The 71,771-nt window shown below is 47.3% G+C and overlaps 2 protein-coding genes across 11 annotated transcripts; one reads left to right on the forward strand and one right to left on the reverse strand.

Moving 5' to 3' along the window:
• The first annotated feature begins 22,201 nt into the window (after positions 1 to 22,201).
• On the forward strand, positions 22,202 to 35,172 carry LOC123104814 (uncharacterized). Of its 10 annotated transcripts, none has more exons than XM_044526722.1 (14): positions 22,202 to 22,494; positions 22,972 to 23,392; positions 23,498 to 23,563; positions 23,651 to 23,787; positions 24,030 to 24,092; positions 24,251 to 24,336; positions 24,646 to 25,112; positions 25,258 to 25,990; positions 26,265 to 26,495; positions 26,603 to 26,727; positions 26,813 to 27,228; positions 33,820 to 33,937; positions 34,062 to 34,324; positions 34,383 to 35,172. In XM_044526722.1, exons 2-14 carry the CDS (start codon positions 23,119 to 23,121, stop codon positions 34,419 to 34,421), a joined length of 3,018 nt encoding a protein of 1,005 aa, XP_044382657.1. In that variant the 5' UTR covers positions 22,202 to 22,494; positions 22,972 to 23,118; the 3' UTR covers positions 34,422 to 35,172. The 10 variants fall into 10 exon arrangements, with proteins under 10 accessions (XP_044382657.1, XP_044382659.1, XP_044382658.1 ...); XM_044526724.1 differs by having other exon boundaries at positions 34,446 to 35,172; XM_044526723.1 differs by having other exon boundaries at positions 34,062 to 34,297.
• Positions 35,173 to 63,103: 27,931 nt separating this feature from the next.
• Positions 63,104 to 66,700, reverse strand: LOC123107713 (benzyl alcohol O-benzoyltransferase). Its single transcript, XM_044529657.1, has 2 exons — positions 66,194 to 66,700; positions 63,104 to 64,197 (listed from the first exon to the last, which is right to left on the reverse strand). The coding sequence occupies exons 1-2, from the start codon at positions 66,632 to 66,634 to the stop codon at positions 63,232 to 63,234; spliced, it is 1,407 nt and encodes a 468-aa protein (XP_044385592.1). The 5' UTR covers positions 66,635 to 66,700; the 3' UTR covers positions 63,104 to 63,231.
• Positions 66,701 to 71,771: the final 5,071 nt, after the last annotated feature.

Here is a 71,771-nt window from a genome sequence, read left to right on the forward strand (position 1 = left end):
CTCCCACTTTAATCGGATCGGATTCGATGAAAAGGGTCTTTATGAAGGGTAAATAGAAATTGGCATATCACGTTGTGGTTTTGGCGTAGGTAAGAAATGTTCTTGCTAGAAACCTATAGCAGCCACGTAAAAACATGCAACAACAATTAGAGGACGTCTAACTTGTTTTTGCAGGTTATGCTATGTGATGTGATATGGCCAAAAGAATGTGATGAATGATATATGTGATGTATGAGATTGATCATGTTCTTGTAATAGGAATCACGACTTGCATGTCGATGAGTATGACAACCGGCAGGAGCCATAGGAGTTGTCTTAATTATTTATGACCCGCTTGTCACTGAAAACGCCTTGTAATTACTTTACTTTTATTGCTAACCGTTAGCCATAGTAGTAGAAGTAATAGTTAGCGAGACAACTTCATGAAGACACGATGATGGAGATCATCATGATGGAGATCATGGTGTCATGCCGGTGATGATGATGATCATGGCGCCCCGAAGATGGATATCAAAAGGAGCAGAATGATATTGGCCATATCATGTCACTATTTGATTGCATGTGATGTTTATCATGTTTTACATCTTATTTGCTTAGAACAACGGTAGCATAAATAAGATGATCCCTCGCAATAATTTCAAGAAAGTGTTCCCCCTAACTGTGCACCGTTGCTAAGGTCCGTTGTTCCGAAGCACCACGTGATGATCGGGTGTGATAGGTTCTAACATTCGCATACAACGGGTGTAAGCCAGATTTACACACGCAATGCACTTACGTTGACTTGACGAGCGTAGCATGTACAGACATGGCCTCGGAACACAGAAGACCGAAAGGTCGAACATGAGTCATATAGAAGATACGATCAACATGAAGATGTTCATAGATGATGACTAGTCTGTCTCACGTGATGATCGGACACGGCCTAGTTGACTCGGATCATGTATCACTTAGATGACTAGAGGGATGTCAATCTGAGTGGCAGTTCATTAAATAATTTGATTAGATGAACTTAATTATCATGAACATAGTCTAAAACTTTGCAATATGTCTTGTAGATCAAATGGCCCACGCTAATGTTGCCCTCAACTTCAACGCGTTCCTAGAGAAAACCAAGCTGAAAGACGATGGCAGCTGTCGGTGTCAAAACCATCGGATCTTGGGTAGGGGGTCCCGAACTATGCGTCTAAGGCGGATGGTAACAGGAGGCAGGGGACACGATGTTTTACCCAGGTTCAGGCCCTCTTGATGGAGGTAAAACCCTACGTCCTGCTTGATTATTCTTGATAATATGGGTAGTACAAGAGTTGATCTACCATGAGATCGAAGAGGCTAAACCCTAGAAGCTAGCCTATGGTATGATTGGATATTGTACTACGGACTAAAACCCTCCGGTTTATATAGACACCGAAAGGAGCTAGGGTTACACAAGGTCGTTTACAAAGGAGGAGATATGCATATCCGTATTGCCTAGCTTGCCTTCCACGCCAAGTAGGGTCCCATCCGGACACGGAACGAAGTCTTCAATCTTGTATCTTCATAGTCCAACAGTCCGGCCAAAGGATATAGTCTGGCTGTCCGGAGACCCCCTAATCCAGGACTCCCTCAGTAGCCCCTGAACCAGACTTCAATGACGACGAGTCCAGCGTGTAGTGTTGTCTTTGGCATTGCAAGGCGGGTTCCTCCTCCGAATACACCACAGAAGAGTTTGAATACAAGGATAGTGTCTGACCCTGCAAAATAAGTTCCACATACCACGGTAGATAGAATAATATTTCCACAAATGTAATCTGTAGACACGTTTTAGCAGCATGACATCACGACGTGGCCCGGTAATTATTCGAACCGTTGTTCTTTAACCAACCCCGCACATAACGCGAGGCGGTTTCTTGACACGTCTTGTAAAAGCAGAGATCGTGTTCCCCTTATTACGGGATTCTCATCAATACGGACGTGGGTAACCCAACCGCGCCATCAATTACGGCGCTTGGGGGATAAGCGAGTTTTACCAGGCTAGTGGGGGCGCATAGTTTAGTCCGCCCTTATAAAGGGATAAGATCTCACCTTTTTCTACCCACGCCTTCTTCCTCCTTGCTCATCCATTCTCGCGCACTCGAGCTCCAACGCCCAAGTCCACACCCTTCTCCTCAACTCTCTCCAAACATGTTCGGAGCGGGAGGCAAGTGGGTGGCCTCCTCCATCATGGAGGGACACATCAAAAAGCTACGTGGAGCCGGATACTTAGCCGCGAATATTGCGCACCGGCTGCCAGCCGCGGGGCAGGTCGTCCCTACCCCAGAACCTCACGAAAGGGTGGTTTTCCTCCCCCATTTCGTCAGAGGACTGGGGTTTCCCCTCCATCCATTCGTCCGTGGCCTCATGTTCTATTATGGGCTGGACTTTCATGATCTGGCCCAGAATTTCATCCTCAACATCTCGTCGTTCATCGTCGTGTGCGAGGCTTTCCTCCGCATCCGGCCCCACATCGGCCTGTGGCTGAAGACCTTCAATATCAAGCCGAAGGTGGTGGGTGGCCAACAAGCGGAATGTGGCGGAGCCATGGTGGGCAAAATGCCCAATGTTATATGGCTCGAGGGCTCCTTCGTGGAGACCATAAAGGGATGGCAATCGGGGTGGTTCTACATCACCGAGCCGCGTGGCACCAACTGGGTGGCGGTCCCCGAGTTTCGATCCGGAATCCCCACGCGGCTCACTTCCTGGAAGGAGAAGGGCCTGTCCTGGGGTTCATCAATGGAGCTGGACGGACTCTCAGAAGTATATCCGGAACATGACAAGCAAGAAACTTAAGCTTGTCAACATAGTCCGGGTCATGCTCTTCCGCCGGATCCTCCCGTGTCAACAACGGGATTTCAACTTATGGGAGTTCGACCCGGCCCGGCACCAGACTCTAAGCGAGCTCTTCGACACGACACATAAAGACGTCTGGAGGGTGTTGTTCAAGGGCGCCGAGGTCCCTCCTTCTCTTACCGAGGACCGCGGGCTAAGTGTGAAGCGTTCTACGAATCCGGTAAGTTCTGTACATCTGATAGGGTGTTTATTTCCCATAGCTTAACCATGTGCGGGGTCTGAGCTCCCATGCCTTTGATAGGACTGGGTGGAGACATCGGAGCAAATCAACTGTCCGGCCCCTCTGCCCAAAGACCCTGCAGATGCTCTCCTGACGGAGATGCGGACTCCGGCTCCTTATGAGGTGCCGGATAAGACCAAGAAGAAGGCCAAGGGAACCCGAAAGAGTTCCCGGTGCCAGGTGGTATCAGACTCATCGTCCGATAACTCCGAGACGCACTCCTCCCATGAAAACAAGGAGAAGGAAGACGAAGACTCTCCCCCTCCAGCCGGGGGAGACAAGAAAAGGAAGGCCGCCCCAACCGGGGAGGCCGAAGGGTCCAAGAAGGGAAGGACTCTCCTTCCGGACTGTTCCACCACCGCCGCCGACGGCGAAGACGAGTGGCTGCTCAGGGCCAAGCCCCTGGCGAAGTCGTAAGTGTTCGGATACCAGAGTAACTCATAGCATACTTTTGTTGCACTACTTCTCCTAACGTCCAATATGATTATGCAGTCCGCCCCAAGCCCGTATCGACGTATCATCATCGTACGGTTCCTTGGACTCGTCGGACATGGATAGTGATACACTTCCAACCGCCACCTCTCCTTGCCCTACGGACAATGCCGAGGTACTGTCTCAAGGGGCACCGAGCCGGGGGGGAGACAGTCCCGGAGGCGCCTCAAGGCGACCTTCCGGACTCCAGGAGCAAAGGGAGCAAGGCTCCCAGGGGCTCCAAGTTTGGCCCGCAGCCGGACACTGCACTGAAACCTCCAGTGGTTCTGGACTCGGGCACCGGCCCTCTTCCAAGAGGGGCAAGCCGTCCGTGCCGGTGACCTCTGTCCATCCAGAGGCACCGGACGAACTGTTGGGAGCGCTTAGCGGCGCTTCCATCGACGAAGAGCACCGCACTATTATGAGTGTGGTGATCAAGAAGGTTCAGTCCGCCAAGAGCGGACTGACCGAAGCCTGTACCAGCCTTCTAACAGGCTTTGAGGTAAGTATTTAAAATATAGGAAAAATATTACCGCATAAAAAGTAGCCCCTGATGCTCTGTTTGGTGTTCAAAGAAAAGCCAAATAGATGATCAATAATATCTGTAGGAGTCTAATATAAGTATGTCTGTATGCGTATGCCGGCTTCGTTGTTGACTTCTGCCGCACTGAATGCGGAGGTCGCCGCACTGAAGCAGGACCTCGAGGGGTCCGAGAAAGAGCTCGGCCTTGCCAAGAGGCAGCTCGAGGAGAACAAAGGTAAGTAATACCTTGTCTATATATAAAAGAAAATGTGGTTGCGAAACGACAGGATCATCATGAATGTGTCAGGGGCCATGACCGAAGTGGCGACCCTGAAGCAAGCGCTGTCTGAGGCCGAAGACAAAGCAGCCAAGGAGCGCACTGAGTGGGAAAAGCAAGAGGCACGGGTGGGCGAGGTGCAGCAAGAGCTCCGGGCTCTCGTGAAGAAGCACGAGGCTTTGGAGCTTGACTCGAAGACGCGAGAGTCCGAGCTTGCCGTGGCCCTCGAGAGCACAAAGAATGCCAAGGCTGAAGCCCAAAAGGCCCTCCAGGAGATTGAGGCGATGAGGAGGATAGCAGCGGGTAAGGCATTCAATATGCAAAGCAAGCATGTGAAAGTAAATTACTTGTTACTTACCCGAGTCCAGAGCTCTCCAGGAGCATTCGCAGATTTGCCCCGCAGCGTGTTGGATGCCGCGAAATTTTACCAGGCCGAGGAGGGAAGCTCGACGGAGAAGTTGTTCTGGTCTCAGTATACTGGGACCGAACACCCGATGCCTATGAGCAACCAGCTGAAGCAACTGGTCGAGCTGCACAAGGTGGCCGAACAGGCCATGAGGGGCCTTATAGTCTGGATGGGGCCTGGCGACTCCCTTCCCAACAGCTACTTTGGCCTGGTGAGGCGGCTTGTGGATGCCTTCCCACGGTTGGAGGCCATAAAGCGGTCCGTCTACATCGAAGGTGCATGCCGGGCTTTTGCCCGTGCGAAGGTGCACTGGGCCAAGATGGACGCCAAGAAGCTGGTGAAGGAGGGGCCACCGCAGGGCAAGGAGCATCGCCACCCTGAGATGTATTATGAGGGTGTCCTGAAGGGTGCCTGTCTTGTGGCTGACGAGTGTGCGAAGGATGTAATTTTTGAATAAACTTGCTTGGGTGATCCTGTATTATGAAAACTTGTTCATATGCGCTATGCAACGCTTATTTGAATTTAAAATATTACCTTATGTGCGGCTGTTTATCAAATCTGAGAGATGGCCAGTCGTCGGCTTCTGCCCCCATGCCACGAGTGCTGGGGTGTTTAGGATAAACCTGAGCACTCTTTTTCCCATTGTTGGGTCCTTCGAGGGAGGTGCTCAGCACAACGAACAAGGCAACCGGACTATAATGCTTTATCACTCTCACTTAGCCATAGAATTCTACAATTTTAAATTTTGGCGAAGCCCCTAGTATTCGGAAGGCCGAATTCGGGGCGCTATGCACGCCTTAAGCCGGACAAAGCCGACTCCTCGCTCTAAGCGGCATAAGTCTTTAGGGACTCGAGACCTCTTGAACAGCGACCAGCTCTCGCCTTATCATGACAGTCATTTTTAGCTTTCTCTATTGAGGTGCTTAGCCCAGCTGAACTGGGGCACAATCGCAGTAGTTCTCCCAGTGCTACCTTAGCCGATATAGCGGAACGTAAGGTACCAAAACATGGGAGCCGGGCAAACCTAACTATTGACCCAAGTCATGATTCGGAGCTGATGCATATAATGCTATAAGTTCGGGGTGCCGCACTGTCGAAAGTGTTCGGACTTCTCACGCCGTATTATGGGGTATGCCAAAGCCCCTGGCGTATTGGCCGTACCAAAGTGTACAGGTGCTGAATGTCATAAATGAACATATATATATATAAAAAGAAAGAATAGAGAATGCGGTAATAGTCTAGTGCTATGCATTGTTTATTCAAAAAGGTGCATGGAAGCAAAATGATACAAGTAGTGCGATAAGCAAAAAGTAGGACTATTTGACATGTCCCCTCCAAGGGCAAGCTGAGGAATGGTATTTAAAGCAGGTATTTCACTCGTTGTCAGAGACCACCTGGGAGTTCCGTGGTGCGACGTAGCTTTTTGCCTCCTTGGTTGTTGCATCGTGTGTCTGGCAACCGTACTGCCGAACGGGGTTTCCAGAGATTAAAGTCCTGAAAGAGAGAAAAATAACAAAGCGGGAAGCCCCTAGTGCGGTTGAGCCGCGTCTTGGGGCGCGCCGTAGTCATGCCCCCCTCCCCACCTGTGCCCATGGTATTTTTAATGCGTAATTATGTACGCGTGGCACGGATTTCGCCGTTTGGCTGGTACTGGGGTGGGGGCCGCATTGCTATGCGATCTCGGAACATGCCAGGCGGTCTTGTTGCCGATTACTCCGGACGCACTTGAAGGTGTTCGGGTCTTGAATACTGGTGGATTGCCTTAAGAGGCTGCTTTGCGCTTCTGTTGCGAGGGCCGCAGTGTGCTCCTCCGTACGGAGATAGTGCTCTGTGTTTCCATTGACTGTGATGACCCCCCGAGGTCCTGGCATCTTGAGCTTGAGATATGCATAGTGCGGTACTGCGTTGAATCTCGCGAATGCGGTTCGCCCGAGCAGTGCATGATAGCCACTGCGGAACGGGACTATATCGAAGATTAATTCCTCGCTTCGGAAGTTATCCAGGGATCCGAAGACCACTTCCAGTGTGACTGAGCCTGTGCAATGGGCCTCTACACCTGGTATGACGCCTTTGAAGGTCGTTTTTGTGGGTTTGATCCTTGAGGGGTCTATACCCATTTTGCGCATTGTGTCCTGATAAAGCAGGTACAGGCTGCTGCCACTGTCCATAAGGACTCGAGTGAGGTGAAATCTGTCGATGATTGGGTCTAGGACCAGTGCGGCGAATCCGCCATGATGGATACTAGTGGGGTGGTCCCTGCGATCGAAGGTGATCGGACAGGAGGACCATGGGTTGAACTTTGGGGCGACTGGCTTGTAACGCCCCGAGACCGATGTGCCAGGTGTCGTCTAGTTATTCGTTGTTGTTGCCTTGTCATTGCTTGCGTGTCATGCATTGCATATCATGTCATCATGTGCATTTCATTTGCATACATGTTCGTCTCATGCATCCGAGCATTTTCCCCGTTGTCCGTTTTGTATTCCGGCGCTCCGTTCTCCTCCGATGGTCATTTCTACCTTCTTTTGTGTGGGGGGGTTAAACATTTCCGGATTGGGCTGAGACTTGCCAAGCGGCCTTGTTTTGGGTTTACTATCGGTAGACCGCCTGTCAAGTTTCGTACCATTTGGACTTCGTTTGATACTCCAACGGTTAACCAAGGGACCGAGAAGGCCTCGTGTGTGTTGCAGCCCAACACCCCTCCAAGTTGGACCAAAACCCACCAAAACCCTCTCCATCATCTAGAGCGTTCGATCACGATCGCGTGGCCGAAAACCGCACCTCATTTGGACTCTCCTAGCTCCTCCTATGCCTATAAATAGACCCCCTCCGAAATACCCGTTCTCCTCCCTCCACCTATCGCGCGCTGCCACGTTGTCCCGGCGCCTCGCCTCTCCACCGCGCGGCCCGCCGAGCCCATCGCAGGCCCGCGCGGGCCCATCCATCGCCGCCGCCTGCCCGCGGCCTCCTGACACGCGCTCCGCCCGGCCACCTCATCGTCGCTCCGCCACGGAGCCGCTGCTCCGGCGACCTCGCCCGGCCGGCGGGCTCCTCCACGACGCCCCGCTCGCCCCAGGTCGCCGTCGCCGCGCGCCAACGCCAATCGGCCGCCGCTGACCTCCCTACGCCGCCCGCGCCGGGATCCGGCCGGATCCGGCGAGATCCGGCCCGGATCTGCCATCTCCGGCGAGATCCACCCCTCTCCCCGCCATCTCCGACGAAGTTCCGGCCAGATCCGCCGCCATCCTCATTCTCCGCGCCGCGTTGACTTTTTCCGCGGGGTGAGAATTTCACTAAGTCCCCGAGATTTCCATGTTTCATATTCCCATGTTCATCGTGCCGTAACTTTGCATCCTTAGCTCCGATTCATGTATATAGCATATCAAAATGTTCATCTCAAAGAGTACATCATTTCATCTCATTGCATCATTTTCATTTGAGTTCATCTTGATGCCCGAAATGCTGTTAGAAGAGTGCTACTTGAGATAATTGTCAGATCTGCTGCTCCATTTAGATATTTGTCATTTTTGCCATGATTATTGTGTGCATGATATGCCCCTGAGCTCTACATATGTTTTGTTAAGGGTTTTGCCATCTTTCCAGAGGTGCAACCCATGTATTTTTGTGATGTGTGTGGTGACTAGCACAAGCTTGTCAAGTGAGGCACTTGGTAATACTGATTTCAGGGACTTAGCATTTCCACTAAGTCCTTGAGCTGTTTATTTCATATGGTCATATGTTCATGTTGTTTCCTAGTGATCCGTGCCTCTTTTGAGGATGATCAGTAAGGATCTTCTATTAATCTTGTAGTGCTCTATCCATCCATGCCTTTGTTTGCAATTATGGAGCACCCTAGCTTGAGTCAATCCAGCTCTACTTTTGTCATTTCGTGAATCTGGGCAGATTGTCTACTTGTTAGCGATTTTGTCGAGGATGTTGTAGTTGATCCGTGCATGCTATGTTGTTGTTCTTGCCATGTCTAGCTTGTATTTTGTGTATTCTTAACGGGTGTATGCTTATATTGTCATGACTTGCTCTGTAGTGAGTGCATCGAGCTCGTAAACATGCCTACTTGATATCTGTTTCAGCATGCTCCAGTTTTCACTAAGTCTGAGAACTGATTATGTTTTTGCCATGTTCACATGCTTGCAATTGTATTTTCTGATCCCTTTTGGCTCAAGGTCACTAAGGGACTTTTGTTAAGCTCGTGGAGTAGCTCCATGCCATGCTTTACTTTGCCATGTTCAGGTCCTGTAGCATATAGTTTTCATGCTCCAAAGTGGGCTACCTGATCTGAAATTGCAGACAAGTGTTAATTTCACTAAGTCTGAAATCTGTTTGTCAGATGCATTTTTGCCATGCTTGTTTGAACCTGTTAATGGATGAATTGGCCGTAGCTCAGTGTTCATCTTTTGTTAAGCATCATGAATGGATTCCTTCCATGTATTTTGATGCCATGTTTGGGTGCTGTAGCATGTTCATCTCATTGCATTTAGATGGCTACTTGTTGTAAATCTCAGACCGGTGTCTTATTTGAATTGCTTGCCATTTCCAAACCGTAACTCCAATTCCGGTGATCTTTATATCGTTTTCAAGCGATTTCACCTCATCTTTCCAGTGGCACACTTGGATTACCAAGTTGAGGCCAGGTTCATGCATTCCCTTGCAAATCATGCATATGCATCGCATCCCGCATATCATACCATGTTCATGTGTTGGTTGTTTACTTTGTTGTGTGCTTCTTTCCGATGTTTGCTTCTTCGGGTTGGTTCCGGTAACGTCGCGTTTGTGAGGACCCGTTCGACTACGTCCGTTTGTTCTTCTTCATGGACTCGTTCTTCTTCCTTGCGGGATTTCAGGCAAGATGATCATACCCTCGAAATCACTTCTATCTTTGCTTTGCTAGTTGCTCATTCTTTTGCTATGCCTATGCTGTGATACCTACCACTTGCTTATCATGCCTCCCATATTGTTGAACCAAGCCTCTAACCCACCTTGTCCTAGCAAACCATTGATTGGCTATGTTACCGCTTTGCTCAGCCCCTCTTATAGTGTTGTTAGTTGCAGGTGAAGATTGAAGTATGTTCCTTGTTGGAACATGGAGATGTTGTTCCTTGTTGGAACATGTTTACTTGTTGGGATATCACAATATATCTTATTTAATTAATGCATCTATATACTTGGTAAAGGGTGGAAGGCTCGGCCTTATGCCTGGTGTTTTTTTCCACTCTTGCCGCCCTAGTTTCCGTCATATCGGTGTTATGTTCCCAGATTTTGCGTTCCTTACGCGGTTGGGTAATAATGGGAACCCCTTGACAGTTCGCCTTAAGTAAAGCTCTTCCAGCAATGCCCAACATTGGTTTTACCATTCGCCACCTAGCCTTTTCTTTTCCCTTGGGAGTCGAGCTCCTGAGGGTCATCATTATTTTACCCCCCCCCCCGGGCCAGTGCTCCTCTGAGTGTTGGCCCAACTGAGCGATGTCCGGGGCTACCATGCGCAACTCTGGGCTGGCCTACCCGACGTCTGGCTCATCTGAGTGTGCCCTGAGAAAGAGATATGTGCAGCTCCTATCAGAATTTGTCGGCACATTCGGGTGGTGTTGCTGGTTTAGTTTTACCCTGTCGAAATGTCTTGTAGAACCGGGATACTGAGTCTGATCGGAATGTCTCGGGAGGAGGTCTATTCCTTCATTGACCGTGAGAGCTTGTGATGGGATAAGTTGGGACACCCCTGCAGGGTTTTGAACTTTCGAAAGTCGTGCCCGCGGTTATGGGCAGATGGGAATTTGTTAATGTCCGGTTGTAGAAAACCTGAAGTTGACCTTAATTAAAATGTATCAACCGCGTGTGTAACCGTGATGGTCTCTTTCCGGCGGAGTCCGGGAAGTGAACACGGTGTTGGAGTTATGTTTGACGTAGGTTGTTCTAGGATCACTTCTTGATCATAGTTTCTCGATCGTGCTTTGCCTTCTCTTCTTGCTCTCTTTTGCGAATATGTTAGCCACCATATATGTTAGTCGCTTGCTGCAGCTCCACCTCATACCTTTACCTTACCCATAAGCTTAAATAGTCTTGATCGCGAGGGTGCGAGATTGCTGAGTCCCCGTGACTCACAGATACTTCCAAAACCAGCTTGCAGGTGTCGTTGAACCGTGCAGGTGACGCAACCAAGCTCAAGGAGGAGCTCGATGAAGATCTTGTCCTTTGTGTTGTTTCGTTCTAGTTGATCAGTAGTGGTGCCCAGTTGGGGTCGATCGGGGACCGTGTCGCATTTGGGGTTATTCTTTTATTTTGGTTCCGTAGTCGGACCTTGATTGTATCTGGATGATGTAATGCTTTATTCATGTAATTGTGTGAAGTGGCGATTGTAAGCCAACTATGTATCCTTTTTCCTTATGTATTACATGGGTTGTGTGAAGATTACCTCACTTGCGGCATTGCTTTCAATGCGGTTATGCCTCTAAGTCGTGCTTCGACACGTGGGAGATATAGCCGCATCGAGGGCGTTTCATGGCTCCAACGCATATACGTCCCTTAACGCACGCTTCCGCTCCCTCTTGGGGATGTGGGTTGTGTATATCATGTTCACCGTCCGCACTTGTGGGGGGAACCTCTTCTGTCCTCCGTTTTTCGGCGGCCGGGGGTCCTCCTCGTCATCGCTATGCACCCCCTTATCTTTGTTTTCGGCATTTAACTTGCCGGCCTGCTTGAACACACAACAATCCCTGTTGGTGTGGTTGGCTGGCTTGTCGGGGGTGCCGTGTATTTGGCACGAGCGATTGAGTATATGGTCCAAACTGGATGGGCCCGGAGTGCTTCTTTTGAATGGCTTTTTCCGCTGACCGGGTTTAGAGCCTTTGAATCCGGCATTGACTGTCGTATCCTCGGTATTGTCGTTGTTGATGCGGCGCTTGTGTTTGTTGCGACGTGACCTGCCATTGCCATCCATGGTATCCGAAGTACCATGGTTGTTTGATATATTATTGTTGTGAGCCGGCCAGCTATCTTCTCCCGCGCAAAAGCGGGTCATGAGTGTCGTGAGGGCTGCCACAGATTTCGGCTTTTCCTGGCCAAGGTGTCGGGCGAGCCACTTGTCGCGGATGTTGTGCTTAAAAGCTGCTAGGGCCTCTGCATCCGGACAGTCGACGATTTGATTTTTCTTTGTCAGGAACCGTGTCCAGAATTGCCTGGCCGATTCCTCTGGCTGCTAAATTATGTGGCTCAAGTCATCGACATCTGGTGGTCGCACATAAGTGCCCTGGAAGTTGTCGAGGAATGCGGCTTCCAGATCTTCCCAACAGCCAATGGATTCTGCTGGCAGGCTGTTGAGCCAATGCCGAGCTGGTCCTTTGAGTTTAAGTGGGAGGTATTTGATGGCGTGTAGATCGTCACCGTGGGCCATGTGGATGTGCAGGAGGAAGTCCTCGATCCATATCGCAGGATCTATTGCGCCGTCGTATGATTCTATATTTACGGGTTTGAAACCCACTGGGATTTGATGATCCATTACTTCGTCTGTGAAGCATAGGGGGTGTGCGGTGCCTCTGTACTGGGCTATGTCGTGACGCAGCTCAAATGAGTCTTGTCCGCTGTGTTCGGCCCGGCCGGATTTACTTTTACTGTATCTGGCGTGACGGTTATCGTCCCGCGTGGTGGTGTGCCCTCGTGATCCGTAGATCGATCTTGCGTGTTTTGCTTTGTCCTCCAATACGTCTCGCAGGTCTAGCGTGTTTCCCCGTGCCTTGACATTTTTATTTGAGTGGCGTCGGGGTGCGAGCTGAGCTTTTGGCTGAAATGCCTCTCTGTCGCGGCCACGAGGTGGCCGATCAGCCGCATCATACGCTGAGGATGTAGGTTTTAATGCTTCCTCCTCCAGTCGGGGTAGCAACCTGCGCTTCGGGTAACTTTTGGAGGGGCGTTCGAGTTCATATTCCTCGGCCGCAAGGACTTCAGTCCATCTATCGGCTAGCAAATCTTGATCAGCTTGAAGCTGCTGCTGCTTTTTCTTGAGGCTATTTGCCGTGGTTATAAGTCTGCGCTTGAAGCGCTCTTGTTCGGCGGGATCCTCCGGCACGACAAATTCGTCGTCGTCGAGGCTTGCCTCATCTTCGGAGGGAGGCATGTAATTATCATCCTCCGCCTCTCCATCTGCCGCTCTCTCGGGAGGGCTAGCTTCTCTATCCTCCTGCTCTAAATCTTGCCGGAGGGGATTGTTGTCGTCTTCGACACTGTCCGGAGTGCTATTATCTCCTGTGCCGATGTCACCGCTTTTGCTTTGGCGAGACTTAGAGTGGCGCCGCTGACGTCGGCGCTTGGGTTGCTTCTTGGAGGGGTCATCCTCCACTATCTCACCGCCATTGCCTTCTTTGGGTGTGTCCACCATGTATATATCATATAATGAGGTGGTTGTCCAGTGCCCTGTGGGCAGTGGTTCCTCTTCGTCTCCCGCATCGTCGTCCATACCGTCGATGTCTTCGGAGTTGAAGTCGAGCATGTCGGTCGAATTGTCGACAGTGGCTACTAAGTGGGTGGTGGGTGGGCGGCGAATTTCTTCATCATCCGCATCCCAATCCTGCCGAACATAGTTCGGCCAGGAATCTCCTGACAAGGAGAGAGACCTTAACGAGTTCAGTATGTCACCGAAGGGCGAGTGCTGAAAGATATCCGCGGAGGTAAACTCCATGATCGGCGCCCAGTCGGATTCGATAGGCACGGGCGCAGGCGGTTCGGAGTCTGTGGCCAGGGAAGGATCCGGCAGCTTGGCATCACGGCTCTTATGAAGGGTAAGGTCGATACTCGGCTCGATCGCCGCTGAGGATATGGCCTCCGTGGCGGGGTCCATCCACCCGTCCATGGATCGCACAACTGGCTCCGAATTGAGGGTTGGAGCGGTTGCTGGCGCGATCTCCCGAATACTGCCCTATGGCAGAGCTAAATCATGCTCATCGTGACCATGTGGCGCACTAGGCAGGGGCTCGAATCCATCGAAGATCAAGTCTCCACGGATATCGGCTGTGTAGTTTAAGCTTCCAAACTCGACCTGGTGGCCAGGGGCGTAACTCTCGATCTGCTCCAGATGGCCAAGCGAGTTGGCCCGTAGTGCGAAGCCGCCGAAAACAAAGATCTGTCCGGGGAGAAAAGTCTCACCCTGGACTACATCGCTATTGATGATCGAAGGAGCCATCAAGCCTAACGGCGACGACACAAAGGAACTCTCAATGAAAGCACCAATGTCGGTGTCAAAACCGGCGGATCTCGGGTAGGGGGTCCCGAACTGTGTGTCTAAGGCAGATGGTAACAGGAGGCAGGGGACACGATGTTTTACCCAGGTTCGGGCCCTCTTGATGGAGGTAAAACCCTACGTCCTGCTTGATTATTCTTGATAATATGGGTAGTACAAGAGTTGATCTACCACGAGATCGGAGAGGCTAAACCCTAGAAGCTAGCCTATGGTATGATTGTATATTGTCCTATGGACTAAAACCCTCCGGTTTATATAGACACCGGAAGGGGCTAGGGTTACACAAGGTCGGTTACAAAGGAGGAGATATGCATATCCGTATTGCCTAGCTTGCCTTCCACGCCAAGTAGAGTCCCATCCGGACACAGGATGAAGTCTTCAATCTCGTATCTTCATAATCCAACAGTCTGGCCAAAGGATATAGTCCGGCTGTCCGGAGACCCCCTAATCCAGGACTCCCTCAGCAGCAACTACATGGACTGGGTCCGTAACCTGAGGATTATCATCATAGCTGCCAAGAAAGCATATGTCCTTGAAGCACCGCTAGGTGATGCACCTGTTTTCCCAGCAACTCAAGATGTTATGAACGCCTGGCAGTCGCGTAGTGATGATTACTCCCTGGTCCAGTGCGGCATGCTTTACAGCTTAGAACCGGGGCTCCAAAAGCGTTTTGAGCAACACAGAGCATATGAGATGTTCCAAGAGCTGAAAATGGTTTTCCAAGCTCATGCCCGAGTCGAGAGATATGAAGTCTCCGACAAGTTCCACAGTTGTAAGATGGAGGAGAACAGTTCTGTCAGCGAGCACATACTTAAAATGTCTGGGTTGCACAACCGCTTGTCTCAGCTGGGAGTCAATCTCCCGGATGACGCAGTCGTTGGCAGAATCCTTCAGTCGCTTCCACCTAGCTACAAGAGCTTTGTGATGAACTTCAATATGCAGGGGATGGAAAAGACCATTCCTGAGGTATATTCAATGCTAAAATCAGCGGAGGTGGAGATCAAAAAGGAATATCAAGTGTTGATGGTGAATAAAACCACTAAGTTCAAGAAAGGCAAGGGTAAAAAGAACTTCAAGAAGGACGGCAAGGGAGTTGCCGCGCCCAGTAAGCAAGCTGCCGGGAAGAGGCCAAAGAATGGACCCAAGCCTGAGACTGAGTGCTTTTATTGCAAGGGGAACGGTCACCGGAAGCGGAACTGCCCCAAGTACTTAGCGGATAAGAAGGCCGGCAATACCAAAGGTATATGTGATATACATGTTATTGATGTGTACCTAACCAGCGCTCGTAGTAGCTCCTGGGTATTTGATACCGGTGCGGTTGCTCATATTTGTAACTCAAAACAGGAGCTGCGGAATAAGCGGAGACTGGTGAAGGACGAGGTGACGATGCGCGTTGGGAATGGTTCCAAGGTCGATGTGATCGCCGTCGGCATGCTGCCTCTACATTTACCTACGGGGTTAGTTTTAAACCTTAATAATTGTTACTTAGTACCAGCTTTGAGCGTGAACATTGTATCTGGATCTCGTTTAATGTGAGATGACTACTCATTTAAATCCGAGAATAATGGTTGTTCCATTTATATGAGAGATATGTTTTATGGTCATGCCCCGCTGGTCAATGGTTTATTCTTATTTAATCTCAAACGTGATATTACACATATTCATAGTGTGAATACCAAGAAGTGTAAGGTTGATAATGATAGTACCACATACTTGTGGCACTACCGCCTTGGTCACATTGGTGTCAAACGCATGAAGAAACTCCATGCAGATGGACTTTTGGAGTCTCTTGATTATGAATCATTTGACACGTGTGAACCATGCCTCATGGGAAAAATGACCAAGACTCCGTTCTCCGGAACAATGGAGCGAGCAACCAACTTATTAGAAATCATACATACTGATGTGTGCGGTCCAATGAGCGTTGAGGCTCGCGGTGGCTATCGTTATGTTCTCACCCCACTGATGACTTGAGTAGATATGGATATGTCTACTTAATGAAACACAAGTCTGAGACCTTTGAAAAGTTCAAGGAATTTCAGAATGAGGTAGAGAATCAACGTGACAGGAAAATAAAGTTCTTGCGATCAAATCGTGGGGGAGAATATTTGAGTCACGAATTTGGCACGCACTTAAGGAAATGTGGAATTGTTTCACAACTCACGCCGCCTGGAACACCTCAGCGTAATGGTGTGTCCGAACATCGTAATCGCACTCTATTGGATATGGTGTGATCTATGATGTCTCTTACCGATCTGCCGCTATCATTTTGGGGTTATGCTTTAGAGACTGCCGCATTCACTTTAAATAGGGCTCCGTCGAAATCCGTTGAGACGACACCGTATGAATTATGGTTTGGGAAGAAACCTAATCTGTCGTTTCTGAAAGTTTGGGGATGCGATGCTTATGTCAAGAAACTTCAACCTGAAAAGCTCGAACCCAAGTCAGAAAAATGTGTCTTCATAGGATGCCCTAAGGTAACTATTGGGTATACCTTCTACCACAGATCCGAAGGCAAGATCTTTGTTGCCAAGAATGGATCCTTTCTAGAGAAAGAGTTTCTCCCGAAATAAGTAAGTGGGAGGAAAGTAGAACTTGATGAGGTACTGCCTCTTGAACCGGAAAGTGGCGCATTCTGTGGTGCCTGCACCAACTAGAGACGAAGTTAATGATGATGATCATGAAACTTCGGATCAAGTTGTTACTAAACTTTGTAGGTCCACAAGGACACGTTCCGCACCAGAGTGGTACGGCAACCCTGTCCTAGAAATCATGTTGTTAGACAACGGTGAACCTTCGAACTATGAAGAAGCGATGGCGGGCCCAGATTCCAACAAATGGCTTGAAGCCATAAAATCCGAGATAGGATCCATGTATGAAAAGAAGTATAGACTTTGACTGACTTGCCCGATGATTGGCGAGCCATAGAAAATAAATAGATCTTTAAGAAGAAGACAGACGCAGATGGCAATGTGACCATCTATAAAGCTCGGCTTGTCGCTAAGGGTTATCGACAAGTTCAAGGGGTTGACTACGATGAGACCTTCTCACCCGTAGCAAAGCTGAAGTCCGTCCGAATCATGTTAGCAATTGCCGCATTCTATGATTATGAAATATGGCAAATGGACGTCAAAACATCATTCCTTAATGGTTTCCTTAAGGAAGAATTATATATGATGCAGCCTAAAGGTTTTATCGATCCTAAGAATGCTGACAAGGTATGCAAGCTCCAGCGCTCAATCTATGGGCTGGTGCAAGCATCTCGGAGTTGGAACATTTGCTTTGATGAGATGATCAAAGCGTTTGGGTTTACACAGATTTATGGAGAAGCCTGTGTTTACAAGAAAGTGAGTGGGAGCTCAGTGGCATTTCTCATATTATATGTGGATGACATACTATTGATGGGAAATGATATAGAACTCTTGGAAAGCATAAAGGCCTACTTGAATAAGCGTTTTCAATGAAGGACCTTGGAGAAGCTGCTTATATATTAGGCATCAAGATCTATAGAGATAGATCGAGACGCCTCATTGGTCTTTCACAAAGCACGTACCTTGACAAGATATTGAAAAAGTTCAATATGGATCAGTCCAAGAAGGGGTTCTTGCCTGTATTGCAAGGTGTGAGATTGAGCACGGCTCAATGCCCGACCACGGCAGAAGATAGAGAAAAGATGAGTGTCATCCCCTATGCCTCGGCCATAGGGTCTATCATGTATGCCATGCTGTGTACCAGACCTGATATTAACCTTGCTGTAAGTTTGGTAGGAAGGTACCAAAGTAATCCCGGCATGGAACACTGGACAGCGGTCAAGAATATCCTGAAGTACCTGAAAAGGACTAAGGACATGTTTCTCGTTTATGGAGGTGATGAAGAGCTCGTCGTAAAGGGTTACGTCGATGCAAGCTTCGACACAGATCTGGATGACTCCAAGTCACAAACCGGATACGTGTATATTTTGAATGGTGGGGCAATCAGTTGGTGCAATTGCAAGCAAAACATCGTGGCGGGATCTACATGTGAAGCGGAGTACATGGCAGCCTCGGAGGCAACACATGAAGCAATCTAGATGAAGGAGTTCATTACCGACCTAGGAGTTATTCCCAATGCGTCGGGCCCGATGACTCTCTTCTGTGATAACACTGGAGCCATTGCCCTTGCCAAGGAGCCCGGGTTTCGCAAGAAGATCAGGCATATCAAGCGTCGCTTCAACTCCATTCGTGAAAATGTTCAAAATGGAGACATAGATATTTGTAAGGTGCATACGGACCTGAATGTCGCAGATCCGTTGACTAAACCTCTTCCACGAGCAAAACATGATCAACACCAGAACTCTATGGGTGTTCGATTCATCACAATGTAACTAGATTATTGACTCTAGTGCAAGTGGGAGACTGTTGGAAATATGCCCTAGAGGCAATAATAAAATGGTTATTATTATATTTCCTTGTTCATGATAATTGTCTATTGTTCATGCTATAATTGTGTTATCCGGAAATCGTAATACATGTGTGAATACATAGACCACAACATGTCCCCAGTGAGCCTCTAGTTGACTAGCTCATTGATCAATAGATGGTTACGGTTTCCTGACCATGGACATTGGATGTCATTGATAACGGGATCACATCATTAGGAGAATGATGTGATGGACAAGACCCAATCCTAAGCATAGCACAAGATCATGTAGTTCGCCTGCTAAAGCTTTTCTAATGTCAAGTATCTTTTCTTTAGACCATGAGATTGTGCAACTCCCGGATACCGTAGGAATGCTTTGGGTGTGCCAAACGTCACAATGTAACTGGGTGGCTATAAAGGTGCACTACGGGTATCTCCGAAAGTATCTGTTGGGTTGGCATGAATCGAGACTGGGATTTGTCACTCCGTATGACGGAGAGGTATCTCTGGGCCCACTCGGTAAGACATCATCGTAATGAGCTCAGTGTGACTAAGGGGTTGGTCACGGGATGATGTGTTATGGAACAAGTAAAGAGACTTGCCGTAACGAGATTGAACAAGGTATCAGTATACCGACGATCGAATCTCGGGCAAGTGCTATACCGGTAGACAAAGGGAATCGTATACGGGATTGATTGAATCCTTGACATCGTGGTTCATCCGATGATATCATCGTGGAACATGTGGGAGCCAACATGGGTATCTAGATTCCGTTGTTGGTTATTGACCGGAAAGATGTCTCGGTCATGTCTGCATGATTCCCGAACCCGTAGGGTCTACACACTTAAGGTTCGATGACGCTAGGGTTATAGGGAAAGTTTGTATGTGGTTACCGAATGTTGTTCGGAGTCCCGGATGAGATCCCAGACATAACGAGGAGTTCCAGAATGGTCCGGAGACAAAGATTTATATGTGGGAAGTCCTTATTCAGTCGCGGGAAGTGTTCGAGGGTTTATCGGTATTGTACTGGGACCTCTGAAAGAGTTCCGGGGTCCACCGGGAGGGTCCACCTGCCTCGGAGGGCCCTATGGGCTGAATATGGAGGGGGAACCAGCCCCTAGGTGGGCTGGGCGCCAAACCCCCTTAGGGCCCATGCGCCAAGGGTTTGGGGAAACCCTAAAAGGGCGCCCCCTTGGCTTGGGGGGCAAGCCTTCCCCCTTGGCCGCCCCCCCTCTAGATCCATCTGGAGGGGGGCGGCCCCCCTCTACCTTGCCCCTATAAATAGAGGGGAGGCGGGAGGGCAGCCGCACCACATCCAAGGCGCAGCCCTCCCCCTCCCCAACACCTCCTCCTCCTCCCACAACGCTTGGCGAAGCCCTGCCGGAGTACCACGCTGCTCCAACACCACCACGCCGTCGTGCTACTGCTGGACGGAGTCTTCCCCACCCTCTCCCTCTCTCCTTGTTGGATCAAGGCGTGGGAGACGTCATCGGGTTGCACGTCTGTTGAACACGGATGCGGTGTTGTTCGGCGCTTGGATCGGAATCAACCATGATCTGAATCGCCACGAGTACGACTCCCTCATCCGTATTCGTGTAACGCTTCCGTGTCGCGATCTTCAAGGGTATAAACATGCACTCCCCTCTCTCTCTCTCTCTCTCTCTCGTTGCTAGTTTCTCCATAGATTGATCTTGGTGATGCGTAGAAAATTTTAAATTTCTGCAACGATCCCCAACATGTTTGTGTTTCTATAAAAGATTCATGTTTTCCCAAAAGTTTGTGAATTTCAAAAATGGTTGTCTTTCAAATTTTGTTCATGTTTTATAAAAATATATGGAATTTAAATTATTTTGTAATTTTAAAAATTGTTCATATGTCCAAGGATATTCAGCAATTCATAATTGTTAATTTCATTTGAAAAAGTTCAAAAAAAGAAAAAACATTTCAAATATAATGCTTCAATATGATATATTCACGCTAGCCATTAGTTAGTAGGAGGCGTTTGTTCGAGTAGCTAGCCGCACTCGAACAGGAAAAGCAAAAGTAATTGCTATGTCGCCAGGCTGTATTGGGCCTCAACCGCTCTCTCCTATTGGGCCTGCTCTACATCCGGCCCGTCGGTCCTCACCAAGGGAGGCACAATTAATTTATGGCCATAAGGAATCGAACTTGTGGCGTCTCATCCAGTTCCTCAAGCAGATGCCAACTGAGTTAAGGTCGCCTTTGTTACATAAAAACGGCCGGTCCTCCTATTAAATATACTGAAAGGTTTTGTTCTATCCATTCCGCACGTAGTTTAATAGAAAAAGTCCCACGTAAGTAGAGCATTTCGGAGATCGAGCTCCATGAAGCCCTTTATTTTAAATAATTCAAAATTCATAAATTTTAGTTTCAAAAATTTCTGGAAAAAATACACATGTATGCAAGGATGTAAAGTGTATGTGTGAAAATTTTTAGGATGAAATACCTTGAATTGCGAGCTGTACAAAAAAAACCAATATCATGGACTTTATAGATGAACAACACATATGCTAAAAGGCTCTGGATTTGTCTTTTTTGTGTAGCTTACATTTTAATGTATTTCAACCTGAAAATTTGCACACATGCACATTATGTATCTAGGTATATGTGTATTTATTTTCAGAATTTTTTGAAACTGAAAAGTTTGGATTTTAAAGTTTTCAAATAAAGGCCTTCATGAAGTTCGGTCTCCGTTTGGCATTTTCGCCCACATTGGAGCTGTATACTAAATCACATCAGTTTTTATATGTCCCTAGGTTGTCTGAAGATAAGGAAGTTGTATTGAGAATCATGAGCAGAACGAGAGACTATATTAATTATTGTGGGTGGTAGTTTGCACACGTTACTTAAATAGAATATGCTGGCTGATTATAATCGAAAGAATTTGTGGACATGTAGTAATAAAAGAGAATATGTTGACTGATTATAATCGAAAGAAATTGTAGACACGTAGCAATAAAAGAAAATATGCTGATTTGACTCTAATTATAAAAAATTATGAACACGCCATTCCTAAAATAATCATAGAGCATAAACCCTGATTAAAAAAGGGACATTCATGTCTGATTATGCTGATGAAACGAGATTTATGCGCTATTAGTAATCTATCTAATTATGCTGTCATAGGAGAGAGTGGTCGAATCAACCATGACACGAAGGTCGTCGCGCAACCATCAAATGAGGAGGCAGCCAGAACCCCAAAATGAAGGCAGATCCCGAAGAAAAAAAAGGGCACGAGTTGAATGGTCACCGCAGGCCAACCAACCCCATCAGTATCAAGATCACGCGGAGCAAAACATGACCTATGAGAAGACCGTAGCTCCTCACTCTATCGCCCACCGTTACGGAGACCATTTTTTATAGACACGTCAATTATCTCTTTTGTTGCTTCTCGCAAAAAACTATCTCTTCCACTGCAACACACAAGCATATGTGCTATTATAATATAAAAATATATTGATTGCTGATTTCAATAAGATAATACGGATAGTCCCATACCTTGCATGTTTATACCGGATACTATATTTGATATGGATTTGACTCCGATACGCTTTTGATACGTGGTAAGCAATCCAAAATATTTATAAAAAATATTGGAAATTAAATGAATAATATAAACCTTTTGTATTAGCGATACATTTTCTTAGCCATTATTAGCGATACAGGACGGATACTCTTGGATGTAGTACCTTTTTATACGGCCCAGCCATATTACCAAGCAGGCACCGGGTACCTGATATCCATGTCCCACAGTGTCCACTGGTAATTAGTAATAAAATTGCAAAAAAGGAAAAATTAAAAAGAATTGCAGCCCTACCCTCGAAGAGAACGCCTCCCTCCCCAGCGAACGACCAGAGAGGCCCCCTTCGCGAGCGCGACAGCTAGGGTTCCTAGCCACCGCCGGCCCGCCGCCACTACTGCCGGCCCTCCGCCGCGGGGGGCCCAGCCGGCCGAAGCCTCCGCCGCCCGCCGCCGGTACAGGAGCCGAGCAGCGCCTTCCTCCGCCGAGGAGCGCCTCCCTCCCTGGAGCAGCCGCTCCCGCCCGGAGCTACCCCGGCGACCAGTCCATAGGCAGGTAGCCACCACTCCTTCGTCCTTCCTCCTTCCTCACTCTTCCCCCATCCTCCGTCCCTCCATGAGGATTTCCTGGAGCTTGTGCCTTTTATATGGATGTAATATATATGTAAATTCCAATTCCTTCAGATTTTTAGTCAGGGGATGAACTTATAAATTGACAGTAAGATCTGATGGACTCATTCCAGAATCTGATCTAATGTTTAATCTGTTATCTGGTTACATCCACATGACTGGGAGCTATTCATTCTGTTTCCCAACTGACCGATATATGGATTTCAACTAGATTCATTTTAGGAATGTAGATACATATGTCAAAACACGATGTCATAACAACCCCTTTTTGTAAGCTGCTTATGTTCTAAGATCTTTATTTCATAGAAGAACAAGTTTATTCCCCTTTTACACCCCTCTCTCCCCATGTTCATGTACCTATTGTCAATTGGAAACTTTGAACTAAGAATAAGCACTTTTCCAGGATTTAGTGCGTTGCTGTTAATAGGGAACTTTTCCTTTCAAGAGATGAAGAAAGAAGTGATCTTATCAATAAACCTGAACCAGGGACATTAATGCACGCTGAGCTTCCTGCTCATCTTTTGTGCATCTTAACCACCCTTCATTGCTGATGAAGTTAAGAGGATCGAGAGTAAAGCAGGCCGACTCTGGTTCACCAGGTGAGAGGGACCTATGCTTTTATTCTAAGTCATTCGATGGAAAGAGGCACACCACAGAACATTGCAATAATGATGTTTCATTTTCTGAGCTTGAAGGGACCTTCAGTGCGCCTGTTAGGAAGAAAAGAGGGACAAGAGCACCTCCATCTTCTAGATGTTTACGTGGTAAAAAGGATGATAATGTCATGAGCAGTGATGACGCTATCACAGAAGAAGGCCATGCTGGTAAAAGTCACTCTACTACACACATTAAGGAATCTATTGATTGGAAAACTGGTGGACTGGACTTGCGAAAAACTGGTTTCTCAGGCAGTTCTTCTGATTTTGCAGCCTCTCCTTCAAGCAGGAAGGCAAAAGAACAAAATCATGGAGAGATAGCTGTTGGAAGCTCAGCTGGTATTGAGAAATCTCCCTGTGTAGAAAATAATACTAGGAAAATCCATCAAGATGCATTTCATTTGAAACGTGATCGTGTTGTTACAGATCCCACAGCCCAGAGTGTCTCTGTAAATGAAGCACGTGAAAACTCGAGGGCATTGAAAAATACTTCTAATGTGCAAACAACTGCTGTTAAGAAGACTACTGCTGAGGATAAAACTTCTCGAGCAATCATGGATGATGTGAGTTTTTTAGTTGTTAATTTCTTCTACTCCAGAGACTGTTTGTTTCATTTGCATGTATATATTTTGTTCACGCAGAGCCTGTTCAGTGTTTAATCTTTTCTGTGGATTGTCATGTTGGTGATCATCATGTTAATTGATATATTGGCATGTCAATCCAAACATAATACATATATAATTTATGTGCCGCAACTTTTAGTTGCAAAATGAAATCTCTTAGGCATGCTTTCAATGTCTAGCAGGTTTTTAATGCAGAAATGGATTCCACGTCTTCAGATGATGAGAGTGCCGAAGAAGTTGAGGATGTAAGTTTTGAATTTTCACTTCCCATTGTATTTTTTGTATTACTTGCTCCACATTATGATGCATTTACATTACGCTGAGACATTTCTTTGTTTCTGTTATCGAGTTTGCTCTGAGGTTTGAATTGCCTGACCTCTGTAATCTGTTTAAACGACAATAGGTGAAAGTTTGTGACATATGTGGAGATGTTGGTGATGAGGTGAAGCTCGCTGTTTGCAATAGATGCAACGATGGTGCTGAGCATACGTAAGTTTTTTCTGTTCCATTTCCTTTTCCTTAGAAGTTAGAACTGAACTGATCACATTGCTTGACACCATACCATTATGGTAAGTTGCACTTCTACTGTCATGGCCTGTAGAACTGTTGGCTGTAACTCTAACAACAACTACTCTGCAACTGCAAGTAGTGCTATGCCTAAATAAGTACTAATATGCTCGTCAATTTACATGATTTTTTTTGAAAAAGCTGATCCATCGAGCATTTCTTTTCCATAATATCTTTCAGAAGATGTTGTGTTCGCCTTCTTAAAGTTCGTATCTCTTTTCTTTACTACAGTTATTGTATGCGGGAGATGATGGAAAAGGTTCCGGATGGTGAGTGGTTTTGTGAAGAGTGCCAAACTGAAGTAGAATATGAAAAGGAGAAGTTAGAAAAACCTGAGGTGAGGCTTGTCACTTCAAAGGAAGAGTCTGTTCAAGGGAAAATCAGTAAACCTTTCAATGATGCAAACAGCAGAAGTCCTTGTGAGAATGAAGTGGAGGATGAAACTGTTGGCAGAAAAGAACGGAATGAAGCAAATCAAGGCATTCGTATGGTTGAAGATGCAAAGATTCCGCCTGTGGCTAAACAAAATATTCCTGAACCTGGTGGTTCATCAATGGAGTCTTACTCCAGAAAAGGAGTACCTCTGCTACGCGAGAGCTCATTCAGGTTGGATATAGAGAAAGGAAAGCAACCTACTCCCCAAGCGCCAATCTTACTGGGGTTTAATGCTAGCAAGAATCAGGCACCACCACTTACTGGTAAATTTGTTACTATGAATATTTCTAATTAAGAGACTTTACCTACAATCCTGCAATGTTCAATTTAGTTAGTAGCACTACTTCTGCAAGGGCATTCCCGCGGGACTCAATCGGAGAGAACTTTACTTATGAAGGTTTGATGCAGGTCAACTCTCCAAGTCCACTTCTTTCAACAACTCTAAGGTGCCCAAGGTGAAGCAACTAGTGAATGAAGTTCCTCAGAAGACCAAAACTTTGAAGGATCAGTTGTCCTGTAGTATGAGAAAAGAGGGGCCAACGAGCTTTTCAACTAAGTCAGCATCATTCAAAAAGCCCAAAACTTGTGAGCCAGCAAATAAGGCAAAGTCTTCCATCATACCACCTGCCGAGGAGCTAAGTGTGATGAATTTACCAGTGAGCCGAAATGTAAGTAATGATAGAGGCACTTCTATATTAGGATGCCCCTCAATTACTGGACCACTGGCTTTTCCAGTTCAATCAAAAGCAGAATCTGCAGCTCAGCGCCTCACTACAGGAAACAACATGTCTGCCTCTAGCAATTCAGGCCATTTTACCCAATTTTGTGGTGTTGATAAATTAGGTTTGTCTGCAATGAAACCTCTGAGTGAGCGAAACTTGAAGGATGCCTCTGCCAAAAGGAATAAAACGTCTGAAGCTACTGAGAAAGCTACTTCCAGATCAGCAGATCAATCTGATCGCATCCTCAAATGTGGTCCTTATCATGACCCAGTGTACAGGCCTAAAGATACGTCATCTGGAAGATCTGTTCCCAGCAGTTCTACTATATCAAGTGATCCGATGGACAAATCAAGTCGAGGCTTTTCACCCCTTGATAAAGCAATAGTTTCAACTGTTCCAGAGTTGGATTATATTTGGCAGTACGATATATTCCCTTCCTAGCAGTAATTAACTATTTTCTTATTTAGAATAAAAGGTTGTCACTTGTCATGCATGCTTTTAGTACCAACGAGGAATATTTAGTGCTTTTGTTGGGTGGTCCCTCATGATCATACTTTTGCCATCTCATTTACATGTCATGGTTCAGTATCATCTGATTGTTAAACATGATTATCACTTAACCCACTCTGTCGCAATCATTTATTTGTTTTATAGATCGTTTCCATCACGTGCACTGAAAGTTCTGTTTTGTAGGGGTGATTTTGAGCTGTGGAGGACTGGAAGATCACCTGAGCTATGTGATGGCTTTCAAGCTCACTTATCATGTTCTGCTTCACCAAAAGTGCTGGAAGTAGCAAAAAAATTCCCTTCCAGAGTCCAGCTTGAAGAACTGCCTCGTCGAAACTCATGGCCCACACAGTTTCAACAAAATGGACCCACATATGAGAATATTGGTGTTTTCTTCTTTGCTAGAGATGCTCAGAGGTAAGCTCCTTGCAACTGTGCTTGTTCATATCTTCCTGCAGCTGTCCACATAGCATCTTATTCGAATTCACACATCTAACTGAAATTCTATTATTTATTTTCTGCAGCTATGAACATCATTACAGTAAATTGGTTCAGAATATGCTAATCAATGATTTGGCACTCAGAGGAAATATCGAAACAGCTGAATTAATTATATTCCCTTCTAACATCCTATCAAAGAACTCTCAAAGTTGGAATTCTTCCACAAATTCAAGTGATATTTTATCTTGTCATAACTTCTGTGATAGTTCTTATTCTTCCTTGTTCTGTTTCAGGATGGAACATGTTTTATTTTCTATGGGGTGTGTTTAAAGTGAAAAGAGAAGATCACTGGAACCTTCCACTTGATGTACCAATAAGTAAATGTGAACCTAATTTGAATGAGGATCCCCTGACTGTGGATCCGCATACCTCTGTTTTGTCCTCTAGCCGTTCATTGTCTGAAGACCAAAATAATGCCGCTGACCCTGCCTGCTATTTGGTTAAGTCAGCTACTTCTGCAGACCATCAATGTTTGCAAACTTCGGAAGCTAATCGTCAGGGATGTTCAAATGGAGATAACTCTTCGGCCCAGGCTGTGGGCGGAAGAGATTTGGAAGATCACTGTCATGATTCAAGTATGACATGTTGTTTAACAAATAACAGGAGGGCAATAAATGATTTTTCCACTGCTCCGGCAGGAAAACAGAAGGTGGGTGCTTATAGCTTGTTCTGCTTGCTATGCCATGCTCGTTGACTGTTATATTGTTTTATCCTCTATTCTATGTTGTATTTGTTGGCTGTTTCTTTTTATGTGTGTGTGTTGGGGGGGGGGGGGGGTATGGTATTGGTATGGTATTAGTGGGAGGGGTGGTGATTCAGCGCAGTGTGGTGGAGTTCCAGGCACCCATAGGTCTGAGTGCAGGTGGGAATCGGCCCCAATCTAGGGCAGCAGGCCCAGGTGGAGTTGCGTTGGTGCAGAGCCGGCGGCCGACAGCGTGAGCAAGATGACCTGTGGGTCTGCTGGAGGCAACTAAGGCACATAAGTTTGTGTGGGGGAAGCACTGTGGCCAAGTGCAGTAACGAAATTGGTTCCGGAGGCTGCGATGGCGGCAGGGCAGCAAGGTCTGGAGTGGAGGTGGTTAGTGTACAGCTGCAGGCCGTGAGTGCGTATAGCCAGGAGGTGTGCAGGTGACCTGGTAGGAGGTGTCACTTGGAGAGGGGAAGATTTTTGGCTGGGTTGCTGCAGGCTGGATCGAGACAAAAATAAGAAGGGACGACAAAAATAAGAAGGTGTGCTGGAGGTGGTCGGTGGTGTGTGTGCAGCCAGGAGAGGCAGCTTGAATGGTTGAGGAAAAGTACGCAGCTAGGAGTAGCTTGAACTGCAGTGAAGAAGACCAAATTTGGATCTGTTTTTGAGGAGTAAAGAAGATGGAACAGTGGGTTGCAGCCGAGGTGATAAGTTCCAAGCAGAGCATTCGAAAGAGCTCAATGGTTGCTACTATACTTGTGCTTGCTGCTCAGTGGTGTGCATCAGTTTTAAGCAATGGGGGATTACAAAGATATGGAGCGACTAATTGAGAAATTGGCTCAAGTGATTAAGGTGAAGAACAAGGGCAAACTAATTTTTATGAGAAAAGATTCAGAGGAAAATTTGGAAGTATTAGCCAAAGAGTTAGAAAAATTGAGATAAATAAAGAGTGCAGAAATTCCAAAACAAAGTGAAAAACAACCTTGACAATCTTGTTAATCTTGTTCAAATTGAAGAAGGTAACACGAATAAGGTTCCGACTTCAACTGATGTCTCTTGCTCAAATTGGATGCTGGATTCAGGAGCATCGTCACATCTCATGGGTAGATGGAGCGAGTTTTCATCATATGCTACACATCCATCCTGCATGAAGAGACCATCTAAACCACCAATGGAACTTATCAACATGTCAAAGGAGTTGGCATGGTGAAATGCACTCCTATTATGTGGTCTTTGGTTTTGTATGTTCCATCATTTCCGGTTAGTTTGGTGTCTATGAGCTCCTTGGTTGACGATATTGATTGTCGATTAATTGCTGATTGAATGCATTAATTACTAACTAAGCGGTTGTGTAATTGAGGAGAGGAAGATTGGAAGGAACATTTGTGAGCATGGATGTGGCTTCGGGAAGTCTTGAGCCGTTCCATGGAGAAAAAGGATCTCAACTCTTTATAGAAGTGATGCTAATTGGGCGGGGGTGGGGTGGGGCGTATACCATTGTGGACAAAGGAAGACAGACCATCGAGAGTTATTGTTGGTACTACTCTATGTCTTATGAGTGAAGAAAGATGGAGAAAGCCAAATAAGGAGGAAACTTTGAGGGTGTATACGAGACATCCTATGAGTGAAGAGAGGTGGAGAACCAGATTGCCTAGAGGAAAGAACCAAGAGTTGGGGGTAGGAAAACATCCTGAAAGGTAGACTTTTGAGCATGATAGTGCGAACTATTTGCCATATGACTCTCACCTAAGTATATATAGTCAATGGTAATCCCAATTGATTGTAGAGGAGCGAAGCAAGCTCCTGGCATGAAGCAGTGCTGGAGGAGATGACAACCATTGAGAAGAGTAGAAGAGTTAAGGCATGGGAGCCTATAGCACTTCCAAAAGGCAAGAAGGTTGTTAAGTGCAAATGGGTCAAGCAAGACCCCATGGTAAGATCGGGAGGTACAAAAGACCCAAAGTGGTCAGACCCTACCCTGCACCCTGCGCAAGCAGGAGCTACGTGCACCGGGCTACCCTTTTTTGCAGTCAGACCTATGGAACTGACTCATGCTGGGACCGTGAAACATGACCCCAATTCTTTGCAAGGTGATCTTCATGAGAAAGTGGAAATTCCAAAATCGACTTTTGGTACATCTCAAATTCAATCGGGAAAGGGTCGTTAGGTTGAGTAATTACTTTATGGGTTAAAGTAATTTCTCATAGGCATGTTTTGGGCCGATTTTGTTCTGTGCTTAAGTGGTATTAACCCGGCCACTTCCAGAGGCACACCATGATGCTAGGCATATATATTGATGATATAATTATTACAAGATATCGATACTATTGAGATGTCATAATTAAAGGCAAAAAGCCGAACAAAGAGTTTAAAGATTTAAGGACCTTGGCCACTGAGGCATTTAAATTGTAAGGTCCTCCAAAGGGACAATTCCTTTCGCATCTGGAAGTATTATCTCGGACCTATCTTAGTGACCAATTGAATGCGTGGGTGTCGAGTTTGCCTTCAAACTCCTATTCAGTTAAAATTATCAACTTCATGGCCAGCGAGATCTAGTTAATACATAGAGAGAGCTACTAGCGGCTAGTAGGTCGGCTCATTTGTTTGTGCCACTCGAGACTTTGCATATCCTACGTAGTGAGTGTGGTTAGTCGCTGCATGCATGACCCAAGAAGCGGGCACTTAGGGGCAACACGGATATTTTGCGCTATCTAAAAGGGTGTCCTAGAAGAGGTCTATGGTTTAAGGCCAATGTGCACTTAAATGTAGAGAGCTACTTGATGTCAGTTGGGCTAGTTGCCTTGATGATAGAAGGTCAACAATTGGCTTATGTATCTTTGATGGAGGAGACCTAATATCCTTGAGGAGCAAGAAGTAGCCGGTGGTTTCTTTATCTACAAGAAGTAGAATATAGAGCAATGTCGGTTTGTTTGAGTGAGATGCTATGTGTCGACATTAAGTCAAATTTCAAGGCCAGGTCCTATGAAAATTGGACCTGTCGGGTTCAGGTATGGCCCAAGGAACCCAATCGATCATCAACTATGGGGGTAAGACTCGGGAGTTTCCAAGTTCCGATGGCATACGTTGGGAAGGGACCGATGGGTTATACACTTGCTTGGTCCTAACTCCCATACCTATACACTCGATGCACTAAGGTAGCAAGGAACACATTGAGAGGACACACAATCTAGAGCCTTTACACCATGTGGATCGTTCACACTTTTGTCTAAATCTGCTTATATCTCGTTGAGTTCTTCTAACTTGCCGAGTACCCTCCTTTTTTGTAACCAATCTTCGTATTTCTCCACACACATATAAAAGAGAACAAGTCAGGAAATAGGGCAATTACCCACGTTGGGTGCCTGAACCTGGTATTTGTCCCCATTTCATCTATGTTCTAAATCTCTTGGTGACTTGAAGTGATGTTTCCACGACTACCAATTCACGTGCTAGCTCTTGTACCATTGTTAGGACCCTATGAAAAATCCCATGACAGCTCCTGCCAATTGTGGCGGTTTCACGACATCAAATTGGATATATGTCCATTTCTTCATCCTCTGCACCCGCTTCTCTAGACGAGATGGAAAATTTGATGTATGGCTCGAGCTACCTATGGGATACAAAGGTGAGACTTATTTTGGCATCCTAGGGTATGTAGTGGAGGCTATTATGATAATCAAGGCTACACCAACGAAGTTCTCTAGTCCTAGTGACATCTCCTTCCCTAAGTATGCTATCGCCTATAGCCTACCTGGGTATCAACCGATCTTTTCCCATGGTTTGGGTTGGCCGGAGGACTCACCCACTACTCGCCTGACCTACAACTTATGGCATACTACGACTACTTTAATTAGGATCCTCTAAAATCGATGAGTTCATCAATCGGGAGTTGGAAGCAGTTGAGGCCAGTAGCGAGACATGTCATCGTAGCACCAACATCAACCCGAAGGCAGAGTGTAACTTCATAGATAACCACACGGGAGTTGGAGACGTGTCCCCATCATCAACCAATGGCTACAAGAATAACCCACCAGGGCGGGAGAACCCAGGAGGAAGCACTGCTACAAGTCAGGCATGAGGACACCAGATTGTGGACGCCCTTTCATGGAGGAACCGAAGGTTGGACCCTCGCATCCTAGAGCAGAAGCACTTCATGTGAGTTTGGTGAACAAGTTTAATAATTTTCGCTCAATGATCATGAGTAAGATCTTTGGGCAGACTAGGAGGTTGAGTTTGTTGAAGCACATGCTCGATCAGATCCGTCCCCACGATTCGAGGATAGATACAATCCTCTATTGTCCCCGACTTCCAGGAGGGTCCCAAGGCGTGCATCACGAGAAAAGACCCTGAGTAGTGGAGAAGATGAAAAAATGGTGGGCGTCTGCTATGCCATGCCAGAATGTTGTGGGGGTAGACAACTCACTGAACCATTAACATCGACGAGTACCATCAGGAGCCAAGAAGCAACAGGAGAAGTGAACTAATTAGGTGCGCTCGGAGAATGAATCCGCCAAATCCTTCAGATGAAGGCCGCAACCACCATGGGGGATCCCGCTCTCCCTATTGTCAAAATCGGCGTAGGGTGAGCAAAATATTGAAGCCAAGCGTTTCCATGAAGTAAGATGTAGAAGTCACAACTGATGTCGAGAGCGCTCAAGGGGGAGTACGTTTCTTCTGACCATGATGATGAGGCCATGGTCAGAGGTCGTTGTGCCCTAGCATCGTAGTTATGGCAAGCTCACTGACCCATTGGAGTATGTGGAGATCAAGGTCTCGAAGGACAACTAGGAAAGCCTTTGAGTCAACATCACCTCACGGAGAAGCTCACAGACCTCGGGCCTGGGAGGCTTGGCGATCACCCTTCAAGGTTTCTACTTGCGCAAGAGCTGCACACGCTATCTGATGGCAAATGATTACTAGTTAACCCGTTGCAGGTAGCCAGTTTGGCCCTAAGCTCCATGACCACCTAAGTCAACCTGTTGTGCTCCTCTTGGACCCGGGAAACAACATGTTGCAATTCCTTTTCGCGAGCTATGGCGGACTAAAGTTCCATCCGAGACACGGTAAGGGTGAGCTGTTGTAGGTGACAACAAGATAAAAAGAATCGTGCAATAAATAAAGAAATAGATGTCATGCAATGAAGCAAGGAGCAACATACTTGGATGTTTTTTGAGGTGGTAACCTTCCAAGATTTCTTCATTGGAGGCCCTGCCCTCCCCGTGGCCTCTGAATTGGAAGGGAGATTTGTGGCGAGGATGAGCTCTCAGTCCCGTCGGAGCGGCCCTATAAGGATCATGAAGAGGGGAATTTGGAACAGTGGGGTTGAAGGAATGGAAATCTTGGTTGAGCATTCTTGTTGGTGCTTCATCATTTCTGCCCCGTGCGAGGCAGGGAAGGCTAACCTCTTTCCATTTGCCCGGCCATCTTGAGCTAGCACATGTTTAAGGATCTAATCACAACCTTTTGGGAAGGAGCAACCTTTATCAGCAACCAAAATTGACCAAGTATATGTGACTCTAAACGAGCAACAAAGATGATTCTCGGCAGTCGAAGACCACAAAAACCTGCAAGTATGTACATTGATCTTGCTTGCGGACTGGGCTCTTTTACGGCTTCTGATGGGAGGTTTGTTGACAGCAAGTAAAATTACTCAAGGCCTTGCGCTATGAAGGCCGTATAATTGGGCCCCTCTGGGCCAAGGTACAGCCCAGGGAACCCAATCGATCATTGCTGACCAAGGGGTTAAGCTTACCATACTATATGGTGTTCATCATTGTTCTACCTTGGTGACCTGATGAGACGCTCCCACGATACAAATTCACATATTCACATACTAGCTCTTTTACCGCTGTTAGGACCCAACGAAAATCCCTCTACAATGTGGATCAAAGCCCTCCTATCGGAGTCAAGTCTACTAAGGAGAGGGCCATTGAAGCTCTGCTCTGTGTGATACAGGTCAACAATCAACATTACAAATAATCAAGTTCGGCATGACCGAACGATGCATGGAGATATATCGGCTTTTCATCAAAGAGAGGCCTGATGAGGGGATGGACACTGAAGCTAAGCCATGTTACTCTTGCAGAACAAATAGCTGATTGTCTAAGAAGGGGTTAGGGATCAAGGAGTCTTTGTCAGCATGTGACAAGATGGGGATGATAGATATCTATGGCCATCTTGAGGGGGAGTGTTGGCTGTTTTGGGCTGTGTGTACACTAGTATGTATAGCAGAGAGAAGAATAGAGAATAGAGAGAATTCCATAATTTTCCTCACAGTGATCCATAATTTTTATTATTTGTGTTGTTCTCATTTCTCTTGGGTTTTCTTCTTGATGCATTTGATTCAGTAATTTAACAACTGTGGACAGACTATCAATGCGTGCCTGCCTGTGTTGTTGTTCTTCTAAACCCTGAATTTATGCTCTTTAGTTTGCACAGTTATTCAGATGGTTGCTCTTCTCAATGTCTAAATTTATGTGTTGTAGTTTGCACAATATTCAGATGGTTGCTCTTCTTGATATCTAAATTTATCAATTAGCTGTAACTGTGCAGATAATTGTATATCCAGACTCTCAAAAGAAAATGTGCGATGGTGGCAATGTTGTCGAACCCATTTTTGATGTAAATACGATGCCAGTTACTTGCTCTATCTCATCAATCCACAAACAAGGTAATGCATTATTTCTCCATCTCAGCTGGGGTCTGTTATTTATGAACGTTACCTTGTCTTAGCTTCAGTCCAAATTATTTTGGTAATGAACCAAGTAGTCTGATTTTTCTTGTTAACGAACCAGATAATCAGAACAGAGCCATCAACCTTAACAATGCAGAGAGCCTGATGGATGTAGATCATGCAAATAATATTGAACTGAACTCAGATACAGTGGATCTTGTTTCACATGCATCACGTAGTGCACAAAAAAGAAATGTGGATATGGCAAACTGGACTGACGGAGCCAATGGATCAGTAGACAAGAAAATTAAATTGGATAATGTATCGTCCACTGTGGAGTCTAGTTTAAGTGGGAAGGTCAGAGATGGAAGGTTATCATCCAAGGTACACCCTCTAGCAGCTTTACCTGTTCATGATTGCACTGACAATAAGACCATGGCAGGAATCTCGAAGAGTAATGGAAAGTGCACATTTCCACTAGATCTAAACGTGGTGGATGATGCAGATATAGACATGGTGGATGATGCAGCGACTGGAAATAGCATAACCGGTCTGTCTGAAGATTTACCTGAACAGAACACACAAGATCTTAAGCCAGCACCGGGGGACAACATATCTTCTAGAAAGCCCATGGTTGAAGAAAAGTTGAATAAAGGAGATACACAGCCTACTGATATGTCAGGCGCGCTCTCCCTCTCCCTCGCATTTCCAGCATCAAAGGAACAATAGGCTGGTAAAATGCAACCGGAATCGCAAAGAAGCCTGAGATGAGCAGTAGGAATAAACCGTCTTCGATTATCCAGTGATGATGGCTCCTTGCGTTTGCATTCCTGATGTCTTGCGTGATGCATCTTTGTAGCATCAACCCACTGCACAAGGAGTCTGCTGAAGACACAACTATCTTGTCAATGTGCAAACAGATGGCATCTTTTAGAGTGCATTTTGACGACTTTACATGCTCCTGGCGTCACACCCATCTTGAGTATTGAATTGCGAAGAACTTGGGAATGTGGATCATGGCTTGTTTTGGTACAGAAAAAAAAATAATATCCAGCTGCTCTTTCAAACATCGGTAGAGATTTGAGCAGAGCTTTAGACTCTGCATTTTAAGTATCATCCAGCCTCTGCATTTTAAATAAATCTCATGTCAGATTTTGTCTTTACCTTTCAACAGTGCGATATATTGTGGGGGAATGGTGGTGTATACGCCTAAAATTGGCACATATATGTTACCTTTCCTGTTGCCTTAAAATTATCTCTGGGATATCTTAATATACTGATGAAATCACTAGGCAAAAGATTACTCCCAAACTCCTTGTGGTGAGAAGTGGTGCAGTGCGTGTGTGCCATTTGTCATCCTCAGAGAGTTTTGGTGGGTTTTCCCTATGCAGGCCACCGGCGGACAAGTAGGGTTGATTTGATGGCGGGCTACTCTGGTGGGCCTCATCGGTTAGCCGTGAGAAGCTCACTGTGGGCAACCATGTGGCTGGTTTAAAAAATATATATGTTGTACCTTCTCCATTCTGGTGAATAAAAAACCACCGCTAAAAAGGTAAATTTAAAACAGCAAATTAACAAAATTATATATTGATCTGAAAAAACTAAATTATATCTTATCTTAAAAACACTAAATTATATCTTTGTCTGAATATCATATTCCTAAAATTTGATCAAATACATATACCAATGTATGCTACATCAAACACATATACTACGAGTGTGCTACTGCCTCCGTCCGAAAAATACTTGTTGAAGAAATGGATATATGTCGGAGAAATGGATATATGTTGGAGAAATGGACGTGTTTTAGATACATTCATTTTTATCCATTTCTTCGACAAGTAACAATTTAATTAAACTAGTTTGGAGTTGTAAATGATGGTATATGTTAGAAAAATATACTGATATATACCACACCACTTAGAGATATTTCATTATGAATATGTTGTGGAGTAGATTGATCAAGACGTGGAGGTAATGAAGAAAACAAAAGGGATGGCTTAGGATTGGATGGTTGTAGCTGTTAGTCGTATGGGTACACTAAGTACAATAAAATGATATGTAAACCGTTGTTTCATAAAAGAACTCACTAAAATTTAGTGCTACTTATGTGCAAATTATGGCCCTCATTACAATGCATGAGCAATTACCTATTATTCCATAGGAATATGTCTTTGCATAAACAAAAATGGGCTGGTTTAGGATTAGATGGTTTAGTTGTTAATTGCACGGGTTCACTATTTAATCCCTGGCTACTTTTTTAAGAACTCGTTATGTAGTTTTAGTACTCCTCCGTTTCATAACGTAATACGTATAGATTTTTTAAAAGGTCAAACTTTGTAAATTTTGATCAAGTTTCCAGAGAAAACAATTTATATCTACAACACCAAATATATAAAATATGAAACTATGTCTTATGATGAATCTAATGATATATGTTTGACATTCTAGATGTAAATATTTTTCTCCACAAACTTGGTCAAAGTTGATGAGCTTTGACTTCTCAAAAAATCTATATGCATTATATTATGAAATGGAGGGAGTATCAACCGATTGAGGCGGTGATATGGAAATGTCGGCGTCGATTTTATGTATGTATCCATTTAGTTAGACATTTATTTAGTACTCCCTTTGACCCAAATTACAAAATCAGTCACCTGACCCCTAGCCACCTCCATTTTTTTCTACTCTCTCTATTCACTTTTGTAAGACGTTTAAGACAACTCAAATTGAACTGTTTGGGTGTTGTCTTAAATCTCTAAAACGTCTTATAAAAGTGAACGGAGGGAGTACAAAAACACGTTATAAAATTCTAGCTCATGTCAATATAATGCTCATTTATGCCTGAAAAAGCGTTCACATCCTTTTTAAATCTTCAAGAGATAAAATGTTCCATATGACTAAAGACAGCTGATGAATAATTCCATGCACAAACACAAACCAAAACCAGACTTAGCAACATGGCCAACTTAATTACATACTACAATTCAGACACAACTAAAACTCAAGTATGGCATATATACAAGCAGTGCAGTGTCAAAAACATTTTACATTATAGAACGGAGGGAGTAAATAAGTACTCCCACCATTTTCTAAATATAAGCTTTTTTTAGATATTTCAATACGGACTACATATGGATGCATATAGTGTTAGGATGATCTCCACCGTGTGGGCCCAACGGCCCACCGGGCCCTTAGATCCGCGCCCTGATCGGGGGTGCTCGACCCACTATGGGTGACGGGCCCCTGTAACCTGCACTATATAAAGAGGTGGGGTCGGCGGCTAGCATCACGAGGTTCGCCGCCGCCACTATTCCCCACTCCTAACCCTAGTCCGATCCAGAGGGTGGCGCTGAAGCGACGGGAAGCTCCACCACCGCCACTCACACACACACACACACACGCCCACACCACTGCCATCCACCATGGCCGGCACCGGGAGTTCCTCGATATGAAGGAAGTGAAGGTATCTTGTACTCCTCATCCCATCTACCCTTAAGGATCTAGCCTAGACGATCCTACAGAGTTTAACAATGGTATCAGATTCGAACTAGGGTAAGTTCCGGGTAGAAAAGAATCACGGAGAAAGAAAAATTCCCCTCCCACAAGAACCCTAAAGTTACAGGGCAAAGAAATCACCGGAGAGGGCCTCGTGCTCGCCGGCAAAGTGCGCCGCCACAAGGCCGCGCCTGTTCCTCTCGATCCGAACGGGCATCGGCATGCCGAGCCGTCCGGAAGAAGAACCAACCCCATACAGGGCAAAGAGCACCACCACCAAGCCGTTTGACGGCGGCGCGTTCACCCTCGAGGTGCTCGCGCACGCCGGCAAAGGGGTCAGCGGGGGCGCTGCGTTTGAAGGTCGCCCGGATCTCTCTCTCTCTCTCTCTCTCTCCCTCTCTCTGTTGTTGGAGGTGGAGAAAGAAGCAGGAGGGGAAAGGGAAAAGAGAGGGCGGCCCGCACGGCATGGTGGCGACGCCGTCGCCGGCGGCCGGCGGGGCTCCAACCCGCTGCTCCTCAACCACATCGATATCTCTCTCTCTCTCTGCAGAGCAAGGAGGGAGAAAAAGGAAGGGAAAGAGGGGGTGGCCTCGAGCCCCAGCCGCAGCACACAGAGGAGCGAGCGGCGCGGGGGGAGGAAAGGAGCGAGCGGCACGGTTGATTGCCTCGCTGATTCGTTTTTGATCGAGCGATCTGCACGGGCTATCGTTCGATCTATTGAACGGTCCTGATAGAAAACCTAACGTACATGGGCCCTCTTGGGCCACAAGTGAAGCAAGAATGGCTTGCACGCCCTGGGCTGCTAGCACTGGCGGTAGCTGGGCCGCGTCAGGCCGCAGCGGCACGCTGGGCCGGATCCGCAGCCACGCGCTGGACCGGACCCATCAGCGGCGCGCGCTGGGCCAAGGCCACGTTGAGGTGCTGTTTTTTTTTTCTGTTCAGTGTTTGGGCACACAACTTATTTTCTATTCAAAATAAAAAATTTGTCTAGAAAATGGAAAAGTAAAAGAAAAGTTTCTGAAAAAGAAAAAAGTTCATGGTTTTTTTTTTCATGTTTTCCGCTGCAAATAAAAATAAAAGTGCTCTTTTAAAAGTGAATAGAGCTAAAGTAAAAGATTTAATTGTTGCTTCTCTAATGCTTTTTTGAACTAACCGGTTAAAATTGCTTAGAGAGTAAAAGAGTACAGAATTATTTCTGTATAGAATATTGAAAAGTTTTCGCTGCAAAGTAAAAGTTTTATCCTCCAATTAAATTGGAACCAACGGGAAAATTTAATTGGAAGAACTGTTCTTAGCAATGTTTTTTTCCCTGTGGGTGAAATCAGATTCATATAGTTTCCTCTATGACAAAAGTAAGATATTTGTTTTAACAGTCCTATAATTCTATGAGTTTTATGATCAAAGCTTAAATCTCTGATAAATTTTGTATCAAAGTGATCAATTTTCAGAGAACAGTTAAAGATGAAGAAATGCTCTTGAACTAAAGAAATGTATATTTCTTGTTACCGCTGTGAAAGGATTGATATGGTTGACTAGAGGGGGGGGGGGTGAATAGGCAACTACTAATTTTTAACTTTTCTTAATCAAATTAAACTTTGCATCAAAGTAGGTTGTCTAGATGTGCAACTAGGTGAGCAACCTATATGATGCAATACCAACAAGCAAACAAGCAAGCAAGAGAAGTAACACTAAAGAGTTTGCACTAGTAAAGGTAAGAGATAACCAAGAGTGGATCCGGTGAAGACGAGGATGTTTTAGCGAAGTTCCTTCCCTTTGAAGGGAAGTACGTCTCCGTTGGAGCGGTGTGGAGGCACGATGCTCCCCAAGAAGCCACTAGGGCCACCGTATTCTCCTCACGCCCTCACACAATGCGAGATGACGTGATTCCACTATTGGTGCCCTTGAAGGCGGCGACCGAACCTTTACAAACAAGGTTGGGGCAATCTCCACAACTTAATCAGAGGCTCCCAACAAAACCATGAAGCTTCACCACAATGGACTATGGCTCCGTGGTGACCTCAACCATCTAGGGTGCTCAAACACCCAAGAGTAACAAGATCCGCTAGGGATGAGTGGGGGAATCGAAAATCCCTTGGTGGAAGTGTAGATCGGGGCCTTCTCAACCACTCCCGAGCAAATCAACAAGTTTGATTGGCTAGAGAGATAGATAGGGCGAAAATGGAGCTTGGAGCATTTAATGGAGCTTGAGCAATAAATGGAGCTTGGGGGAGGAAGAGGTGGGTCAAAGAGAAGAAGGGGACTCCCTTTTATAGTGGGGGCAACAATCCAACCGTTGCCCCCCACCAACCAGCCCCGCACAGGGCGGTACTACCGCCAGGACAGCGGTACTGCCGCGCCAGCCAGCGGCACTGCCGCACAGAGGAGACTAGGGGGAATAGGACCCAAACGCGGTACTACCACGGTGGTAGGGGCGGTACTACCGCTCCTGGAACGGTACTACCGCCTCTACAACCGCAACTAGTGCTGCAAAACCTGACACGAGAAAAAGACCCCTCAAATCGAGGCGGTAGGAGCCACACAGCCCAGCGGTACTACGATAGCGGGGTCACGGGCGGTACTACCGCCGTGGAGCGGTACTGCCGCTTGTGACCCTTTGGTCGTACTACTGCTGACAGTGCGGTACTACCACTGGGGCACATAAGAGAGAGAGAGAGAGAATCTCTCCAAAGATGCTGAGGACGAGGCGGAGGTGCCAGGCACCCCAGCGGTACTACTGCTGTGGAGCCACGGGCGGTACTACCGCTGTGGAGCGGTACTGCCGCTTGTGGCTCCTCAGTGGTACTACCGCTTGGTTGCGCGGTACTACCGCTTGGACCCAGACAGGACAAGGAAGAGAGGAAAGAACTCTACAATGGAATGGAAAAGCTCGGAGGGTGAGAAGCTGATGTGTACGTGATGATTCCACCCATGCAATACCCCAGCGGACCCCCTCTTGATAGTACGGTGCCCTCTATGCAACTAGTCCACCGAGAAAGAAACGAAAGAGCTACACCGTCTTGAAATACACTCCGAGGGGAAGAAAGCGTCTCGTGCCAGGGGAGAATCTGTGAATTATTCAAAGGAGAAGATTAGTCCGCAAACATGTTGTCATCAATCACCAAAACTACCTTGAGAGAGATATGCCGTAACAATCTCCCCCTTTTTGGTGGATCGATGACAACTAGGGATTTGCACAAGGAAAAGAAATAAACAAAGAAAACTAAGAACTACAAAATATAGACGGGCTCCCCCAGAATGTGTGCACCTAGATAGGGCAAGACACACACATTCGGATCAACACTCCCCCTATATTTTATAGTCCAACAATACTAAGCACAAGATATATGAGAGAAGAGAATAAACAGGACAAGCATGCATGTCATAATAAACTACAGTGCTCCGAATAGACATAAGTAATAAGGTAGCGATAGGGAGCATATGTCTCACACCATATGTCTAGAACTTAGGTCTCACAGGCACCAAACTAAACCAAAAAAAGACACCGAGAGAACATACAAGAAACCACAAGACGACTCAAAGCACGGCAACAACACAAATCCCTACACTCTCTCCCCCTTTGGCAGCGAGACACCAAAAAAGGGCAAAGAGTGACGCTACGACTCCAGGTGATGGGAAGAAGAAGATCTTGAACATCACATCTCTGCATCTTCATCGTGGGTCGAAAACTGCTCGACATCGGAGTCGTTCCAAGGGCAATGCTGATGAACCCATTCCTCCTCTTCAGTGATCTGACCCTCAGACCCACTAGCAACTGTTGCTCCCATCTGACGCATGAGCTCCTTGTGGTGCGTCCTGGCATGCTTCTCCGCCACATGAGTCATGTACTGACCATGAGACTCCATGCAGAAAAGCTTCTTCATCTTGCATTTAAGCTTCTGTGCCCATGACGGTTCTGTACTAGAGGGCCCAAAGTCCTCCTCATGATCATTAGTAGCAGCCCCACCCTGGGTCCCCATGGCAGTAGCAGCAACAGACGGATCCCCCATGGCAGCAGCAGTAGACGGACCCCCTGTGGCAGCAGCAGCAGACGGACCCCCTGTGTGAGGCGCTGGGTGGTCCAATTGTCCTTCTTCCTCAGACGCTTGATCTCATGAGAAACCAAGTCTCCAGTTTCTAGCAACACTCTGGGATAAGTCTATGCCCAGGCCCTCTCAATGAGCCTCATGATGAATGGACCACATATAGGGCACTTGCGCTTAGACACGGCAGAGAGAAGTTCAGACCACATGACATGAGAAATATTCAGGCTCTCTCCAGTGCTTGCTTCCTTCTCATGCTGACAGAAAAGGAGCATGTCCATGAGGTAAGAGTGGACCATATCCAGATTCCCGATCCGAGGGAAGAGAGTCTCACGGAAGATGCGATGAAGAATGTCCAGATACGGAGACAGCTCATAGGTCTTCTTATCAGTTACTGGGTGAACTTTCACAGTGCAGTAGGGCCAAAGGGCTTGCTTGTGGGTGGACGTAGCATTGCGGTGAGGGCGGAAACCGACAGGAGTCTCAAGCCCGTGATCCACCACATCAAGTAACTCCATGAAAGCCTTCCACTTGACGGAAAGCAGCTTGCCATTGGTCATCCATGTCAGAGTCCTGTCGACATCCGTCCCAAGATGGACGGTGGCATAGAATTGAGCCACCAAATCCGCATTGAAATCGTTGTTGAATTGCATGATCCTGAGAATGTTCAGCTGAGTGCACATCTAAAGGGCTTCGCCAAAGTACTCCGGGTTCTTCTCCATAGCATCAGTGTCAATGGAGCGAACATCAACAAAAAGATTCTTCTTGGCCTTGATCACATCAAAGTAGATGGCAAACTGAAAATGGTTCTAGAACGGGCGGTTGACCAAAGTGGGTTCTTGGTCCACCGCATAGGGGTTGCGGCGACGCTTCTCCCCAAACTCCTTGTTGGTCATCTCAGTCACAATCTTCCCCTTTGGCTTGTTGGCGGATCGCTTCGATTGCTGAGGAGGTGGAGGAACACTTGCAGATGCACTTGCTGGAGGCGGTTGGGTGCTCGAGGAACCACTGGCTGGCTCTGAGGTGCGGTAGCGTTTTGATGTAGCACGCCCGGGGTTGATACGGCGACCTTGCTACTCAGAATGGTCATCACCTGGAGCCAAACACAAGAACACGCAAAACAACCAGAAAGAACGAGCATAAGCCAACAAACACAACAAAAAAGATCAAGGTAAAGCAGGAATATGATGGAATTTGACATGCAGCGGTAGTACCGTGACATGCCCGCGGTAGTACCGCCCCAAAGAGAGCGGTAGTTCCGCTCGAGGTCAAGCGGCAGTACCTGTGACGCCCCCGATTCAATCGTACACTAATCATGCACGCAAATGTGTACGATCAAGACCAGGGACTCACGGGAAGATATCACAACACAACTCTACAAATAAAATAAGTCATACAAGCATCATAATACAAGCCAGGGGCCTCGAGGGCTCGAATACAAGTGCTCGATCATAGACGAGTCAGCGGAAGCAACAATATCTGAGTACAGACATAAGTTAAACAAGTTTGCCTTAAGAAGGCTAGCACAAACTGGGATACAGATCGAAAGAGGCACATGCCTCCTGCCTGGGATCCTCCTAAACTACTCCCGGTCGTCATCAGCGGGCAGCACATAGTAGTAGGCACCTCCAGTGTAGTAGGGGTCGTCGTCGACGGTGGCATCTGGATCCTGGGCTCCAACGTCTGGTTGCGGCATCCGAGAAGAAGAGGAAAACGAGGGAAAAGAGGGAGCAAAGCAACCGTGAGTACTCATCCAAAGTACTCGCAAGCAAGGAGCTACACTACTTATGCATGGGTATATGTGTAAAGGGCCATATCGGTGGACTGAACTGCAGAATGCCAGAATAAGAGGGGGATAGCTAATCCTGTCGAAGACTACGCTTCTCGCAGCCTCCGTCTTGCAGCATGTAGGAGAGAGTAGATTGAAGTCCTCCAAATAGCATCTCCAAGTAGCATCTCCAAGTAGCATCTCCAGTAGCATCGCATAGCATAATCCTACCCGGCGATCCTCTCCTCGTCGCCCTGTAGAAAAGCGATCACCGGGTTGTATCTGGCACTTGGAAGGGTGTGTTTTATTAAGTATCCGGTTCTAGTTGTCATAAGGTCAAGGTACAACTCCAAGTCGTCCTGTTACCGAAGATCACGGCTATTCGAATAGATTAACTTCCCTGCAGGGGTGCACCACATAACCCAACACGCTTGATCCCATTTGGCCGGACACACTTTCCTGGGTCATGCCCGGCCGCGGAAGATCAACAAGTCGCAGCCCCACCTAGGCAAAACAGAGAGGCCAGCACGCCGGTCTAAACCTAAGCGCACAGGGGTCTGGGCCCATCGCCCATAGCACACCTGCATGTTGCGTGGGCGGCCGGAAGCAGAACTAGCCCCCTTAATACAAGAGCAGGCTTACGTTCCAATCCGGCGCGCGCCGCTCCGTCGCTGACGTCTGAAGTGCTTCGGCTGATACCACGACGTCGGGATACCCATAACTACTCCCACGTAGATGGTTAGTGCGTATAGGCTCGTAGCCGACTCAGATCAAATGCCAAGATCTCGTTAAGCGTGTTAAGTATCCGCGAACGCCGAACAGGGCCAGGCCCACCTCTCTCCTAGGCGGTCTCAACCTGCCCTGCCGCTCCGCCTCAAAGTAACAGTCGGGGGCCGTCGGGAACCCAGGCCCACCTCTACCGGGATGGAGCCACCTGCCCCTTCAGCCCCCATCTCCGAACAGTATCACAGGTAATGTAACTGTGTAAAGTATATCGTATATGTCCGTGATCACCTCCCGAAGTGATCACAGCCCAGTAGTAGCATGGCAGACAGACAAGAGTGTAGGGCCACGGATGGAACACTAGCATCCTATACTAAGTATTTAGGATTGCAGGTAAGGTATCAACAGATGTAGCAACAATGTCAGGCTATGCATCAGAATAGGATTAACGGAAAGCAGTAACATGCTACACTACTCTAATGCAAGCAGTATAGAGAAGAGTAGGCGATATCTGGTGATCAAGGGGGGGGGCTTGCCTGGTTGCTCTGGCAAGAAGGAGGGGTCGTCAACTCCGTAGTCGAACTGGGCAGCAGCAGCGTCGGTCTCGTAGTCTACCGGAGAGAAGAGGGGGAAGAAACAATGAATACAATGCAAACAAAAGCATATCGATGCATGACATGACAAGTAACGATGCTAGGTGTGCCCAATCGCGGTAGTAGGTGATACCGACGAAGGGGGGAAACATCCGGGAAAGTATTCCCGGGGTTTCGCGTTTTCGGGCAGAGGAGCCGGAGGGGGAAAGTTGCGAGTTCGATAGGTTAGGGGTGTGTGGCGGACGAACGGACTGCGTACCCGGAATCGTCCCGTCGTTCTGAGCAACTTTCATGTACAAAGTTTTTTCATCCGAGCTACGGTTTGGTTTATATTAATTTTAAAATATTAAAATCATTTTTAGTATTTAGTTAATTATTTTAATTAAACATTATCCAGAACAGTGCACGCTGACGTCAGCATGACGTCAGCATGACATCAGCAGTCAACAGGGGTGTTGACTAGTCAAACTGACGTGTGGGCCCCGTTCGTCATTGACTGATTAGGCTAATTAGCAGTTAATTAAGTTAACTACTATTTAATTAAACTAAGTAGCTAATTATGATTAGTTAACTTAATTAATCCCTTAATTAGTTAATTAATTTAATTATTATTATTTATTTAATTATTTTATTATTATTGTTTTTTTTCTTTTTTTTTAATAAAACGTTCCAGGGTGGGGCCCCTTGTCATAGGCCCCAGGGGCCTTAGCGGTAGCGGGCATCGGGCGCAATGCGCGACCGAATGGGCGCACGCCCAGGTGCAGGCGGACCCGGGAGGGCACCGGAACGGCGGAGGTCGGTGGCCACGGCATGGCCATGGCCGGAGCGGGGCGAGGCCGCGGTGGTGCGCGGGCGGCCGCCGGAGGCCGTGCGGGTGGCAGCCGGAGGCGGTGCTCGGCTGTGGCCCAGCGGGAGCTGCGGCAGTGGCCGCGAGGGGGCTCGGCCGGAGTAGTAGGGGAAGGCGGGTGGCGACCGGAGGCAGCACAGAGGAGCGAGGCCACAGTGGCGACGGGGCGCTGCAGCCCGACTGGTCCCCTGGCGCCGGCTGGGGCGAAGGAGGGCGGAGGAGGGCGAGTGCGGCCTGGAACGCAAGCTCCGGCACGCGGGCGCAGTGATGCGTGCACGGGCGTGGACGGGACAGGGTCGTGGTGAGCGCGGGGGCGAGGGAGAGGGAGGAGGCCGGGGGCCTCACCACGATTCGTAGGGATTCGGGCAGCGGGGCTCGGGGAGGAGGTCGAGGACGTCGCGATGGAGGGGAAGCAGGCCGGCGGGGAGGCGCTCTCGGCGGCGACGGGCGGCGGTGTCGAGGCCGCGGGCGTCGGGTGGCGGCGACTTGGGGCGGCGGTGTCCAGGCGGCGGGGCGCGGCTCGATCCGGTGGCTTCAGGGTCGGTAACGAGGCGAGGCGCCGGCGTCGAGGAGTGGGGGGGGCGCGGTTGCCGGGGAGAGGCGGCAGGGTCGAGACGAGGCCGACGGGGCGATGGGATGGGGGCGCCGAGCGCTGGGGCGCTGGGTGTGTGGCGGCGCTGGGAGGGAGAGGGAGAGACGTGCGGGGGGGGAGAGTGGGGGTTCGTGGGATAGGGTTAGGTCACGGTGGGGGTTATGGAGGGTTAGGTGGGCCGTCCTGGTTGGATGGCCAGCCCGGCATGTGGGTGGGCCGATGCCCAGTAGGGGGGGAAGGCCTTTTTTGTTTTTATTTCTTTTGTTCTATTTTTGTTTATTATTCTTTTTCTGTTTTCTGTTTTATTTTAGTTCCTCTTTTATTTTAGTTTTATAGACTATAAAAGTAGTCCCTAATTTAGTGTTAGTAATTAGCTACTGCCACATAAGTTTGGGCAACAAAATAAAATAGCTTAATATTTTATTTATCGTAAAAGGCATTCAACAAATTGTTTTTGCTACTGTTTAAAACATTTTAGAGTATTTTACACTTTTATAAAAGTGTGGTTTCTCCACCATACTTACTTATGCATTATTTGGCTCACTCCAAACATTTTAGTTTTAATATTTGAAAACTTTTATTGTTTGCTTGGTTTTAAATTTGAATTTCGAACTAGGTTCCGAACTAACGCGAGTTTATCCACAGTAACCGAGGTGACGTGGCATCATTAGCGGGGATTACTGTAGCTTAATTACCCGGGCGTCACAATTCTCCTCCACTACAAGAAATCTCGTCCCGAGATTTAAGAGGGGAGTAAGGGGGGAAGGTTTGGTAACGAATATAGCGGGTCTTCTCATCCTGGCTTGCTCTCCTCGAAGAGGTCAATCCAATATATTGATGCCTTCATACTTCTGCTTCAGGTCAAAATGATGAAGTCGTCATCCTTTCTTCGGGATCTTCATCGTACTTACGAAAAGGATATGGGGGAAGACTCGGGAAGGGCGGGCCTTACCAGGTTGACTATCTGGTACATAACTCAGGGAATGGGGTAGGAAGTAACCTTCGAATTGAGCTTAAGAAAATTTCGAGAGTAAAGTAAGAAGGTACCATGAGAAGTTTCGAACGGTTAGGCCATTGTTCGATGTCTGAAACAACATGCGAAAGGGGTCCAGAGCAATGAGATTGAGTATTGCGTCTGTTACCAAAATAGATCACTTGGGACGGTGGCCCGTGAATTACATACGAGGCCACACGCGAGGAACAACCTTGGGAAGAGGGGGTGCAGGAGAGTCAGGTTTCGATCCTGTGGAACTGTGGGTTATGGGCCCACCATGTGGTTGAAAGCAGGAAGGGGGGCGACATTTTGCACGGTCATGATAGTAAGGCGTGTCAAAGGGTAGCCTGTCAGATATGTCGGCAACAACGTCGATACCAAGGGCGAGGGACAAAGAGAACCATTTTCCCGCTCGTTGAACGAGGCGGACCAGTAGGCAAAGTTCTCGTCCATCGGTGGTTACCGGAATGTCATCAACAAAAGTAATAGGGTCTTACTGACAGAATTGTACAACGAGTTGTTTAGATAAGCAGGAGAATATTACTGCTCAGATCATATAGATCACAAGAAAGGTTAAACCAACAATGGAAGGAAAATATGATCATCAGATTAAACAGAACAATGGAAAGGAAATTATGTTTAAACACATATTTCAAGGGTATATCCTTCCCAAGGACAATCAGAGCATGATATCCATGTCAGGATATAATGTAGAAAACTCTTTAGGTAGGGGAGAGAATTTGCATGACATTGCCCATACAACGGTGTTTGGGTAATTGAGCAAGAAACATTTAGCATTGGGCTTCAAAGGGTCTTGTTGAAAATCGGAGTACCATAGACAAGCTTCGAGATAGCATTGACATGGTCATCGGGTGAAGATCAGACTTTGGAAAACACGAAGGATCCATCAGGAATAACTTGTAGAATAAGTCTTACAATTTCCTCATGGATGAATGGATAACCTTGCTGAAAAGGAATCTATAATGATAGGTCCTCCAGCCGGGGGGGGGTGCTAGGCATGACATCATGTTACCGGGTCATCAAAGGACCAACAACATAACTCCTGGAAAGTTGTCCCAACCATCATATATGACCGAGATTCAGATCCAATTGGTGTCATGATACCTCAGACTTAGGATACCTGAGAAGAAAAGGTGCAACGCAAATTGACGAGATGACATTGTAAGATTCACGGGGAAATGAACTATGGGAGCGGGTTTCTGAAGCAATAGTTCATCATTAAACCAAGGAGAGGACAAGGAGGTGTCTGGTGAACTCAACGGCAATCCACCGAGATTCCCAAAAGATGGATTTCCACAATTAAGTGAACAAGGAGATAACATTTGTCAGATCAAATGATATAAGGAAGTATGCTCGAGGAAAACATACACGATTAAACATTGGTTGAAAGGTGCGCTCGAAATATGGGTTGGGTTGCACGACCAATGTCAGAATGGTGATTCAATAATCAATAGCCTAAGAATGAACTTTCGACCATTAACTTCAAAAAAAAAATAGGGTTGCTAGAAGGAAAGAATCCAAACAACACCGTTCACTTGTTGGAATTAACACGGGGACCAAGAAAGAATGACGATGGTGAGAAGTAATTCTATGTCAAGAATTCTCAAGAGGTGGAACAATTCTCAGAACATTCTTGACATAAAGGATGGTAATACTCCAAGGTAAAGAAGAACAATTGCTAGATAGCAAGGAACTCAAGGTATAACACCAAACATGAACAAGCTTGTGTTAGTGGGAAGGCAATAAAGTGGTCGATGATAATACAATTCATCGAGGGCAAGGATGGTATGTATCATCATGAATTCAATTGATATCCTGGATGAGCTCAGAATGTTGATGATCACGACACCTTTGTCGCGAGAGTTCATGAAGATGTAATCGATCGGCGACGACATCAAGTCAAGTAATGATGAAGTGAAAGGTTATTGGAACCAAGGGTACGACACAAACTCGAAACCAAGCTGGTTGTTCAAGGCGAAATGATACGACGATGAGGATCGACGTAAGGTTAGTTCATCGTCGAAAATTGTGCTCCGAGAAGAAGGACCGGGTAGCACAGTTAAATTCATCACGACAATGATATAGCCAAACAGGCTAGGAATGGCGTGATCGGGTACAAACTCGTACTTATAGAAGCTTACTGAAGAGTTGTTGAACCGTAGTGCGGACTCGGTTCAGTTATCGGTGTCTTTGAGTGTTCATTAACTCAGAGCCCGTGGAAAATGGAATCAGTGGGAAGGTAGCACTTGATGAAGGACTCATAAAAAGTTATGCAGTTCCATGATAATCTCGAGATACCAGGGGGTAATACTCAACACAAGATCAAAGTAAAGGTTGGACTGGTGTATTGATCCATAGAAGACAATTGTTTTAACTTGTCCGAGAAGTGAGATCAAAGAAGAACAATCATGGTCGGAACCACGATTGCAAAAGGCCAGATCCCAGATATAAGATGAACTTATACCAAAGGAGTAATTAATTTAAGAGAAGCTTTAATGGTAAGATCTACATCGTGTCCATGGGCATGAACACAAGTTCAAGGTCGACTCCCACTTCTCCAATGCATAACCTTTCATTCAATTCTCACGTTCGATGAAGTTGCAGCGTTGAAATTTTATCTGGTGAAGCACCAGAAGAGTATGACTCGTGAAACCTTCGGGTTCACACGGTTTAGAGAAGGCATATGTTCAACCCATAGGGGCTTCTTAGAAACATATACCACAAGTTTCAAGAGTAAATAACACAAGCCCGAAAGCAGAGCATGGTTGGCCAAGCAGAGGATACAACTTAACAAAGGCATTATGTATCAGGGGAAGAACTCACAAAGTGATCAAATGTGAAGGACACTGTCGGATAACAATCCAACAAAGGACTTGATGGTCCACAAAGGATCTGATACGAGTATCGGTACTCAACTAGAGGAAGAAGAATGCAAGGAGATCAGATTATAGAAACAACTGACTAACTCAAAGCTTAAATGCAAAGGAATTATGATTTCCAGGACAAGGGATCAGAAGCAGACGTTCTGATCAAGGATGGATCAATTGAATATACCAAAGGCACAATCGACGACAGATAGTTTGGTCGAGAACCAGCTCATGTTCAACATGACGTCTGAGCCGGAAAGATAATCCAAGGACTCGACTGATGATTGTGAACATTCACAACATATTGAATCAACGGTCTCAAAAATGATGGTGACGAAGGATGCCAATATGATTACTATACTTATGGGATTAATCATAATGAAAGCAAACAAGAAATTCGGGCAGCGTGGACGGGACAGGGTCGTGGTGAGCGCGGGGGCGAGGGAGAGGGAGGAGGCCGGGGGCCTCACCACGATTCGTGATGGAGGGGAAGCAGGCCGGCGGGGAGGCGCTCTCGGCGGTGACGGGCGGCGGTGTCGAGGCCGCGGGCGTCGGGTGGCGGCGACTTGGGGCGGCGGTGTCCAAGCGGCGGGGCGCGGCTCGACCTGGTTGGAGAGGGAGAGGGAGAGACGTGCGGGGGGGAGAGTGGGGGTTCGTGGGATAGGGTTAGGTCACGGTGGGGGTTATGGAGGGTTAGGTGGGCCGTCCTGGTTGGATGGCCAGCCCGGCATGTGGGTGGGCCGATGCCCAGTAGGGGGGGAAGGCCTTTTCTGTTTTTATTTCTTTTGTTCTATTTTTGTTTATTATTCTTTTTCTGTTTTCTGTTTTATTTTAGTTCCTCTTTTATTTTAGTTTTATAGACTATAAAAGTAGTCCCTAATTTAGTGTTAGTAATTAGCTACTGCCACATAAGTTTGGGCAACAAAATAAAATAGCTTTATATTTTATTTATCGTAAAAGGCATTCAACAAATTGTTTTTGCTACTGTTTAAAACATTTTAGAGTATTTTACACTTTTATAAAAGTGTGGTTTCTCCACCATACTTACTTATGCATTATTTGGCTCACTCCGAACATTTTAGTTTTAATATTTGAAAACTTTTATTGTTTGCTTGGTTTTAAATTTGAATTTCGAACTAGGTTCCGAACTAACGCGAGTTTATCCACAGTAACCGAGGTGACGTGGCATCATTAGCGGGGATTACTGTAGCTTAATTACCCGGGCGTCACAGTACCTCTCCAACGAGAGCGGTAGTACTGCTTGAGGCGTAGAAACATCAGTTTCCTACCACACGAGGCGGAGAAACAGCGGTTTCGTACTACCGTGGTCAGATTCGACACTACCGGCCTACCAAATTCAAAAATATTCCTACCAAACTCTAATCGAGATAGTCTAGTTGCCTTCTCCAACCAACTCAAGCCTAGATTTAGCCAAAAATCTAGAGATGCAACCACCATTGCCCCTAAGAAACAAGATCTGAAAACGAGACAAAAGGAAAGAAGGAACGGGGGCAATACCGGCATCCATGGCAAGAGAACGAGGTGGGGATCGACTCCACCAAAGGAAATGGAGAGGGACGCCCCAGAGACGGAGATCCGCCGGAGCCCTCCCGCAGCGAGTGGAGGCTGGAGAGAGGAAGAGGAAAGAGGGGGCGAAGTGAATGGGTATGGGGGAGAAGAAACCTCCCCCTGCCCCGACTTAACCCCCTGGTCCCGTCCCTCAGCGATAGTACCCTGCTGGGGGGCGGTAGTACCGCTTATGAGCGGTAGTACCGCGCACCACTAGCGGTAGTACCGCCCAGCACGCCACGGCAACCAAACAAACAAGGCTTTTGCTCGAAGGAAAAACAAAAACGGCAAGAAAAAGAGCACACCAACAAACGACCAAGACACACCTCTTCAAAAGAGGGCGGTGGCCGAGGCCACCTATGTTTGAGTCAAAAGGTATGGCACCACGAAGATTTTAACCTTGGACCCATGACCAAAACTCGTCTTTGAAGCACAAGTACCATCAACAATGGATAAAGTGAAAGACTTGATCAATTTATGCATAATGGGGGGAGGGAGAGTTCATTAAGAGAACAACACTCCCCCTATGTCCATGCCTACACCTAAACTAGACAACAAAAAGAGCGTGGTGGGGTGTGCAAGGGTTCAAGCCACATTGCTCGAATCAATGATATTTAGCTCATGCCTTAACTCGCGAAATCTTGCTTCATCCAAGGGCTTCGTGAAAATATCTGCAAGGTTGTCATGAGTGTTGACATAGTTGAGCTCGATCTCTCCTCACCTAATGTGATCCCGGATGAAGTGATACCGAATCTCAATATGCTTCGTCTTGAAGTGTTGCACCGGGTTGAGAGAGATCTTGATGGCACTTTCATTGTCACACCAAAGAGGCACTTTGTCACAAGTGACACCATAATCCTTTAAAGTTTGCCTCATCCATAGGAGTTGTGCACAACAACTACCGGCGGCAACATACTCCGCCTCAGTGGACGAGAGAGACACACAACTTTGCTTTTTGGAAGACCAACTTACCAAAGAGCAACCAAGGAATTGGCACCCTCCGGAAGTGGACTTCCTATCCACTTTGTCTCCCGCCCAATCGGAATCCGAGTACCCTACAAGCTTGAAGTTTGATCCTCTTGGGTACCATAAGCCAAAGTTTGGGGTATGAGCCAAATATCGAAAGATTCGTTTGACCGCCACATAGTGACTTTCCTTAGGTGCGGCTTGAAACCGTGCACAAATTCCCACACTCAACATGATGTCCGGTCTAGATGCACAAAGGTAAAGCAAGGATCCAATCATGGAACGATATACCTTTTGATCCACCACTTTACCATTGGGATCTAAGTCAAGTTGGCACTTGGTGGGCATTGGAGTGGAAGCCGGCTTGACGTCACTTAGCTTGAATCTCTTGAGCATGTCTTGAGTGTATTTGGATTGATTGATGAAGGTTCCTTCTCTTCTTTGCTTCACTTCGAACCCTAGAAAGAACTTCAACTCTCCCATGGAGGACATCTCGAACTTTGAGGTCATGAGAGCGGCAAATTCCTCATTGAAAGCTTTGTTAGGAGAACCAAAGATAATATCATCAACATATAATTGGCACACAAACAACTCCCCTTTGACCTTCTTAGTAAAAAGAGTGGGGTCGATTAGCCCAACTTCAAAACCACGGTCTTGTAACAACTCGGTAAGGTGGTCATACCACGCACGTGGGGCTTGTTTAAGGCCATAGAGTGCCTTATCGAGTTGATACACATGATCGGGAAAGTAGGGATCCTCGAACCCGGGGGGTTGCTTGACGTAAACCAATTCATTAATAGGACCATTAAGAAAAGCACTCTTCACATCCATTTGTTGTAACTTAAAGTTATGATGAGAAGCATATGCAATCAACATGCGAATGGATTCAAGACGAGCAACGGGAGCAAAGGTTTCACCATAGTCGATACCCTCGACTTGGGAGTAGCCTTGTGCTACCAAACGAGCCTTGTTGCGAATGATAATCCCATGGGCATCTTGCTTGTTCTTAAATATCCACTTGGTTCCTATGACATTGTGATTCCCGGTTGGTCTTGGCACCAATCTCCACACTTTGTTGCGCTCGAAGTTGTTGAGTTCTTCATGCATGGCATTGAGCCAATCCGGATCTTCTAGCGCTTCATAGACCTTGTGGGGTTCCACACAAGAGACAAACGCGTGATGCTCACAATAATTTGCTAATTGTCTACGAGTGCTTACCCCCTTTCTTAAGCTTCCAAGCACATTCGTCATGAGATGATCCTTGGTGGAGAGCTTGGAAGCAACCTTGGCGGCACGACGCTCTAATTCCTCCTCGGGGATGAGACGAGGAGTGGTCACTTGATCATCTTGAGCGTCGTCTTGGGCTTGTTCTTGTTCTTGAACTTGCTCGGAGGAGAGAACTTGACCTTGGGCATCACTTGATGTGTCAACACCATCTTGAGCGTGATCTTGCCCTTGGTCATGTTCTTGAAGATGAGGGCCTTCATGTTGTACTTCGGAAGCGTGTGGGCCTTGGGTTGGTGATGGCTCCACTTGAGTGGAGCTTTGTCCTTCTCCTTCGGCCACAAGGGGTTCCTCAATGGGTAGGATAAAGCCAACACCCATTCTTCTTATGGCTTGGGGAGGAATTTCATCACCTACATCACAAGTGCCACTTTGCTCCACTTGGGAGCCGTTATTCTCATCAAACTCCACGTTACACGTCTCCTCAATAAGTCCCGTGGATTTATTGAGGACACGGTAAGCATGAGAGTTTGTAGCATAGCCAACAAATATGCCCTCATAAGCTCTAGCCTCAAATTTAGACAACCGAACACCTTTCTTGAGAATGAAACACTTACACCCGAATACCCGGAAGTACTTGAGGTTGGGCTTGTTACCGGTGAGTATCTCATATGGAGTCTTGTTCAAGCCCTTGCGGAGGTAGAGCCGATTGGATGCATGACACGCGGTGTTGATGGCTTCGGCCCAAAAGTTGTACGGAGACTTGAACTCCGCCATCATGGTCCTTGCCGCATCCATCAACGTCCGGTTCTTCCTCTCTGCAACACCGTTTTGTTGAGGGGTGTAGGGTGCAGAATATTGATGCTTGATTCCCTCATCACTAAGAAATTCATCCAAGGTGTATTTCTTGAACTCGGTGCCGTTGTCACTTCTTATTGTCAAGATCTTTGCATTGTGTTGACGTTGTGCTTCATTTGCAAAGTCAATGACGGTTTGTTGGGTCTCGCTCTTCCTCTTGAAGAAAAACACCCACGTGTACCTTGAGTAGTCATCCACAATCACCAAGCAATACTTCCTACCTCCAAGACTATCGAAGGATGGAGGCCCAAAGAGATCCATGTGAAGGAGCTCCAAAGGCCTCTTTGAATAAATGATAGTCGTGGGAGGGTGAGCCTTCTCATGTAGCTTTCCTTCGATACAGGCACTGCAAGCACGATCTTTAGCAGAACTAACATTCGTTAGTCCACGGACATGGTCCCCCTTGAGGAGACTTTGCAAAGATCTCATATTGACATGGGCTAAACGGCGATGCCAAAGCCATCCCACATCAACTTTAGCCATTAGGCATGTCGCGGTCTTAGTGGGTCGCTCCGAAAAGTTAATCACATATAGACCGTTCTCGACATGCCCAACAAAAGCTACTTTAAGAGTCTTGCTCCACAAGAGGGCCACGGTATCGATATCAAAGAAAGTGGCAAAGCCCATGATTGCAAGTTGACGAACGGAAAGTAAATTGTATGCAAGGGACTCAACAAGCATGACCTTCTCGATCGTGAGATCATGAGAGATGACCACCTTGCCAAGTCCCAATACCTTAGAAGATGAGGCGTCACCCCACTCGACATTGGTGGGCATAGATGGAACCTTGTGCACGTCCACCACCAAGTCCTTGCTTCCGGTCATATGATTTGTAGCTCCGCTATCGAGCAACCATGATCCCCACCGGAAGCAAACACCTACAAGAGATCAATGCTTGGTTTTAGGTACCCATTTTGTAATGGGTCCTTTGATGTTAGTAACAAGGGTTTTGGAACCCAAATAGACCATTCAATGTATTCATGAGGAGAACCAACAAATTTGGCATAAACATGCCCATCACTAGCACGGCATAACACATAAGAAGGATTAAAATCGCCGGCTTTGTTGGGAGGGGTGACATTGCCCTTCTTGACATTGTTCTTCTTCTTCTCCTCGGAGGCACTCTCTCCCTCCTTCACAAAGGTTTGCATGAGAGGAGGAGGTCGTTTGGTCTTGTCATTCTTCTTCTTGTTCTTGGAGTCGGGCACGTACCCAACCCCTTCCTTGGCCACAACTCCCTTTTGGTTGATCAAGAGATCGTTGAGGTTCTTCTTGCCTTGTATGCAAGTCGCAAGACCTCTCTCAAGTTGCCCCTTTAGCTTAGCGTTCTCCTCAACGAGATGCACATGCTCACAACACGGGTTAGTAGCATTTGCATTATCAATTAACATCATACGAGGGAAAGTGGCTTTTTCCTTGGTTAGCTTTACTTGAAGTTGATCATGAGACTCTTTGAGGCTAGCATGAGCACCCTTCAAGACCTTGTGAGCCTTGTCAAGTAGATCAAACTCCTCTTTGAGTCTAGCAAGATCAACCTCAAGTTCGGCCTTCTCGGAGTTTAGCACATGAGAAACTATGAGGACATGATCATAATCTTTCTTTAACTTAGCATGATCAACGTTGTGTGACTCCTCAAGAGCCAAACGAAGACCACGCTCTTCCTCAAGAGCATTGGAAAGATCCGAAATCTCATCGGCATAGTCACGACTATGCCCTTCCATCTTAGTGATGGTGTCTTCGTGAGCCTCGATCATGTCATTGGCTTCACCAAGTTGTTCCAAGAGAGCAACAAAGTGCTTCTTGGATTTTCCCTTGAGTTTGCCCATAAAGGCCTCAAACTCGTTAGCCTCCACATTAGCTCCCTCAAGTTCATTAATGCTATCCGTCGGAGAAGGATGATTAATGATGGTAGTTTTGATGTTGGGGGTTACCTTGTTGGTGGCTTTAGCCATGAGGCACTTGGCGGTGATGCTCTCATTGGGTGAGTCGAAGAGAGACACCCGTGAAGTCGTCGCAATGGCAACGGAGGCCATGGCAACCGACTCATCATCTTCATCATCGTCATCATCCTCATTGTACTCTTCTTGTACAACCAATGCCTTGGGAGGAGTCTTCTTGGTGAAGTTGTTCTTGTTGGGGAACGACTTGGCCTTGTCCTTTCGGATGAGCTTGCCACCATTGTCTTCCCTCTTCTCATACGGGCATTCCGCAACAAAATGACTCACGTTGCCGCAATTGTAGCAAGTCCTTACACGTTGCTTGCCCCTCGTGCCACTCGAGTTGTTTTTGCTAAAGTTTGGCCTCGAGTTTTTCTTGCTCCAAAATTGCCTTGAAGCAAGTGCCATGTGTTCATGATATGCATACTTCGTATCTTCGGGGTTGCTCTCCTCTTCTTCCTCTTCTTCTTCTTCAACGGTGAGCTTGGCCTTCAATGCAAGGTTAGGCTTCTTTGCCCGTTGAGAACGGAGCACCGCATTGTCGGCGGTCTTGTCCAAAATGTTCATGGCCACAAACTCATCCAACACTTCGCTTGAGGTCAAAGTGTGGAAGTCCGGTCTTTGACGAATGACGGAGGACATGGCCTTGTGATAGGGCATCATTGCCTTGAGGAATTTGCGCTTGATCCAATTGTCATCCGTGTCCTTGCTCCCGTGATCTCGTAGTGAGACCGCGAGTTTGGTTACTCTCCGATAAAGCTCACGAGGTTCTTCATCTTCTTTCATTGCAAACTCATCGGCCTCATCTTGTACCACTTCATAGTTGGAGCGTTGAATGCTTGCGCTTCCCCGGTAGAGAGAGACAACACAATGCCATGCATCTTTGGCCAAGGCGAAGGGACGAAGATGAGGTAGGTCTTCGGGTGGAATTGCATCTTGAATGATGAAGAGAGCATTCTCATTGAATTGATTGTCCGCGGCTTCTCGAGGAGTGAAGTTGCTTGGATCATGTGGATAGAAACCTTCTTCAATGATTCTCCAAAGGTTAGTGTTCACATGATTTAAATGACGTTTAAAGCGGTAAACCCAAGAATCAAAATCCTCATTTTTCACAATCTTAGGGGGAGGACCGGCATGATTCAAATGAGTGGAAGGAACCGGTCCACCATAAACAAGTGGTGGTTCCACATGGGCAAAGATGCCGGTGCCATTCTTACCACTAGAAGAAGGAGCCTTTTCACTACTAGCTTCCCCCTTGTCGGGGATAGCATCCGTCACCTTGTTGGCGGGGTCACCCACTTTCAACGGTGCGGTGGATAGTTTAAGCCCCTCAAGAAATTTAGTAAACATGCTTTCAACTTCGGTCGTCATGGAGGTTTTCAATGTCTCCAAGGCCACATTGAACTCCTCACGAGAGACCGAGGTTCCCCCATCTCCCGTAGACGAGATCGGATTCACACCGGAGTGTTCCTCCACACCGTCTACGGTATCAACCATACTCTTTGGACGGTAAAGTCCTTAATAAAGAGACGAGGCTCTGATACCAATTGAAAGGATCGATATGGTTGACTAGAGGGGGGGTGAATAGGCAACTACCAATTTTTAACTTTTCTTTATCAAATTAAACTTTGCATCAAAGTAGGTTGTCTAGATGTGCAACTAGGTGAGCAACCTATATGATGCAATACCAACAAGCATACAAGCAAGCAAGAGAAGTAACACTAAAGAGCTTGCACAAGTAAAGGTAAGAGATAACCAAGAGTGGATCCGGTGAAGACGAGGATGTGTTACCGAAGTTCCTTCCCTTTGAGGGGAAGTACGTCTCCGTTGGAGCGGTGTGGAGGCACAATGCTCCCCAAGAAGCCACTAGGGCCACCGTATTCTCCTCACGCCCTCACACAATGCGAGATGCCGTGATTCCACTATTGGTGCCCTTGAAGGCGGCGACCGAACCTTTACAAACAAGGTTGGGGCAATCTCCACAACTTAATCGGAGGCTCCCAACAAAACCACGAAGCTTCACCACAATGGACTATGGCTCCATGGTGACCTCAACCGTCTAGGGTGCTCAAACACCCAAGAGTAACAAGATCCGCTAGGGATGAGTGGGGGAATCGAAAATCCCTTGGTGGAAGTGTAGATCGGGGCCTTCTCAACCACTCCCGAGCAAATCAACAAGTTTGATTGGCTAGAGAGATAGATCGGGCGAAAATGGAGTTTGGAGCATTAATGGAGCTTGAGCAATAAATGGAGCTTGGGGGAGGAAGAGGTGGGTCAAAGAGAAGAAGGGGACTCCCTTTTATAGTGGGGGCAACAATCCAACCGTTGCCCCCCACCAACCAGCCCCGCACAGGGCGGTACTACCGCTGAGGGGGCGGTACTACCGCCAGGACAGCGGTACTGCCGCGCCAGCCAGCGGCATTGCCACGCAGAGGAGACTAGGGGGAATAGGACCCAAACGTGGTACTACCGCGGTGGTAGGGGCGGTACTACTGCTCCTGTAACGGTACTACCGCCTCTACAACCGCAACTAGTGCCGCAAAACCCGACACGAGAAAAAGACCCCTCGAGTCGAGGCGGTAGGAGCCACACAGCCCAGCGGTACTATGGCAGCGGGGTCACGGGCGGTACTACCGCCGTGGAGCGGTACTGCCGCTTGTGACCCTTCGGTCGTACTACCACTGGCAGTGCGGTACTACCGCTGGGGCACATAAGAGAGAGAGAATCTCTCCAAAGATGCTAAGGACGAGGCGGAGGTGCCAGGCACCCCAGCGGTACTACTGCTGTGGAGCCACGGGCGGTACTACCGTTGTGGAGCGGTACTGCCGCTTGTGGCTCCTCAGCTGTAATACCGCTTGGTTGCGCGGTACTACCGCTTGGACCCAGACAGGACAAGGAAGAGAGGAGAGAACTCTACAATGGAATGGAAAAGCTCGGAGGGTGAGAAGCTGATGTGTACGTGATGATTCCACCCATGCAATACCCCAGCGGACCCTCTCTTGATAGTACGGTGCCCTCTATGCAACTAGTCCACCGAGAAAGAAACGAAAGAGCTACACCGTCTTGAAATACACTCTGAGGGGAAGAAAGCGTCTCGTGCCAGGGGAGAATCTGTGAATTATTCAAAGCACAAGATTAGTCCGCAAACATGTTGTCATCAATCACCAAAACTACCTTGAGAGAGATATGCTGTAACACGCTGCAATAAAGTTGGTGATGATGATTATTTCTTAGCAAAGTTCTTTAATAGAAATACTATCATCACATTGTTTATGAGTTATATGCATTATTTCCATTTCCGCCCAACGGTGATATGAAATTAATGTAGAAGGATGATGTTTTATTCTAATTCTGCCACAATGGTGATTTAGAATATAAAAGAAAGTTTTAAAAGGTTTAATGTGCATATTTTTTAATCAGACCAACGTAGGGCTATTTTTATGCTCATTATTGTTGATTATTGGCTAAGTTTTCTCAGACTAAAAGTTTTCGACGCTTTCATTCGTGAAACGAATGGCTGGGTACTTGTGACCCGAAAGATGACCAAGAAAGCTCATAACGTGAGGGAGTATGTTCTCTCTAAAGAATGGCTTCAAAAGAAAAGAATTCTTGGATATTAATCCAATAAAATAAAAAAGATAGATCATTGGGAGTCTTGGTTGACGAATGTCTTTCATGTGCTCTCTATGAAGAAGATTTTTCAGTCAGCATGATTTGACATAAAACAAGCAACATGCGTGTTTAATTTGACCAACGTTGGATTAAGCATGTGTGTCAAAGAGCGTTGGGATTTATTTCTGAATTTGTTGATTGCATATGCAGTCAAAAGAGCCAATTCTCGCATTTATGTCCCTTACAGGGAATTATCCCGCATAGTGGGAAAAGATGATTATGATAAAACTCGCATGGCGGGGAAAAGTTTGGGAAAATACATGCGTAACTGGTAAAGTTGACATAGTATTATGTCAAAAATCCTATATGGCATGAGAAATTTTGGCAAAGGACTTATCCTGTATGACAGGAGAAAGATAAGACGGCTCATGTGCGTTTAATGTGTCCCACTCTGGGAGAATAGTATGGAGTAGCTATTATGCTTTCCTATAGTATCGACCGTACACCTTATGTGTAACGGTCATTAAGCTCTTAATAAATCCAAAGAGAATAAAAGTTATAGACGAACCTACAGATAAGAATGATATGCAAGTGTGACTTGTAAAAGTACTAATGATAAAGAACTCTGTTGAGTTTCTGAAATGGAATGAGGAAAAAGTACTTCCCATACCAGTTAATAGATAACTTCATTTCGTATGAAGTAATCGGATAAATGAAGTAGATAATCGAAGTTTCCTCAATTCACAAGAGTTGTGAATGTTTTTTCGAAATTGTGGTAGAAAAGTTCTTGCCACATTTCGAGGGGGAGAAAGAAATATGAGATAAATTAAGAATGATGAAATTGAATTTGATCGTCTGGGGGAGTACGACGGTCATAATAATACCCCTAAAGAAAAGAAATAGTTGTATTCCTGGATCTTTTACAGTTTCGACTGCAGACTAAGGAATACTAAGACGGTGCTTAAAAGTGCCATAAAGAAGAAAGTTTTACCAGAATAAACCCAAATAATAAAGTTTAAAGATACCCCATTTTAGTGAAGATGGAGTAATATGGGGGAGCATGGTATGAAAATACCAAAGACTATAGAATTAATTTGCCTTTTGGCAATGACAGAGCAACCACAACCCCATATGAAAGAAGTGCTAGTACCTGAGACACAGATGGTCTTAAGGAATGAGATAATCAGATACTTCTGATTACTATAAAGTCTATGTTAGTGAAATTCAAATGGAGGTTGATCCCACCTCATTTAAAGCGTTCAATCGAGCTTTGAGACTCATAAGTAATTTCCAATGGAGCCAAAACAGTAGGCTGTAAAGGGTCTACAAGGTCAATATGACTCCAAAGGAAATAGATTACAATGAGTGTTAAGTGCCACATCATGATTGACATCATGATCTGAGTTACATCAGATGAAAGAAAAGAACACAAGGGATACCATTTCAAGAAGTCTTTTATGGACTAGAGCAAGTCTCTAGACAGTGGCTTTTAAAATTTAAAAGAATCGTATGTTATTTTGGGTTAAAGAAAATGAGAGGACAATTGTATTCATGCAAAGTTATAGAATGGAAAATTCATTTCCTAATTCTGTGCATGTGGATAACATTCTACTTGCTAGTGGTGATGTCAATCTAGTGCATGAGGAGAAAAGAAGTTCTTGTCCTCAAAGCTCAAAGTTCAAAAGAATGTTCTCGGTAGAGTGTCTCTCGTTATAAGTATCGAGATTCACGAAGAAAAGAATAAAAGGGGTATTAGGGATGTCGCATGGACATGCTAAGAGAGGTCTCTAAAGTATGCATGCGAGAAAACCTACGCCTGTTCTTATAGTCAAGGGTAATGGAACTGGAAACTATGGTGTTCCAAAAAAATTCATGAGAAAAGATTCAAAACGGATATGGTACCATATGCTTCAGTTGTTGGAAGCTCAATATATTACCCTAACACAGTTCACATATCCAGATTGTTTTGGCAATGTCCACCCCATATATAGATAACTGGAATGGAGTCAAAGATATCAGCCTCATGCTGAAAGAAATAAGTGCTCTCAAAAGATTGTGAGTACGAAGACAGGACTTGTGAAAAATATAGCGAAATCCACAATTATCGCTAACTTTCACACTTGCAGTTTTTGTGTGGCAAAGCTCCAAAAAATGAAACAATTATCATCAATGTGATGCAAAGATATTTTATAGCATGATATGAGGCTGGGGGACAGGCAAAATGGTTAAGGAGGTCTGTACCCGGAGTTGATAATGGTTGACAATAGCGATAACCATTTTAAGTTTTGCTCCTATGTCAACGAGTCAAGTGTTGATGCCAAACACACTGACACAGAGTTATACGTTGTAAAGGAAAAAGTCCGAAATTATGTAGAAATGCTTGAAGCATAAAAGCAACAGACAAGTGTTTGCAGATCTGCTTATTAAAGGCTTACCGCCCAGTGTGTTCGGAGAACACACAGTCGACATGGGTTTTATGGTATAGTCTAACATTTCCGGACAATAAAATGGCCCAAGGTTAAAGAATTTGTTTCAAAACAGAGAGGTACGTTGTGGCTGTCTGATTCTATCGGCAATTGAGCTGTGACGATGAAACATGTTCTATGTATTGATCTGTTATGAAACGAGTAAAGTAAAAGTATAAGGTCAAAAGTAAAAGTTGAGATCAAGGGGGAGAATGTTAGGATGATCTCCACCGTGTGGGCCCAACGGCCCACCAGACCCTTTGATCCGTGCCCTGACGGGCCCCTGTCACCTGCACTATATAAAGAGGTGGGGTCGGCGGCTAGCATCACGAGGTTCGCCTCCGCCACTGTTCCCCACTCCTAACCCTAGTCCGATCCAGAGGGTGGCGCTGGAGCGACGGGAAGCTCCACCGCCGCCACTCACGCACACACACGCCCACACCGCTGCCATCCACCATGGCCGGCACCGGGAGTTCCTCGATATGAAGGAAGTGAAGGTATCTTGTACTCCTCATCCCATCTACCCTTAAGGATCTAGCCTAGAGGATCTTACAGAGTTTAACATATAGATGTATTTTAGTGTGTAGATTCATTTGTTTTGCTCTGCATGTAGTCCCTATTATAGAATCAGTAAAAAACCTTATATTTAGGAACGGAGGGAGTATACCATGCATAACTCAACTCCGGCTTATTTATGGTAGGCTGGCCGGACTCGGTTCATATAGGAGATCTGATCACAGGAAGTTGCCGCGGTACGGCCACGGCACCGACGGCCGGGTGCATCAACCTTCTCATCTCCTCCACGAACTTGTCCATGACGGGACTAGGCAGGCACACGGGCACCACGAGGCCGTCCTCACCCTTGGAATTCTTGACGGCGATGAGGAAGCTGGTGTCCCCGGCCATATGGCCGATGCCACCTTCGGCCATTCCGCCGTAGACCGGTGTGCCCCACCCGAAGTCGTGGTCGCGGAACCCAAACTTAGATACGTCCGCCATCACGTATGCGTGCACCATCGTGAAGTGCGGCCGCCCCCGCCGCACCATGAGGCGTGCCACCGACCTCAGATACTCCATGTCCACCTCCCTCTTGGTCTTCATCACCAGCTCCACGGCGTAGCTCACCGGGTTGGCACAAAGGTCGCCGGCCGTGGAGATGGCGACCGGGCACGCGAACGCGTTGCCGTAGTAGCCGACAGGGACGACGGGGGTGCCGCCGTCCTGCTGCTTCCGGCCTCGGGGGCTGACGAGGCAAATCATCCGCATCTCCTCGTGGGCGACGGGGGCCAGCGCCACGGTGCGACACCTCCACAAGCACCCCGTGAGGAGATCAAACGCGGTGGCGCTGCGACGGACGGCCGGCGGGAGGTGGGAGCGGATGGTGCTGAGCTCTCCGGGCCCGAAGAAGAAGGGGCGGCGCACCATGGACTCGAGGGGCATGATGGTGCGGCTGGCATCCGGCACGTCGTCATACTCTCGGTGCGTGAATACTGTAGGTGGCGCCGGGTCGTCGTGCATAGCCATCAGCAGCTCTCGTGCCCACACCGGCCGCACCGTCGGTGCCACTGCTCCCCGCGCCAGCTCCGCCACGGCAGCCAGGAACTGCACCATCCCTGGCCCGTCCAGCACCGTGTGTTGTATCTTCGACGCCATGATGAAGCCTCCACATGCTAGCCTTGTCACCTTGGTTAGTTAACAGCATGAGTAAGAACTTTTTGCAGGTTTGGTTTTGGTAATAGAATAGCACAATATACACACAAACCCAAACGCACAACACACATCCAGACACACAAAGAACGAAAGAAACTGACAGAAAAACACGCAAAAAACAGAACACGCAAAAAAAGAAAAGAAAAAAAGGCTTACCAGAAGGGGAGATAGCGCGACTCCATAAAAAAACACAGCCAAATAATAGAAAATGTCATTTTCTAAAGTCTTAGTCTACTAGAAAAATTACAGATTCAATTCGCTGAAATGGTATTTTTTTTTCTTGTTAGATTGATTGAGACTGAAAAAGATTTGAGGCATTCAATACGAGCTCTTACTTCTAACCTGTAGGCAGACGAAAAGAAAGCTTTTGTATGTACACAGGCGAGAGAATATCCTCTAGAAACTAAGTTATGGTATCTCGCAAAAAAAAACTAAGTTATGGTGAAAATCCATGAAACCCACATGGAAACTATGTTTTTAAATTTTGAAACAAAAGTTCAATTAAAACTATATATGTTATGAATATGATATTCTATTACCATGTGAATTCTAAGGTCAAACACAAATTCATTCATGAGGTATAATGATTAGTGCCAAATAGTAAATATCACTATTCATTGATGAATTTATTTTTTCATAGTTCACTAGCACATATGCCTGTGCGTTGCAATGGAGAAGTAATTGATATGTCCATCAAAATGTATATCAATGCGACACGACAACATCCGGACGGTGCCACCTGACAGGCTGAGGTTGAATGTGGCTTTTTAAGTGTTTTCGATTTTTTAAGTGTTTTTTTCGCACACGTTTTCGACTTTTGAAGTGTTTTTTTTCTTCAATTTTTTGGTTTTCCACTGGCTTTCCTTGGCCTTTGGACCAATTTTTTTTTGCGCGCCAAAAAATATGATTTTTTTCTTCCGCGAGAGGCACGGCCATGCCTCTCGGAAATGAATATATATATATATATATATGTGTGTGTGTGTTTTCTATTTTTTTCTCCCGCGAGAGGCACGGTTTTGCTTTCGCGAGAGGCTTGATTGTGCTTTCGCGAGAGGCATGGCCATGCCTCTTGGAAACAGAAAAAGAATGGTTTTTTTGTCTTTTTTTTTCTTCTGCGGGAGGCACGGTTTTGCTTACGCGAGAGGCATGATTGTGTTTTTGTGAGAGGCACGGCCATGCCTCTCGAAAACAGAAAAAAAATGTGTTTTGTGTTATTTCCCTTAGGCACGGTTTTGCTTCTGTGAGAGGCATGGTTATGCACTTATGCTTTTGCGAGGGACAAGGCTGTGCTTCTCGAAAAAAAAACGTGTTTTACGTTTTTTTCTTCCGCGAGGGGCACGGTCGTGCCTCTTTCGGAAAGGGACAAAAATGTGCTCCCGGTTCGGTTTTTTCGTCCAATTTTTTCGTTCGTTTTTTTGTGAATAAAAGTTCATCAAAATCTTAACATGGGATCTAGTTTTGAAGATCTCGACACGATGAATCCAATGGTGAAAACATTTCGAGATTTGGGTGCTGAATAAACAGATGTATGAAAAAAAGGAAAATTCCCACTCACTTGTCGCAATCTGAGAAGGTGGGAGTGATTTTTGAGAGGAGTACTCTTTAATTACTGATTTCATTGGACCATGGGTTATTTTAAAAAGAAATTCCAGTGGGCTTTTTATAAAACCTACTACGGCAGATTAGCAAAAGCACTCCATATTTTATTAGTAGGTATAGATAAATGAATTTGTGCTTGAACTTGAATTTCACATGCCAATGGAACTTCACCCTATTGACATATTGTATTATTATTACCACATGGCATATGCTTTTTTTTTGCGGGGGCACATATCATATGGTTGACGACTGAAAAATAGTAAAACTGAAAAGAAAACATATTGTATTATGTTTAGAACTTTTTTAGAACTTTCAAACTTAGTTTCTATCGTAACTTGTTTTCACCAGATATTCTTTCGTACACAGGTACCTGGAAGTGGATGATTGGGGTGTCGAGGAGGCCGGAGGAGCCAGGGACGTCGAACAGGAGCTCGTCGAGGCACGCGAAAGGCGGCTGCAGGGCGGCGCCGAACTGGTCGAGGCGGATGTCGGCGTCGGCCTCGACGAACAGCACGCCCTCGCTGGTGCAGTCGACGGCGAGCTTGCGGCCCTCGAGCTGCCTCAACCGACCAGCCAGTGGGTAATAGTGCACGAGCGCCGCCGCGATGGCGTCGCGTAGCACCGGCGCAGGGTCGTCGTCCCGTCCGTCGTGTCGCCGGAAGAAGTGGATGATGGGGAGCTGGAACCGCAGCGCGTCCTGATCGTCGATGTCCGAGAGCCGCGTCAGCTCCCGCGGCGTCGGCCCCGCGGGCGCCACAAGCACCACTGGCTGCCGGCGCACCGTGAATTTCAACGCCGGAGACCCCGCCATGCCTATGCGCGCTCGGTGCTCCGTGTCTTGGCCGGCCGGCAGCTATTGCACTAGGAGGAGGTAGGAGGTGTGTGGGTCTTCGTATCGGCTGCTGCTACGTAGAGTATATATAGCGTAATGCTACACAGAACAAGTTGACCGCGATCAAAGCATGTGTATGACGCAACTTCAGCACAGCTTGCACCGTACGCTCAAAAGTACTCAAGACTTTGCGTGGCTCTCGGTCAAGCAAAGTATACACGTTTTTTTTTCTTTGCGGTGGCAAGTACGTACACACAGTTTTTTTAACTTTTTTTTTGCGAAAAGAAAGTATACATAGCTAATACTATTGAGCAAATGAGTTGTAGGCTTGTAGCAACTTGGCAAGTGAGAACAATTAATCTAGTCCATCTACTTCCAAAGCACGCTTTTGATACCATATATAAACTTGACTTTCGCGAGAGATACAATCAAAAGCACACCAAGGGGCTACAAAATAAGCGCAATTTTGTTATTTCACATGCAACTGAAAATTTCTTTTGTGTCAGTCGATTTCTGGTGAGAGCAGCGTGTAGCCCTGAGGTTGAGACGGGGCGCCGCAGCGAGGCCAAGTCAAGAGCGACCCGAAGCTGGGTACAATGCGGCATCGGTGGACCCGGTGGAGGTGAGTCAAAGGTTTTTTTTTAACACAATACAGACGCAAGCGTTCATATAAACGCGCATACACTCACCTCTTTGAATGCACACATGCACACTCTACCCCTATAAGCACCTCCGAGAGACTGAGCCGGCATATCATCTTGAGATTTTACGAAGTCATCGTAGGCGCCTCGTAGTCGACGGGAACGTCTCCTCCCACTGAAAGCGTATCGCCGGAATTCCTGAAATAAGCCCAGGATAAATGCGAGCACCAGGATTTGAACCCTGGTGGGTTGAAGATATCACTGTCCACCTAACCATCTCAAGTAGAGGTTGGTTTGCGAGGTGAGTCAAAGGTTGACATGTTCGTTGGGGAGGGGTTGCGGGGAGGTCGCCCACGATGGAATCTGATGTGATTTAGAGGGATGCCAGGGGCAGCACGCAGGAGCGACTCAGGCGGGTGAGTCGGCGCGTGAAAGTTGGTTGGGTCGGCGGGCGGTGGTTCCAGAAGGAACATGAAGAATGCATCTGAATCTGAGGAAGAAGATGATCGATAACCACTGGATTTCAGTCCAACGGATGGGACAAAATCGATTGAAAGCAAATCTTTTCGAGGCAATTGTTGTGTAGGTGGTGGCCCCTTTTAAAATTAATCATACCATTTCCTACTCCGTGGAGTTGTCCTAATAATAATGGCCATTTTTTTGAAAAGAATAATAGTGTCGATTAGTTAACATATTTTGTGAGCAGATACTTGGAAACTACATCAAGGTTAATCTTATTTAGCACTAATATTGACCACACTTGGCAAAAAAATAAATGCCCAGTTCCTTTGGCGGCGACTAGGCATGATACGCGTCAATTCCCTACTTGTCAGAGGTTTGCCGAGTTTCATATATACTCGGCAAAGGTGTGTCGAGTTTCAGCAGCCGATAACTCGACAAACAAGTTGTGCCACGCGTCAATGTCCTACACGTCTAGGGACTGTCGAGTTCCACACTCGGCACAAAGAGTCTGACCATGTGGCCCCGCCGTTAACGACCGTATCGTCTAACGTGTTAATTTGCCGACTTTTCATTTCCAAAACTCGGCAATGGCCATTTAAATATTTGCCGATTGCTCGATAATGAGAACTCGACAAAGTTACTAATCGCTGACGTGTGTCTAAGCGAGTCCTATTTTCCAAGAATAGAACTCGACAAACACAATGCGGGATTTTTTTAGGCTTTGCTGAGTACACTGGAAACTTGCCAAGTTCGCCGGTTCCACTAGTCGTGTGTAGCAACACTCCAAAACCTTTTGTTATCCTCGTGGATGTTGTGATCAAACGAGCGAGGGAGAGAGTTTGTGCTGCGTAAGTCTGCAGCTTTTCTTCCTTGACCTTCTGCCTTTTATTTCAGAACGAAAGCAAACGCAATACACGCGATCAACCCACGATCGATCAGACGCGCCATCCCACGTCCACGATGCATGAGAGTCGGACGTGCTGCTCCTAGCTACTCGCCACGGTGCGCACTCATGGTGGCCCTGGCCTAATCTTTAGGGAAAGAGGAAACTGAATCCTAACCAACTAGCTAACTGAAGGGAGAGAAAAAACAGCAGATAAACGGAGCGGCGCGAGACAGGTTCAACCCCAACAGTCTCCCCCTTGAACTTGTCATGCGCCCTTGGTGTCGAGGATGCCGATCCTTGCGCGCAGCTCCTGGAAGCGCACACACCCAAGCGATTTTGTAAGGATGTCAGCCAACTGCTCGCCGGTGTTGATATGATCAACCTTCACCTTCCCTGCTTCAACCTTGTCTCTGAGGAAATGGTATCTGATCTCTATGTGCTTGCTTCTGTCATGAAACACCGGGTTTTTGCTGAGCTGAATCGCAGACTTGTTGTCAATCAGAATTTCAGGTGGCTTGATCTCGGCGCTCGTAGCTTCTGCCAGCAGTCGAGAGAGCCAGATGCCCTGACAAGTGGTGGATGCGCCCGCAACGTACTCCGCCTCACATGATGACAGCGAGACCACCTTCTGCTTGGTGGACTGCCAGCTGATCGGGCTCTTGTCGAGGAAGAAGAGCGAGCCGGTGGTGCTCTTGCGGTCGTCGACGTCGCCGCCAAGATCGGAGTCGCTGTAGCCGATGAGCGAGGGATCTCCGCTCCCCCTAAGGTACACACACCCGAGCGTCAGAGTGCCCGCGATGTACCTCAGCAAATGCTTGGCCGCCGTCAGGTGCTCGACGGTGGGCTTCTCCATGAAACGGCTGAGGTAGGAGACTGAATATGTGATGTCGGGCCTGGTCTGTACCAGATACCGTAGGCTGCCCATCAGGCTGCGATAGTACGAGGCGTCGGTAGCCGGCGCCGTACTATCCTTGCTGAGCTTCAACTTTGCTTCCATGGGCACTGCACTCGGCTTGCACTCCGCCATGGACGCCTTTTCGAGCAGCTTCTGTGCATAGCCTGCCTGACAAAGAGTGATGCCGCGCCCAGTCTGACGTACCTCTATGCCAAGGTAGTAGGTGAGCCGCCCGAGGTCACTCATCTGAAAGAGCTTCTTCATCTCCTCCTTGAAGTTGCTCAGCTCCCGTGGTTGTGCACCGGCGATGATAAGATCATCCACGTACACGCCTACTGCCAAGAGCGTGTCGCCGGTGCCGCGCATGTAGACGCCGTGTTCAGAGTCACTCTGCTGGAAGCCGAGCGACAGCAGGCTGCTGTCCAGCTTAGCGTTCCAGGCGCGTGGCGCCTGGCGTAGACCGTACAACGCCTTGGAGAGCTTGAACACCTTGTGCTCCTGTCCGGCGAGCTCGAACCCTGGTGGCTGCGCGACGAAGACCTCCTCTGCCAGATCCCCGTTGAGGAAGGCCGATTTTACGTCCATATGATGGACTTCCCACCCATGGTGAGCGGCGAGCGCGGTTAGAAGCCGCACGGAGTCAAAACGGGCCACCGGCGCAAAAACTTCCTCAAAGTCGATGCCGGCGCGCTGCACGTACCCCTTGGCCACGAGACGTGCTTTGTGCTTGACGATGGCGCCGGATGGGTCCTTCTTCAGCTTGAAGACCCATTTGAGTCCAATCGGGCGTTGCCCCGGCGGCGGCTCCACGAGCGCCCAGGTGTCGTTGGCGTCGATCGAGGCGAGCTCCTCCCGCATTGCCCGCAGCCAGCACTGCTGTGCCGCAGCTTCTGGGAACGACGCTGGTTCCTCTCCCACGACGAGGCAGACCGGGTCTGCGGCCTCATCGTCGTCCACGACGTCGACGAGGTGCACGTAGTCGTCGTCGTACTTGGTGTTGCGCTGATGGATGCCGTCCTTGCCCCGGGTGAGCATCGGGTGCCCACCCTGGTCACCGCCCCGGTCGCTTCCTTCTGCATCAGCGTCGGTGCGCGCCTCGCTCTGCGGCGCCGCGTCCTCCTCCGTGTCCTCACGCGCAGAGCCTGGCGTGACCGGCTCCCGCGCAGGTGAGCGAGCCGCAGGAGACGCCCCTGCTCCCCCGTCCTCTAGGCGCTCTGGCCGAGTGACGGAGACGGTGTAGCTCACCGTGAACGGCTCTGGCGCAGCTGTGGCGTCGTCCCACTTCCAGCACGCGCCTTCGTCGAAGACCACGTCGCGGGACACGTGAACGCGCCCAGTCCCAGGGTTGAAGACACGGTAGCCCTTGGTTCCTTCCTCATAGCCAATGAAGACCATGGGCGTGCTCCGGTCATCTAGTTTCTTGAGCATGGGCCTGGCGTTCTTGACATGTGCAACGCATCCAAACACACGAATATGCTGAACACTAGGCCTTTCGCCGTGCCATACCTCGTACGGAGTTTGTCCCTCGACGCTGCGCGTAGGAGATCGGTTCAGGAGGTAAACAGCGGTGGTGACCGCCTCCCCCCAGAACTTAGCCGGCATGCCCTTCGCCTTGAGCATGCTCCTCGCCATGGCGACCACGGTCTGGTTCCGTCTCTCCACCACCCCATTCTGCTGGGGTGTGTACGGCGTCGTGAGCTGCCGCTTGACGCCTTCTTCAGCGCAGTACTCCATGAACACTGCTGACGTGAACTCACCACCTCGGTCCGTCCGGAGAGCGCGCAGGGGCCGCCCCGTCTCGACCTCCACGGTGGCCTTGAAGCGCCTGATCGCAGCCTGAGCCTCGTCCTTGGAAGCAAGGAGGACCAGCCACATGTACCGGCTTCGATCATCCACGAGAAGCAGGAAGTATCTCTTCCCACCGGGCGTCGGCGGTGAGATCGCCCCGCACAGATCACCATGCACGAGATCGAGCAGGTTATCGGCTCGCCACTTTGCCTGCTGCGGGAACGGTGCCCGCCGCTGCTTGCCGGCGAGGCATGCGTCGCAGAGTTCGTCGACGTGGTCGATCCGCGGGAGACCCCGCACCATCTCCTCTCGAGCCAGCTTCTGCAGCGCCTGGAAGTTCAGGTGTCCCATGCGCGCGTGCCAGCGCCAGGACACGTCGTCGTAGCGCATCGCCATGCACTGGGGCTGCGCTGGCTGGACGTGGAGTATGTAGAGGCGGTTGCC

The sequence above is a fragment of the Triticum aestivum genome, chromosome 5A, assembly GCF_018294505.1.
Source record: "Triticum aestivum cultivar Chinese Spring chromosome 5A, IWGSC CS RefSeq v2.1, whole genome shotgun sequence".
Taxonomy (NCBI): Eukaryota; Viridiplantae; Streptophyta; class Magnoliopsida; order Poales; family Poaceae; genus Triticum; species Triticum aestivum.

Bases quoted from the DNA above. Each gene is read 5' to 3' on its own strand.
- LOC123104814 (XM_044526714.1), top strand. From the start codon at position 23,119: ATGAAGTTAAGAGGATCGAGAGTAAAGCAGGCCGACTCTGGTTCACCA. The intron at 24,337-24,645 runs GTAAGTTTTTTC...TCTTTACTACAG, and splicing joins AACGATGGTGCTGAGCATAC to TTATTGTATGCGGGAGATGA. The intron at 26,496-26,602 runs GTAAGCTCCTTG...TATTTTCTGCAG, and splicing joins TTTGCTAGAGATGCTCAGAG to CTATGAACATCATTACAGTA.
- LOC123107713 (XM_044529657.1), bottom strand. From the start codon at position 66,634: ATGGCGGGGTCTCCGGCGTTGAAATTCACGGTGCGCCGGCAGCCAGTG. The intron at 64,198-66,193 runs GTACCTGTGTAC...TAACTAACCAAG, and splicing joins CCCCAATCATCCACTTCCAG to GTGACAAGGCTAGCATGTGG.